At 33.1% G+C, this 72,089-nt stretch overlaps 1 pseudogene; it reads left to right on the forward strand.

Annotated features, from left to right (window-relative positions):
- The first annotated feature begins 13,051 nt into the window (after nt 1–13,051).
- LOC141496485 (ribose-phosphate pyrophosphokinase 1-like) lies at nt 13,052–51,507 on the forward strand (annotated as a pseudogene).
- The last annotated feature ends 20,582 nt before the right edge of the window (nt 51,508–72,089 follow it).

Here is a 72,089-nt window from a genome sequence, read left to right on the forward strand (position 1 = left end):
AAAAAATGATATGGCAAAATTATGCTTCAATATTCATTCAGAAATTTCCACTTCTTAATATGAAAGTTGGTAGAAACCTTGCATATTGAGTCTACTGGAAATGCACTAAATAGATATTTTAATAAGAATAAAAAAGTTTCACATTTGAGCATCAATAAAACCTTACTATTACTATACATAATGATTTACACTTGACTTTGCTGCCTCAGTTTATATAGATCTTGTCATTTTGGCCAAGATGGTGGAGAGAAGCCAGGCCCTGTGCTAAGGTATCCTGATCTTCCCTCATATATAGTATGAAAGAAACCTCTTAATAGAAAGCTGATTGACAAAACCCAGAAAGAGAAGCTAGGAGAAGAACACCTACCTCAAGCTCTGTCTCCTGGGATCCTGGGTGTTCTGGGCCAAGAGAACAGACAGCCAGTGGAGGTGGGGTGAGAGCCAGAGTAGTCTAACATCTTTCTTGGAGGCATCCATTGTGGGAACTGCTCCAAGAAACAACTAGAGTGTAGGGGCATTGCAGTGGGACTGATGGTCTGAGGCTTACTAGAAAGGGATCAAGGATGAGTTCCAGGCTTTAGCACCCTTACTGGCTGGGCGGAGTTATTAAACGCAGTGATCAAGGCCTCTAGCACCCCCTACTGACCAGCTGGAGATATTACTCTCAGTGAGCAAAGCCTCTATTACCCCCGATGGTTGGCCCATGTGGAGTTACAAAACCTAGTGAATAAAGCCTCTAGGGATCCCAACACCAAAGCTCTGTGAACCAGCCTCTCCCCAAATATAGGATCTTATGAAAATCAAGAAAGGCCAGTAGAAGGGGGTCATAGAAAAATTCCTAGAAGGAAAAGTCCCTAACTTAGGGATATGTAGAACCTCTGAGGAGGACAGAAAGTCTTCCTTTATGAAATTAGAAAGGAGTTTAAAAATCAGAAAATTTGAGAAAACAAACCTAAGAGAAGATTAACACCTTGCAACAAGAAAACAAATCCTTGGAAAATACAATTGGCCAAATGCAAAAAGAAAATAATTCTCTCAAAATATCAATTGGTCAAATGGAAAACTCTTACAAAAAGAGAATTAATCAATTGGGAAAAGAGTTTCAAGAGCTAAATGAGGAAAATTCTTCTAAAAAAAAAAGGAGACTTCTGGCCAAGATGGCTGAGATAAGATAGGCACTGTGTTAAGTATTCCTGGTTCCCCTCAAAAATAACATGAAAGAAACTTCGTAACAGAAATTTGATCAACAAGTTGTCTCAGGGAACCATAGGTGAACCAGCAACCGAGAGCAGAGAGTTAGCTAAGGGACAGCAGTGGACTGAAGTCAGAGGACTGGTGTTGGCTGTAACGACTTTGGTGAGTTATGGGTCTGAGAGTTAACTTTAGCCTCAGGAATTTTTGGCAGGGGGGAGCAGGAGGTGTGGGGTGGGAGAGGAACTCAGATGAGCTCCTGTCATAGGGAGAGTAAGTTCCAGCACAGGGTTACTGAGTGCCCCTGAAAATTAAGCAACTGGGCAAAGGACTTCAGCTCCATATTTTTGGTGGCAACATTCTTCCCTGAATGAAGGGCCACCCCTACTCCCCATGCCCTCAGGCTCAAGTGTGGGCAACATAATTCATTTAGCTGAAAGGGAGATTAACTCCCTCCTCCAAGGCCCAGCCCATTGTTCAAGGACAATTCATACCCTGCTGCCTCTCCTCCCTCCCTCCTTACTCACTCTAGGATTAGAGAGAGGGCTTCAAACATCCCAGAGAAAGCAACCAGCCCTTCTGACTGGTCGGAACTTTGAATTGCTAAGTCATGAGAACAAAGCCTCTAACATATTCAAAAGCAAACCTCTGAGAGTAAGAACTCCCCCAACATTAGATTCTAGGAAAATGAAGAAAGGCCAGTGGAAGGGGGGGCCCATGGATAAATTGTGAGGAAAAAAAACAGATTCTAACACAGAGAGGTCTAGCACTTCTGATGATAATATGAATTTATCTCCAGTCCAGAAGGACTTCCTGGAAGAAATCAGGAAGGAGTTTAAAAATCAATTGGAAAATCTGGGAAGAGAAACTGAAAAGAAAATTAACACATTGCAAGAGAAAATTAATATCTCACAACAAGAAAGCAAATCCATGGAAAATACAATTGGACAAATACAAAAATAAAATAATTCTCTCCAAATTACACTTGGGCAAGTAGAAAACTCCTTCAAAAATAGAATTGACCATTTGGAAAAAGAGTTTCAAAAAGTAAATGAAGAAAATTCTTCTCTAAAAAAGGAATGGAATTTGAGGAAACAAATGACGTCATGAGACAACAAGATTCCATTATCAAAAGATCAAAAAAAATAGAACAAAATGTAAAATACCTCATGAGCAAAACTACTGACCTTGTGAGTAGATTGAGAAGGGATAAACTGGGAATTATAGGTCTTTCTGAAAACACTGAAGGAAAAAAATCCTGGACTTAATATTCCAGGATTTAGTGATGGGAAAACTACCCTAATATCATGGAACCAGAGCCCAAAATAGTTATTGAAAGAATACATCAATCCCCTCCAGAAAGAGATCTTAAAATGGAAACAGCAAGGAATGTTGTGATGAAATACTAGAACTATCAGATAAGAGACAATTCTGCAAGCAACAAGAAAGAAACAATATAAATATCAAGGAGCCATGGGAAGGCTTATGCAGGACCTGGCTACATCAACATTAAGGGATCAAAGGGCTTGGAATGAGATATTTAAAAGAGCAAAGGAGCTTGGAATGAAGCCAAGAATCCACTATCCAGCAAAGCTGAGCCTTCTTTTCCTGGGGAAAAGATAGACATTTAAGGAAATGGGAGACTTCCATCATTTCCTGATGAAAAGAAAATAGCTAAATAGGAAATTTGGACACCAAAAAGGAGGTTCAAGAGACACATGAAAAGTTTAAAAAAATAAATAAAAGCATAAAGAAAATGAAATTGTTATTCAATAAGATGAAATTGGCTATATTTGCAACTGGGAGAAAGATTCTCATAACTCTTGAGAACTGAAGCTATATTAGAATAAACTTAGAAGTGATGAACACTCATGATTTAACCATAAGAATGTTATCCAATAAGATGAAGCTGGCCATATCCATATCTGGGAGAGAAGTTATAATAATTCATGAGAATTGTAACTATTAGAGAGAATATCCTTAGCCAGAAGTGATGGACACACATGACTTTTCTGTGACTCAAATAGAATGATTTAAAAATGATACTTCCTTAAAAAGGGGATCAATAAGGAGATGAGAGGATGAGAGAGTTTGAATGGGGTAAATCTCATTATGTGAAGAGGTACAAAAGACCTATTGTAATTGAGGGGAAGAAAAGAGGAGGTGAGAACTACCTGAAAGTTATTATCATTAGAATTGGACTAAAGTCAACTTACACTCACTCAGTTAAGCTAAGAAACTTAAGTTTCAAGTAGTAAAAGGGGAAAATGGGAGGGGGAGGGGAAGGGGAGGGGGGAGAAAAAAGGGGAGCTAACAGAAGGAAGAGAAAGAAGAAGGGGGAAAAGGGAAAAGAAAGGGTTGGTGGTTGATATAGGAGGGCAAACAGATGGAAAGTGGTGGTATTCAGAAATAAAATACTCGGAAATATGGATAAGGTGAAAAAAAAAGAGGGACAATGCAAAAAGTCGGAAGATAGAATGGAAAGCAATAAAGACTTTGCAATTAAGCTTTGAATTGAATGTAATAAAGTCTCCCCTAAAAGATAAGTGAATAGCAGAGTAGATTAAAAACCAGAATCCAAAAATATGCTGCTTACAAGAAACTCATTTGAAGCAGACAGATACATATAGAGTAAAGGTAAATATTGGAGCAAATTATACTTTGCTTCAACTGAAATGAAAAAAAAGCAGGGGTATCAATCCTTATCTCAGTCAAACCAGCAGCTAAAATAGATAATATTAAAAGAGACAAGCAAAGAAACTAAATTCTCCTAAAAGGTACCATAGACAATAAAGTATTTTCAATACTAAATATTTATGCACCCAATGAGACAGCATCCATATTCTTAGAGGAGAAGTTGAAAGAACTTCAAGAATACATAGACAGCAAAATTCTACTTAAAATAGAGAAAGAACAAATTAAAGACTACCAGTTAAATATAAAATTATAAATTCTTAAAATTAAAGAGAAATTAATAAAATCAAAAGCAAGAAAACTATTGAAATAATAAATAAAAGAAAAAGCTGGTTTTATGAAAACACCAATGAGCTTGATAAACTTCTGGTAAATTTGATTAAAAAAGAAAGAAGAAAACCAAATTGAGAAAGCTGAACTCACCACCAATGAGGAGGACATTAATGTAATAATTTGGGAATTATTTTTCCCAGTTCTATGCCAATAAATTTGATAATTTAAATGAAATGGATGAATGTTAACAAAAATATAAGTTGCCCAGTTTAAATGATGAGGATACTAAAAACCTAAATAACCCTATCTCAGAAAAAGAAATTCAACAAGCCATTATTGAAATCCCTAAGACAAAATCCCCAGGGCCAGTTGGATTCACAAGTGAATTCTACCAAACATTTAAGGAGCAACTGCTTCCAATTATATATAAACTCTTTGGAATAATAAATGAATACATAACTCTACTTAACTCTTTCTATGACACTAATATGGTGCTGATACCTAAACCAGGAAGAGCTAAAACAGAGAAAGAAAATTGTAGACCATCTACTTGTGAATGTTAGATACAATAGACTTAAATACAATCTTTGCAAAATGACTACAACAATTTATTACTAAGATATGACCACCTATGATTCATCCCAAGAGTGTAGGGTTGGTTCAGTATTAGGAAAATTATTAGTATAATTAATTATATTAATATAAATTCATCAGAAATCATATGATTATATCAAAAGATGCTGCAAAAACTTTTGACAAAATACAGCACACTTTCCCATTAAAAAGACTAGAGACTGTAGGAATAAATGGATTGGTCCTTAAAATAATAAGCAGTATCTATCTGAAACCATCAATAAGCATTATATGCAATGGGGATAGGTTAGGAGCATTCCCAATAAGATCAGGTGTGAAGTAAGTATGTCCATTATCACCACTACTATAAAATATCGTATTTGAAATGTTGACTTCAGTATTAAGAGAAGAAAAAGAAATTGAAGGAATTAGAATAGGGAATGAAACTGTCACTATATGTAGATAACATGATGGTATACCTAGAGAATCCCCAAAGTAATCTAAAAAACTACTAGTAACAATTAGTAACTTTAGCAAAGACCCAGTATATAAAATATACTCTCATAAATCCTCTACATTTCTATATATGACTATAAGATACAGCAGAAAGATCAGTAAAGAGAAATCCTATCCAAAATGTCTTCAGAAAATATAAAATATCTGGGAGTCTACCTGCCAATGCAGACTCAAAAACTTTTTGAAAACAATTAGAAATCACTTCTCATACAAATAAAATCAGATTTTAATAACTGGGAAAATAGCAACTATTCACAGAAAGGCCGAGGAAATATAACAAAAATGACACTTCTACCAAAATTACTTGTTTAGTGACCTAACAAACAAAATTCTAAAACATTACTTTAATGAGTTAGAAAAAATTGAAAAGTAAATTCATATGAAAAAATATAAAGTCAAGAATCTCTAGGGATTTAATGTGCAAAAGATGGTGGTTTAGCCCTAGTAGATATAAAATTATATTATAAAGCATCAGTCATCAAAACTGTCTAGTATTGGTTAAGAAATAGAATGGTGGATCAGTGGAATAGACTAGGTTCAATAACAGGAATGGATTATAATAATCTGCTGTTTGATGAACCCAAAGATTCCATCTTTTGTGTTAAATACTCTCTCTTTGATAAAAACTGTTGGGAAAATTGGAAGTTAGGATGGCAGAAACTTTGATTACAACAACACCTCACAAACTATAACAAAGTAAGATCAAAATGGATACAGGATCTAGACATAAAAAACAGTATTATAAGCAAGCTAGGAGATCAAGGAATAATTTACCTATCAGATATATGGGAAGGGAACCTGTTTATGACCAAGAAAAAGATGGAGAACATCTTTAAAAATAAACTAACAGTTTTGATTATATTTAATTCAAAAGTTTTTGCACAGACAAAATCACTAGATCCAAGACAAAAAGAAATGTAGCAAATTGAGAAACAATTTTTACAATTAGTACTTCTGACAAAGGACTCATTACTAAAATATATGGAGAAATGATTCAAATTAAAAAAAAACAAGACAAGCCATTCCCTAATTGGCAAATTGTCAAATGATATGCAAAGGCAATTTACAGATGAGGAAATCAATGCAATCCATAGTCATATGAAAAATTGCTTTAAATCACTAATTATTAGAGAAAAGCAAATTAAAGTATCTCTGAGATACTACCTCACACCTCTCACACTGGCCAATATGACCAGAAAGGAGAATGATCAGTGTTGGAATGCATGTGGGAAACCTGGGGCACTACTTACATTGTTGATGGAACTGTGAATTGATCCAAACTTTCTGGATAGCAATTTGGAATTATGCTCAAAAAGCAACAAAAATGTGCTTACCCTTTGATCATCAATACCACTACTGAGTCTATACCCTGAAGATATTATGAAAAAGGGAAAAACAGCACTTGTACAAAACTATTCATAGCAGCTCTGTTTATGTTGGCAAAGAATTGGAAATTGATTGAATGCCCACCAATTGCAGAATGGTTTAATAACCTCTGGTATATGTGTGTGATGGAACCCTATTTTTCTATTAGAAACCAGAAGACATTGGAATTCAGGGCAGCCTGGAAGGATTTTCATGAACTAATGGTGAGCTAGATGAGCAGGACCAGAACATTGTACACCCTAATAACAACATGCAAGTGATGATCAACTTTTATGAAATTGCTCATACCAACAGGGTTGCAATCAGACACAATTTGTGGGTATCTGGCTACAGAGAATGTCATCTGTAATCTGAGAAAGAGTTGTGGAGTTTGAACAAAAATCAAAGACCATTACCTTTAATTATTAAAAAAATGTTACCTTGTTATGTAATTCTGCTATAATTCACACTTTATGTTTCTTCTTTAAAGTTATGCTTTCTCTCTCATCACATTCAACTTCGATCAATGTATACCATGGAAACAATGTAAAGAATAACAAACTGCCTTCTGTGGGGGGGTGGGGGAGGGAAGCAAGATTAGGGGGAAAATGGTTAAATTCAAAATAAATAAAATCTTTCCATTATAGATCTTGCGATTTTTTTCTGAAAACAACACTTTTTTCTTTCACTCAATGTAATAGTACTATATCAAAATCATATGCCACAATTTTTCCTCCATTCCCCCATTCTCCAGAATTTTGACACAATTTACTATTCCACCAAATGGTCCTTGGTGTTACTTTTGTTTCATTCCCTCCTGCATTTGTCATTTTTGATAGGTGTGAGGTAGTATAAAAGTTGTATTAATTAGCCCTTTTCAAATCAGTAGTGATTTACAACATTTTGTAACACTGAGGATTTGATTCTTCATCTGACTAGTGTCTTTTACTGCCTTTGGCCATGTATCAGTTGGGGATTGACTTATTTTTATAAATTTGACTCAGTTCCATATATTTGATGAAACAAGACCTTTAGCAGGAAAAATCAATACTTCATAAATTGTTATATTTCTTTATTGTCTATGGCACCTTTAGTAAATGCAGGTTCCTTGATATTTCCTTCTAATTAGACTTATTTTTGTCTTTGTTTTTATTGAAATTATGAATTACTACTTTAGCCTTTTTTAATTCAGCTGAACTACATAAAATCCTACTACAATTCTAATTTTCCTTCTATATTTGTTTCTACTTCAAGTGTATCTTTTAAGCAAAAAAATAATTTGATGAAGTTTTTAATCCATTCTGCTATTTATTTGTTTTATGGGTGAACTCAACCACTTCATATTTATAGTTATGATTGCTAATTGCTTTTCCCTACAACCTATTTTGTTTGATTTCTTCTTTCTCTTCTGTACTTCCTCAAAAATCTATTTTTTCTAAGTACTGTCTCCCTAAAGTTGTCCTCACATTTCTGTTGCTATTTTTGCTATTTCTTTTTCTTTATTATAAATATTTCATTTGCTTTCTAATTATATACAATAGCAGTTTTTACCTATCATTTTTTGCAAAGTTTTGAATTTTACAATCTTTCTCCCAACCTTACTTCCCTCCCCACCACTTTCCCCACAGAAGAGAATCTGGTAGTCTTTACATTGCTTCCATGTTAAGCATTTATCAAAATTGAATGTATTGAGAGAAAAATCACATCTTTAAGGAAAAAATAAAAGTGATATCAAAATAACATAATACGTAAGACAACTTTTTAAAAATTGAATGTAATAGTCTTTGGGCTTGTTTAAACTCCTCAATTCTTTGGATACAGATGGTATCCTCCATCACAGATTCCCTAAAATTATCCCTGATTCTTCCACTGATGAAATGAGCAAGTCCATTATGGTTGATCATCAATTCCATGTTGCTGTTATAGTGTACAATGTTCTTCTGTTTCTGCTTATCTCACTTATGGTGAGTTCATGCAGTTATTTCCAGACTTCTATGCATTCCCATCCCTCCTGGTTTTTAATAAAATGATACTATTCTATAACATATATATATATATATATATGTATATGTGTATATATATATATAAAACACAATTTGTTCAGTCATTCCCCAAATACTGGACATTCACTCAAGTTACAATACTTTTGCCACCATTGCTGGATCAAAGGAAATGAACATTTCTATTGCCCTTTGGGCATAATTCCAAATTACTCTCTAAAAATGTTGGATCAGTTCACAGTTCCATGAACAATGTATTAGTGTCCCAGATTTCCCACATGCCTCACAATATTGATCATTGTAATTTTTTGGAAGTTTGATTGGTAAAGCACTAATAAGTAGTTTGATTTAGGGAGTATTATCATTTTTATTATATTAGCTCGGCCTATCAATGAACAGTTGATATTTGCCCAGTTATTTAAATCTGATTCTATTTGTGTAAGAAGTGTTTTATAGTTTTTTTCATAGAGTTTCTGAATTTGATTTAGCAGGTAGACTCCCAAGTATTTTATATCATCCGAGGTTAATTTGAATGGGATTTATCTTTCTTTCTCTTAATGCTGTATCTTGTTTATAATATATAGAAATGCTGAGGATTTATGAAGGTTTATTTTATATCCTGCAACTTTCCTAAAGTTGCCAATTGTTTCTAGTTGTTTTTAGATGATTTTTTAGGCCTCTCTAGGTATAACATGTCATCTGTGAAGAGTGAGAGTTTTCTTTCTTCCTTCCCAATTCCAATTCATTCAGTTTTTTGTTTTTCTCTTATTGCTCAAGCTAACATTAAAAAAAAACAATATTCTTTAGTAGTGGTGATAATGGGCATCTTTTTTTTTCACCCCTGATCTTATTGGAATTCTCTGGTTTATCCTCATTGCATATAATGTTTGTTGATGGTTTCAGACAGATAATGTGAACCTGATTTTTCTGAACTGCTGAGAATAGTTGTGTCCAGAGTCAATCAACTCATAATTTTGCAATTAATTTGCACAATGTTCTCCTCATTCTTCACACTTCACTCAGCATGAATTTATGAAAGTCTTTTCTGAAGTCAGGATACTCATGATTTCTTACAAAATAATAATACTCCAAAACATTCATGCAGGGTAGCTTATTTAGCCATTTCCCAATTGATGAGTATACCCTCAATTTCCAGTTCTTTATTTCTACAAAAAGAGCTGCTGTAAATAAATTTCCATCTGTGTATCTTTTCCCCTTTTGTTAGGATCTCCATTGTCTTTTGGACATAGTTCCAAATTGCTCTCCAGAAAGTTTGAATCAGCTCACAACTCCAAGAGTGCATTAGCATCCCAATTTTCCCCTATCCTCTCCAATATTGATCATTTTCCTTTGTTGTCATTTTAGCCAATCTGATACGTATGAGATAGTATCTCAAAGTTGTTTCAATTTGCATTTCTCTAATTAGTAATGATTTGAGATTTTTAATATAGCTATAAATATTTCTAAAGTATTTATCTGACAAGTGTCTGTTCACATCATTTGATCATTTATCAATTGAAGAATAACTTGTGTTTTTACAAATTTGATTCATTACTCTGCATATTTTAGAAATAAATCCTTTATCAGATACATTTGCTGGGAAAAATATTTCCTATCGTTATGCATTCCTTATAATGATTACATGGGTTTTATTTTTTGAAATTATTTGACATTATTCATTTTATATTTGAAATTATTCATTTTATTATTTATTGTGTTTTCTATCTTTTCTTTAGTAATAAACTTCTATTCATTGCATAGATTTGACAGACTATTCCTTTTCCTCTTAATTGGCTTGTGTTATCACCTTCATGTCTAAATCTTGTGTCTATTTTAACTCATTTTGATCTAGGTGGTGAAGGGTATGTTCATAGAAGACTAGTATCTCTGATGTGGGGGTTACTGAATCATTTTCAGAACTAATTCCCACAGCTGATTTCCATCTGATCCATCTAACTCTTTATTTTTTGGCTCCAAGAAGTTGTAGCATGCCAGCCATGTTTCATCAGGCAGGTTAATCCAATTTCAGTATAACTGAGAGAGTCTCAAACTTAATGGTGAGTTGACAGACACATCTACTCCAAGCATGAGAAGTCTTTCTTTGGTGGAATAGGTGGATGAGAATACTTCATTCCAAAGGTCATGAAGGTAACTTAAGCAGGTTCTATGGAGTACTTAGAGTTTCATTAAACATCAAAGCCATCAAGGTCATTCACTGCAGCTAGAGTCATCCCCAGTTAACTTGACTCTGTGATGACTGGATCATTAAAACTTTGGAAGAGTAAGTGAGGTCAATAACTTCTTGCAACTCTGACTCACTTAATTCCAATTTATGCATCATTTGAAAGACATCACCCATACCACTTTAATATTCCTATCTCAATGACCTTTTGTGACAATGAAGAGACAACTCAGTAGGTAAGGATAAACTAGGAGCTGTAGGCACAACCCTTTACACAGTCAGATCAGGTAATTTCCCCCACTGAAAGCAGAAGTGTGAGGAAGAGGATTAGAAAATGTACCTAAAAATTGTCTACTTACCCAGCCCAGGTCTGATTATTGTAGCAGGTGGGAACCCAACCCTGTGGTTGATTCACAAAAACATTCACAAAAACTTTTTCAAAGTAGTTTCCACTCTCTATCAGAGTTTGGAATGTGTGTACACTCATGAACAACACAAGATCCCATAGATGTGAAAGGTAAATAGGTCTTGTTGCAAGAGAATTCAGCAGATATCAAATCTAAATATTAAGCCCTAAATAAAAAAAGATTGGAAAATAAATGCCAATTTACTGAAGTTGGAGCTGGATATACATTTTTCTAGAGTGATCACAGTGAAGAGGAGCATCATGAAGCTAGGGTAGGTTTTCAGATGAAAACTTATCTAGTCTGGCACAGCAATGTGGTGCAGTGGATAGAACACTGGCCCTAGAGTCAAGAGGACCTGAGTTCAAATTTTAACTCAAACAATTACTGCTTACTTAGCAGTGTGACCTGGGGAGAGTCACTTAACACCACTGTCTTGCAAAAATAAAAAAAAAAGAAACAACTAATCTAGTCAATAAGCTTGAATGCCTCCTAAAAAGGAGTGAAGGCATGCTCATGACAATGAGATTATCACATTTGAGAGAACAATGTGCCACTATAATCAGTGACTCCCACCATGACTAAATCTGATGCACTTAAAAAATGTTTTTTTATGAAGATTTGGATACTCTCATCATCAATATACCAAAAGAGGACAAGAATATAATTTTGGATGACTTTAATGCTAGAGTATATTCAGACTACCAAATATGACAGGGAGTCCTGGAGAGGAATGGAGTTAGAAACAACAAAATAATGGTCATATACTACTGAAGACTTATGCATTTCATGACTTTCTCATTACAAACACTGTCTTCCATTTATCAAAATGCAATAAAACTTCTGGATGAACCCTCAAAGCAAACATTGGCATCTAATAGACTGTGATTGTATACGGAGAAGAGACACAGAGAATGTGAGAGTGATGATGGCAATATGTATTTCAGAGTGATGGACTAGCAATATGTATTTCAGAGTGCTGGACTGGTCACAGAATCATTGTCTTCAAGTTAAAAATTCACATTCAGTCAAAGTGACAACCCCAAGGCAAAATGACTACCAGAATATTTAATGTCAAGAGATTAGTATGCCTCTATGAAAGGGAAGAGTTTGTTGCTTACTGGGAGGGAAAAGAGTCAACCCACAGTCTTAGGGAGCAGTAAAAGAGTGGAGAATTTTCAGAAAATAAGTGTGCAACACTGCATTTGCTCATCCCGGTCAGAACATTAGTATACATCAATACCAGCTTGATGAAATACAGAAACTACTAAATGAAAAATGAGAACTTCACAGGGTTTATACAAAGGATAATTCAGTCATTTCTATGTTACCCTGTAGGCTATTAATGGGTCAAAGACTTGTTGTGCATCTCAACAACTCAGTGATGATGGAACCACTTTTATTAATATAAGGGACATGATCCTAGAGAGATGGGTTGAACAATTCCTTAATGTTCTTAATAGACCATCAAAAATGTAAGGAGAAGCCACTGACTAATTCACATTGAAGTCAATCTATCCCTAGGTGAAGTTCCAACTGAAGAAGGGGGTTTGAATGCGTTTATGCTCTATTTAAGTAGCAAAGCACCTGACCCCTTTTCTATTCCAGCCGAGATCTACAAGGTGTGGGGTCCACACCTTGTCCAGAAGTTGACTGAAATTTTCCAGTTTATCCTCTAAGAATTCAAGGATGCCTCAATCTATATAAAGGTAAAAGGAATAGATTGATCTATGACAATCACAAGTGTTTTTCTTTTTTGTCATTGCTGATAAGATTATTGTCAGAGTCCTTCTCAATAGGTTGATCCTTCACTGGAAGAAGGTAAACTCCCTGAAAGCCGGTATACTTAAGAAATGGATGAAGAACATCCATCTGATGTTTCCTGCCTGAAAACTCCAGGAAAAATGCCAGGAGCAGAAAAGAGGTCAGTAAACAAAATTTGTATAGCTGCCCAACACTTTGATACTGTCTGTCATGAAGGTTCATGGAAAATTATGTCATAATTTGATTGCTGGAGAAGTCCACAAATATTGTGTGTCAATGTCATAATTACAGGTTTTCCCAGGATTTGGATAGTGTACTATATCTTGAGATTTCCCAGTCACCAATGGAAGGAGATAAGGTTGTGTCCTTGTTCCCATGAGTTTTAGCAGGATATTTTCAACCACATTATCAAATGCCTTCATTAAGGATGAGCACAGCATATAGCAAATTCTTCAATTTGAAAAGAACTGGTGTGGAAGGAGTATTGGTGCATGGTATTCGGTTTGCAGATGACTGGGCAATCAGTGCAGCATCTGAAACTGAGATACAGAAAAGTACGAATCAATTCTAGCCTGTGATAATTTTGCCCTAACAAGTAAGACAAAGAAAACATCAGCCAGTTCCATACCATCTATATTTGAAGCCATCTGTTAGACGTTTTGAGTACTGTGACCTTTGTCAAATGAGGTTGACACACACATTACCAGAGCTGGCTCAGTATTTAGGAGCCTCTGAAAGAAAGTAGGAAATAGAATTGGGAAGGAAGAGACAAAACTCTCACTCTTTGCAGATGACATGATGATATATCTAGAGCATTCCAAAAAATCATATTGCATTATTATCTGAGAAAGATGTGTTCACTATTTCTGCCTTTCTTCATTTAATCATTAAGGTTTTGTGCCTTAGTATATGGTCAATTTTTGTGTAAGTGCCATATACTAGAGAAAACAAAGTATATTCCTTTCTATCCCTATTCATATTCCTCCAGAGATCTATCATATCTATGTTTTCTAACAATCTATTTATCTCCTTAACTTCCTTCTTGTTTATTTTATGGTTAAATTTCTCTAATTCAATGAGTGGGATGTTGAGGTCTCCCACTAGTAGAGTTTTGCTGTCTATGTCTTTCTGTAGCTCTTTCAGCTTCTCCTCTAAGAATTTGGATGCTGTCCCATTTGGTACATAATTATTTAGTTCTGAGATTACTTTATTGTCTATAGTACCTTTTAGGGGGATATACTTTCCTTCCTTATCTCTTCTAATGCTATCTATTTTTGCAGGTGCTTTGAGATAATGATTGCTACCCCTGCTTTTTTCACTTCAGCTGACACAAAATATATTTTGCTCCAACTTTTTACTTTTACTCTTTTACTTTACTCTTTTACTCCCCTGCCCAGCTAGTTGTTCTCCAGGCCTGCTCTGAAACTCTATTCTGGAACTCACCCTCCCATAGCTCCTCTCCCCACAGTCAAAGACTCAGCAGCTAAAGTTGGATTTTGTACCCATCACTCACAGAAGTCTGTGGCTTAAGCTGGCCAGTGGCTTTCCCCAGCTGCAGTCCCCACACCAATCCTCTGCTCTCATCTCCTGGTTCACCCTTGCTTCCCTGAGACAGACTTTCTTGGTAGGTGTTCTTCTCCTAACTTCTTTTTCTAGGTTTTGTTGATCGAATTTCTGTTAAGAGGTTTCTTTCACGTTATTTTTGAGGGAGGGAGAGAGGAGCACTTAACACAGTGATTGTCTTCTCTCTGTCATCTTGGATGGAAGTAATTTCTTTATTTTTTTTTAATATCAGACTAAGTAAATGCTTTTCTATTTTACTGTTTTTTCATAAAATGTAACTTAATTTTGCTAATTCAAAGTATTTCTATCTTTTAATTTTACTAATTTTTTCTTTGATTTTTCAGAATTTCTAATTTAGTATTTAATTGGGTAATTATAAATTTGTTTTATCTGTTTTTCAGTTGTTTGTTCAATTCATTAACCTCTGCTTTCTCTAGTTCATATGTTACCATTTAGAGATATAAAATTTTCCCTAATAATTGCTTTGATGCATCTCACAAACTGTGGTATGTTTTGTGTCATTATTTTCATTTTCTTGATAACATTTTTGTTATTTATATGATTTGTTTGATTCACTCATTCTTTAATATTAGATCATTTAATTTCCAATTAATTTTTTAGCTTATCTTTCCATGATCCTTTTTTTGCATGTAATTTTTATTACATCATGATCTTCATAGGATTTATTTTTATATTTCTTCTTTTTTATATTTGATTTTGAGGTACATGTGATCTAATAGTCAATTTTTTTGTAGGTGCCATGTACCAAAAATAAAGAAGGTATATTCCTTTCTATGCACTATTTTTTCTCCAGAGGTCTACCATATCTAACTTTTCTAAAATTCTGTTCATCCCCTTAACTTCTTTATTGTTAATGGCAAGATTTTCAAATTCTGAGAGAGGGAGTTTGAGGCTTCCCACTTAATAGTGTTTTGCTATCTATTTTTTCCTTTAACTCCTTTAGCTTCTTCTCAAAGAATCTAGATAAAATACCACATTGTGCACATATATTTGATAATAGTATTACTTCCTAGTCTAAGAAGTAATTTCCTTCCTCATTCCTTTTAATTTGAACAATTATTGCTTCTACTTTGTCTAAGATAAAGGTTGCTACCCCTGCTTTTTTTCTTCATCTGAAGAATAATATATTCTGCTCCAGCATTTTATCTTTACCCTATGTGTATCTTTCTACTTCAAATGTGATCCTTGTAAACAACATATTGTAGGATTCTGATTTTTCAATCCACTCTGCTCTCTCCTTCTGTTTATGGAAGAGATAATCTCAATCACATTCACAGTTATAATTGCTACCTCTAATTTCCACCATTTTCTCTTTCCCATATTTGTACTTTTATCTCTCCTTTCTCTTTATTCCTCCTCACCAATATTTTGATTTCAACTTTTGCCTCTTTCAATCTATACTCCCTTTATCATCCTTCTTCTTTTTTTCCTTTCCCCTTTTGCTGACTTTTAAAAAACTTTCATTTTTCCTCTTCCTTTTATAACTTTTTTTCCTTTCCCGTTTCCTTCCCTATTTTCTTATAGGGTGGGGAAACACTTCTAAATTCAGTTGGAAAAGTATGTTATTCCCTCTTTAAGCTAACTCTATTGAGAATAAGATTTATTCTGTACCCACACCCACCCTTTTCCCTCTAATATATCAGATGTGCTGTGCCTCTTCATATGTTGCTATTTATTTATGCATTTGTACTGTTATACCTCAACTTTTTCTTCCAGTATAATCCCTTTTTTTTACATTTTCTGACTGTTTTATAGCTGTCTTGTAGGGATTCCAAATATCAAAGTATACTCTTTGAGAAGTACAATTCTCAAGAGTTACATATATATATATATACATATATATATATATATATATATATATATATCCTTACAACATAATCAATTTATACTCACACCCTTTTTTCATGTACAGTGCTTCTAACTTTCCCAGTATGAATATAATCCTCAAGAGCTAAAGGTTTGATAGCATCACAGTCAATTTCTACTCACACTTTCTTGTGTAAGTATATCCTTTCAGATGTCCTTTGAGAAATGCCATTTTCAAAAGTGCAATACTTGTCTTCCCATTAGAGATGTAGATAATTTAGTCTTATTGACTAGCACTTTTCTCTTTCCATTTTCCTTTTCCCCTAGCTTTTGAGCCTTGTATTTGAATATTAAACTTTTGGTTCAAATCTGATCCTTCTATTAGATATGATTCAAAGGCTTTTATTTTGTTGAAAGTTCATCTTTTTCCTATGAAAGTATATGCAGAATCTTCTAAGTTAATGGATTGATTCTTGGTTCCAAATCAAGCTCCTTTGACTCCATGAACATCATAGAGTTCCCCAAGCCTCTAATGTTGAAGCTGATAAGTCTTGCATAATACTAACTGTGACTTTCTGGTATTTAAATTATTTCATTTTGACTGTTTATAGTATTTTCTCCTTTAATGAGAATCTGAATTTTGGCTACAATATTCTTTGGAGTTTTCAGTTGCAATCTCTTTATGGAAGTAATTGTTGTGTCTCTTTATTTTAGAATATTAGGTTAATTTTCCAAAATAAATTCCTCTAATAGATTATGCAGATCTTTTTTCTGATCTTCATTTTCATGTAGACCAATAATTCATAAATTATCACTTATGGATCTCTTTTCCAAGAAAAACTTAAACCTTCAAATTCAACTCCTTCCTGTGCATCACCTATATATGTTAATTCCAACTGACCAAATAAATGAGATGGTTCATATGCTTTATCAGCAAAAATTTCCCATGTTGAAAGCAAGGAATACAGGAATACAAGTAGTTCAGAAACATCAAGTCTTTCATGATATGAACTTTCCATTCACCCTCTCTATGCTCCACCTGAGTTCTCGATTTGAAGATAAAGCTTTCTGTTCAGCACTGTTCATTTCATCAGGAAATTTTGAAAGTCATCTATTTCACAGAAGGACAATCTGTTCCCCCGAAAGAATATGTTTTAGTTTTTCTAGTTATTTAATTCTTGGTTGTAATCCAAGCTCTTTTGCCTTCCATGCTATCCCAAGCACATTGAGCCTCCAATGTAGAACCTGCTAAATCTTGAATTATCCTGACTGTAGCTCCACAATATTTGAATTGGTTCTTTCTGGATACTTATAATATTTTCCCCTTGACATAGGAGTTCTGATATTTGACCATAATATTCCTAGGAGTTTTCATTGGGATATCTTTGAGGAACTGATAGGTGGATTCTTTCAATTTCTATTTTACCCTCAGCGAAGGGAAAGAGATACATAAGAGACAATTTTGATAAAGTATTCATCAGATTCTGAAGAGTTGTTTTTTGTTTTCTTTGTGTTTTGCATTATTTGTTTTTCTTCCTCTGGTTGGGGTAAATGGTCCATAACTTGTCAAATACAGTTTGTCCTAGTTTTATGGACTGCTAAGAGTAGCTGCTTCCATCAAGGTTGTTCATCTCATAAAGCCGATGTATACATTGTTCTCTTGGCTCTAGTCCTTTTGCTTAGCCTTAGATCCTATAAGTCATTCTGTTATTCTCTAGTCCAATCATTTACTTTTTCTTTTAATTATTTTAGGATTTTTTTAGGTTTTTTTTTTTTTTTTGCAAGGCAAATGTGGTAAAGTGGCTTGCCCAAGGCCACACAGCTAGGTAATTATTAAGTGTCTGAGGCTGTATTTGAACCCAGGTACTCCTGACTCCAGGACCGGTGTTCTATCCCACTGCACCACCTAACTGCTCCCTATATTCTGTTTCTCATAGAACAAGAATATTCCATAATATTTATGTACCATAACTTGTTAGCCCTTCCAAAATTGAAGGGCATCCACTCAGTTTCCAATTCTTTGGTATTAAAGAAAGAGTTATTATTAATATTTTGGAATATGTAGGACTGTTCCCACTTCTATTACAATTTCTTCTAGGTACAGACCTAGAATTGGAATTGCTGGGTCAAAGGGTATGAACAGTTTTATTACTCTTTAGACAATAGTTCCAGATTTCTCTCTAGAAAGGTTGTATCTGTTCACAAATCCGCCAGCAATGCATCAATGTCCCAATTATCCCACATGCTCTCCAACATTGATCATCTTCCTTTTTTCTCATCTGGTCTAATCTAATAGATGTGAGATGATACATTATTGATGTTTTAATTAGCATTTTTCTAATCAATATTAATTTGGAGCATTTTTCATATGTATATATATATATATATTTTTTTTTTAATTTCTTCATTTGAAACTTGTCTGTTCATATCCTTTGACCATTTATCAATTTGGGAATGACTTGTCATCTTATAAATTTGATGCAATTCTCTGTATATTTTAGAAATGAGTCCTTTATCAGAACTCCTGGCTGTGAAGATTGTTTGCTAGCTTTCTTATTTTCTTTTAATTTTGGCAGCTTTGATTTTATTAGTGCAAAATCATTTTAATTTAATATAGTCCAAATCATTTATTTTGCAGTTTATATTGTACTCTAATTCTTGTTTGGTCATAGATAGAGTACTTCTTGGTCTATTAATTTATGTATGGTATGCCTCTTTATATCTAAATCCTGTACCCTTTCTGTCCTTATTTTGGTATAGGGTGTGAGACATGGATGTATGCCAAGTTTTTGCCATGCTATGTCCCAGTTTATTCCAATAATTTTTGTCAAATAATGAGTACTTATCCCAGAGGCTGATATCTGGGTTTGTCATATAGTAGATTATTGTAGTCATTTACTGCATTTTCTTTCGAACCTATTCTAATCTACTGATCCATTATTCTATTTCTTAAATAGTACCAGGCAGTTTTGATGACTGCAGCTTTATAGTATTGTTTGAAATCTAGTAGAGTTAGGCCATCTTTTTTATATTTTTTTCATCAGTTCCATTGCTATTATTGCCCTTTTGGTGCTCCAGATGAATTGTATTATAGTGTTTTCTAGCTTGGTAAACTAGCTTGGTAGTTTGATTGATATGGCACTGAATAAATAATTTAATTTGGGTGGAATTATCATTTTAATATATTACTTCTACCTATCCATGATCATTTGACATTTTTCCAATTATTTAGATCTGAATTTATTTGGGTGAGCAGAGCTTTATATAATCGTTTTCAGATAGTTTCTGGGTTTGTCTTGGGGGGTAGAACCCAAAGTATCTAATGTTGTCTATAGTGAATTTAAATAGAATTTCACTTCCTATCTCTTGTTCTTGGGCTTTGTTGTTCATATATAGAAATGCCGATGATGCATGTGGGTTTATATCCTGCTGAATTTGTTGTATTTATATTTGCTGAATTTGTTAATTGTTTCAAGGAGTTTTAAGATGATTTTCTTGGATTCTCTAGATATATCATCACATTGTTTGCAACAAATGAAAGTTTTGCTTCCTCATTGACAATTATGATTCAGTTTTTCTTCTTATTGCTACTGCTAACATTTCAGATATTATATTGAATACTAATAGTGAGAATTTATTGGAAATGCTCTGAGTTTATTTCCATTAAATAAAATATTTATTGATGTTTTAGATAGATGCTACTTATTATTTGAAGGAAAATCCCATTTATTCCTAAACTTTCTAGTTTTTTTAACAGAAATGGGTGTTGTATTTTATCAAAGACTTTTTTTAGCATCTCTTGAGATAATCATGCAATTTCTATTGGTTTTACTATTGATTTGCTTAACTATGTTGAGTGTATTCTTAATATTGAGACTGATTTTTGTGTTTACTTTGTCTGAGATAAAGATTGCTTCCCCAGATTTATTTTACTTCTAGTACAGCAATATATATTTTGCTCAAACTTTTAACATTTAGGCTGTGTATATATTTCTGCTTCAGATGTGCTTTTGTAAACAACACATTGTAGGATTCTGGTTTTTAATCCATTCTGATGCAAGCTTCCATTTTATGGGACAATTCATCCCATCCACATTCAAAGTGATAATTGCTAACTCTTTATTGCCCTCCATGCTATCTTTATACATTTATACTTAAATCTTTCCTTTTCTCTTATTCTTCCTCACCAAAATTTTACTACTTTTCCCCTTTGACTTTTCTTCTGAAACTTTAAAATTTAGTATATTTTCACTTATATCTTCCTTTCCCTCTTATGAGTCCCTTCTTCCCTATCTTTCCCTTTCCCTTTCCCAGTCTCCCCCCCCCCATCACTGTAGATTAAGTTAAATTTTAAAACACAAGTGGGGATGTATTTTATTCCCTCACTGGGCTAAATCTATTGAATAAAATTTACTCAGCATTCACATTTTCCCTTCTTTCCCTCTAACATTATAAATATTTTTACCTCTTCCCTTGGTTCTCAATTAATCAGGTATCATCAATCATAGTTTGATTATTTGATTGCTTGATAAACTCCTAGTTCTATTAAGATATAATCAATGATTGTTTGCTTGACTGCTTGATAAGCAACTTTTCCTCCAAATGCATCAAATTAGAATTATAATCATTTTTTATCTTTCCCCCTTTCTCAAGTATCTTTAAATACATATAATCTTCCCCTCAAGTCAAAGTATCATCCAAAACCATATCATTTCTTGAATGATTTATGCCCCTCCCCCTCAAGCCTATTTTCTTTCCCCCTTCCCCACCCAAACTACTTAACCTCTTGTTAAGTGAAGCAAGGGCTATTGTCTCCCCCACTTTAACCCCCTCCTCCCCAACCAGGGTACTCTCCCTTTGTTAAGTGAAGTATTAGTTAATTCAAACTCTGATCTAATTAACTGAAAGAATCTTGAAGCTCTCTAACTACTGGGAGGATCTGGAGCTCTCACTTGAGAACATTGCAAATGATTCTAAGAAACAAAGATTGTGTCTCAGGTCCCTGCAATTTATGATGCTTAGAAGACTCTAAGTACTGGGAGGTGCTAGAGGTCTCACTTGAGAACTTTACAAATGATTGTAATACAGACACTGCCTCAGGTACTCACAATTTATGATACTTTCATTAGACAAGGTGCTTAGCACCTTGAGATTAAAATGAGTCAAAGTATAATGAAATGCTTAAAGTTAACACTCATGCTTTTCTTCAGGGCTTTTTGTCTCATGCATAGTGATGTGATCTTGGACCTCTACATTGGAGAGATATGATCCAATTATACCCACATTCTTAAGATTCATTCTCTTCTATTATATTCTTCCCTCCAATTATCCTTACAGAAGTAAAGTTCTCAAGCATTAGAAGAATTATATCTTCCCTTTCAGGGTTGTATACAATTTGATAGTCAAACAACATTTGTTTAAAAGTTTTGTTTTTCAATTGTCTTTTACTTTTTTTAGGCAAGTCTTCAGTTGCATATTCGGCAACTGAATTCTCTGTTTAGTTCTGGTCTTTGTGTCAGGAAATTCTGGAATTCCTCTATTTTATTGAACATCCATCTTTTCCCCCTGATAGTATATGCTGAATTTTGCAGGGTAGAACATTCTGGGTGGTAATTTTAGTTCCTTCGCTCTCCAAAATATATTTTTCCCCAGTTCTTCTGACCCTTCAATGTGCAGGCTGATAGGGCCTGTGTTATTCTGATTGCATTCCCTTTATATTTGAATTGTTTTCTTTTTTTGCTGTTTGCAGTATTCTCTTTTTTATTTGAGGGTTCTGAGATTTGACTATTATAGCCATTAGAGTTTTTATCCTGGGGTCTCTTTCTGGAGTGTTATTGTGGATTCTTTCAATGGATATACTGTTATTGTGTTCTAGTAGATTTGGGCAGTTTCCCTTATAAATTCTTTCATCATTTTTTTCAGGTTCTTTTGTTGGTCCAGGCTTTCTTGTAGTCTGATGGTTCTTAGGTTGTTGTTCTTGAATCTATTGTCCAGGTCATTTATTTTCCCTACAAGGTAATTTAAATTTTCTTCATTTTTTTTCAGGCTTTTTACTTTGCTGGAATCTTGTCATCTTGTAGATTCATTGATTTCTAATTGATCAATCCTAATTTTTAGGATTTCATTTTCTTCAATTAACTTCTGTGTTTCCTTTTCCAGTTAGCTATTTTTACTTTGACTGGAGTTAATTTTGTTGATCACCTTTTCACAAATTTCCTGCATGACTTACATTTTTTTTTCCATTTTTCTTCTTCCTCTCTTCTTGGTTTTTATATTCCTTTTTAAGTTCTTCAGTTTGCTTTTGTATTTGAGTCCAATTTATAGACTGTTTGATACTTCCGCTGTGAATGATTTTTCACTGCTTTCTTCTTCAGGCATGGCATCTTGATGTCATCTTTGTCTTTAGTTTTCTATTGTGAGTGCTACTTTAGCTTTTTTTTGTTCATCTTTGCTGTTTTAGTTCTGCTCCTGGGGTATATGGAATATACATCCAAGCATTTATTTTGCTGTGATTGGGGTCTGGTTCTGGGCTTGTTGTTGGCCAAGATGTTGCCTTTGCAGTCTAGGCCTTGCCTTTGCAGAAGTGGTTTGTTTGTTTCTGTGTTTTTTTCCTCATTTATGTCCAAAGCATTATTCCCTACCCAGTCTTGTCTTTTATCCTGGTGCTTTCAAGGTTCAGACTTTGTTTAGGTTTGGAATCCTCCTTGCTGTCTTGCTTACTAGATACTGGGACCTTTGTTATTATTATGCTGTTGGAATCTGGATTGCACTGTGGCTGAAAGCCTCCTTCTGGCCTTCCCCTCTCCTGCCTCCTGGACTTTATTTCCCTCTCTCCCCACAAAGAAACAGATCTTCACAGAAGATCCTCCACACTATCTCCAGTTGAAAAGTTCTTTGAATATTCTCTTTTTTGTGGTGGGATCTGTGGTGTGAATGTCAGATTAGAGACTTCATTTATCCTTTGTAGGGACATTCTCTGGGAGCATGCTAATTTGTTCCTCCATCTTGGCTCCCCTTTTCTTATCTTACTGCTATAGTTAACATTTCTGGTACAATATTCAAGAACAAATTTAATAATGGATATCCTGACTTGACTTTAACTTTTTTAAGGACTCTTGGGTATGACAAGTTATGCCATTCTTTATTCAAATGTATTTTCTCTTCACTACTTATTTTCTAGCTTTTTACTCTATGAATAGGTAATTCAACAAATCTATGATCCAATCAATGAGGGCCCTCTTTTCCAAGCAGCTTATTGAGAAGGACCATTAACATTTGACACTGTGTAAATCTCCAGTAAAATTTCAATAGGTGGTTCAATCAAATGTTTAGTATTTTTTCCATTTCTCTTTATTGAATGAAGACCAGTAGAGTACATGAGTTGTATGTGCGTATTCTCCTGCTCTAATTTCATGCCCAGCATACCTTCTTTTCCACTGTTTCATCAGAATCTAAGGAAAAGACATCTTAGAGAAAATGAGATGTTTAGTTGGAATTTAAAGGAAACCAAGGAAGTAGAAATGAGGAAGCAGATCATCACAGGCATGGGGAAAAAACAAGAGGAAGTATCCAGGGGCAGTAAGAGATCCATCAGCCTCATTATCAATGATAGCAGAAAGTCAAAGCATCTGCCATGACAGTCAATGTTAATATAATTTGACAAGGATCATAACTATGTTCTTAAACTTGGTTGTTTCTTTTCTAAAAGTGAAATTTCCAAAAAAAAGGACATTCCTTATGTTGAATTGATTGACCCATTTTCTTCCACAAAATTCTTCTTATGACAATCAGAGTGCTTAGATTGGAGTTTCCTCACTTATTTATTTTTACAGTTGAAAGAAATGCTAATTATTGTCTTTTTCTCTTCTTCCAATAACAATTCATTTTACCCTATACCTATATCCTTTACTTATACCTATACCTATACCTATACCTATACTTATACCTATACTTGTACTTATACTTATACCTATACCTATACCTATACCTATAATTATACCTATACCTATACCTATACCTATAGGAACAAGCCTTCCTTGTTAGATCTAACAACTATCACAGGTAGGGCATTCTTGATTTCCAAATGCTCCCTGATTGTGAATCCATCTTTCTGATTTCATTGGTCTTTTTGTGAGTTTTCATAGAGTCAAAGGGTAGAATGAGGAAACAACAATCCTTTATGTTCCTAAACAGAATAAAAAATCATGTTCATACTCATTCAAATAAAAAAAATTACAGTGATGATTTTTCCAGTTTCCCCCATTTTCTCAATAAATAGTTCCCTCTTCTATTTTCTTGGTTTCATTTTATTCAACTTTGAAATGAGAGAGTTGGATTACTGGATTACTAAAAGGCATTCTATCTTAAAATTGTGTGATCTTGCTAAAGATAAAGAAATTAAGGCCTAGAGAAGAGTATATCTACTGCTATCTAGTAGCAGTCAAGACGAGAATGTATAGTAGTTCACAGTGGATAACAGAATGCATCCTGTACCTCATTTGAATACAGTTAAGTACACACACTACTTTGGTTTACAAGTTTAAGGACAGCCAATTCTAAGAACACTATTTTATTCATATTATCTAAAGTGTTTCAAATAACCTTTATAGAATTCATTGGATGTGATTTGGGTTCATTATTTTCATTCTCTTCTGGGCAATTGTTGAAAGCAAATCTGTTGCTGTATTCATTATTTTCAGCAGTATTTCTTTCTTGTGGATATTGTTTAATTGGAGTTTTGGATACAGAGAATAATGGCTTTCTTCTTCAGTTTAAGATGATTCCCATTTAATTCTTTTATTTGGGCTCTCAGCTTCATATATACAACCTGAAATAATGTGTTTGTGAGATCCTTATCATCTTTAGAGAACCTCAGTTAGGACAAAGAATTACAGACTTATCTAGAGGATATTTCCTTGTCTTTTTAAAGTCCCAGAATAATCAATTATTTCTCTCTAAAGGAAAAATGGAAATACTGAATACCGTTAGTTTCATCAAGGATGGCTTCCCTCTCAAAGAAGGTAATTGAATGAGTCAACTCCCAGTTTTTTTTGTTGTTTTACCTTTTTTTGTGAATGTTTTCAATTAAGAAAGATTTGGCTAAAGAGGAAATATCAAAACTAGAGATAAACAAACCATCAGACCTGCCTTTCAGGAATCAGAATGTAATCTGGGCTTTTCTAGGCCTAATTTGTATAAGGAGTTTAGGAACAGAAAATAATTTTCTTGCACAAAATGAGGGTTGTTTCCATATCTCATGTTCTCCTTTTTTAGTTCCCACAGCTCCTGATTTTCCAAGTTGATGAGAATTGCTATTTTCCCATAATTAAAAGTAGTGAAAAAAATTTATTTTTTTTCAAAAAATAGTTGTCTTAGGAAGCTAAAATTAGAGAGTACCAAATTTGAAGGTCAGGAACAGCACTTAATTGATTAATGATGTTAGAAAAAACATAAATAGTTAGTCAAAATATAGAGCCATCAAATAGAAAGCTATTGTGAGCTCCTCTTCCATAACACTGCTCATAGCCCTTAACCCTGATTTTAGTCTTTTTGGTTTATGGGTCTATTTACATACTATGGAAAGGTAATTAAAGTCTCTTGTCCATTCCACAATATTTAGCAATGCATGTTCTCTAATTGTGATGTATGAAATGTCATTCTACTCCTCATGCCTATGAAAGTGAAAGTAATAACTAACTCAAAGCTGACATATGTCTTGGTGATGATTGCCACACAATATGAGCTATTGCAGAAGATAAATTACAGATGACTACATTTCAGATTGAGAGTGAATGAGGAAACAGCAAAGTTTCCAATGCCTCTTGCACATGTGCTTCCAGATGTTCCTAAAGATCACTAGAGATTCTATCATCTGTTCATCTCTATACTTATGCAATCTTTCCATGTAAGAATCAAAAGAAAAAAACTATACAATTGGAGGTTTCTCTTGATTGCAAAAAAAATAAACTTTTTTTCAGGAATCTCTCTTTCTTCCTACATACATACATACATACATAAAATTCTGAGTGTATACCACCTCCCAGATATATACAGATACAACTAGACAGATGTTCTTCTAGATTTGGGAATGATAGTTGCCATGTGGTATATACCTGAGCATGGACAGGTACATTGTGCATTGGTTAGGGAGCTAGCCCTGGAATAATAGTTCAAATTCAATCTCATATAATTACTAACTGTGTGATCCTGGGCAATTCACATAACCACTGTTATCTGTTTTTCTCCTCTATAAAATTATCTGGATAAGGAAATAACAAAACTTTCTGCCAAGAAACCACCTAATGGGTCATGAAGAATTGGACATAACTGAAATAACTGAACAAAAAATAAACACATATGCAGTATGAATTGAATGTTAATTGGTCCTAATTCATAAACCTAAACATGGATAACGTACTAATGATTTCTTTTTAGGGTAATTCATCTTCAACATATGTTCAACATTCTTAGCACCTTTATTTAGAACTAGTTGCCTTTTATCTGGGAGAAAACTTATGTTGGAGTTAGATCCCATAAGTAAACTAGAGGTGATATCCAATTAGCACCATTGAGAGATGGAGTTTATCTCAGAAAATAGTATATTTACTTTAGAAACAAATAATTATTCTGAGATTTTCCTTGACAATTCATCAACCAATAAATAAACATTTATTAAAGACCTACTATTGTTCTAAGTGTTGGAGATAGAAAAAGAGGCAAAAATCCCTGACCTTCAGGAATTTATAATCTAATGGGAGGGAGTTAAAATAGAGACAAATATTTAAAAAGGAGCCTATATACAGAATGAAAAGGAATTCATTAACAGAGGGACAGTACTAGAATTAAGAAGGGTTGGGGACGTCTGGGATTTAAAAAAATAAAAGCACGAAAGGTCAGTAGATGGAATGGACAAGGAAGAATATTCCTGGTATGGGAGGAAAATAGAGAAAATTCTGGGAGTCTGAGATACAGAGTGTCTTGTTTGTAGAATAAACAAAAACAAATTTCCCTGGATCTAAGAGAACCTATAAGGGGGTAACATGTAAGAAAACTGGAAAGACAGGAGGGGGCCATGTTATAAAGAGCTTTGAAAATCAAATAAATCATGTATTTTATCCTTAAGGCAAAAGAAAGTGATTGGGAATTTATTGAGCAGGGAGGGTTTTCCTTGGTTAAGGTAAGAAATTAAGGAAAATTACTGTAGAAGCTGACTGGATTTTATATTGGAATGGAGAAAAACTTCAGGCAGGCAGACCTAACAGCAAGCACCTTTTTTTTTTCTTTTTACAAGGCAAAAAATGTCATGCTGGAAATTATAAGGGAAAACTGTCCAAATCCACTAGAACAAGAAAACAATATAACAAGTGAAAGAATCCACAGAACCCCTTTACATAGTATGGAAAGGTAATGACAATCTCTTTTCCATTCTACAACATTTAGAGACCCCAGGATAAAAACTCCAAGGACTGTAATAGCCAAATTCCACAAAACTCAAATAAAGGAGAGAATAATGCAAGCAACAAAAAGAAAACAATTCAAATACAAAGGAAGGACAATCACAGGACCTCACACAGGACCTATCAGCCTCAGTATAGAAGGATCAGAAGACCTGGAATAGCATGTATAGCTTCTGTGCTTCCTTTTCCAGTTGGTTATTTTTACTTTTAACAGAGTTGATTTCTTAGGTCAACTTTTCATAATTTTCCTGCATGAATTTCATTTCTTTTTTTTATCCATTTTTCTTCTTACTCTTTTCTTTGGTTTTTAAATTCTTTTGGGTTTTTTGTGTTTTTTGCAAGGCAATGGGATTGAGTGACTTGCCTAAGTTCATACAACTAGGTAATTATTAAATGTCTGAGGTCAAATTTGAACTCAGGTCCTCCTGACTCCAGGGCTGGTGCTCTACTGTGCCACCTAGCTGTCCCAAGCTCTTTCAATAAGACTATTCATGAGATGATGATGGCCTGCACAAGAGAAGTTTCAGTGTCAGAGGAGAGAAAATGTTGTATTTAATAGATGTTGCAAAATTGAAATTAATAGACTTTGACAACCGATTGGAAATGGGAGGTGAAAGATAGTGACGAGTACAGGATGATACCTAGATTGTGAATCTGAGAGATTGGGTGGAAGACATTGTCACCTACAGTAATAGAGTAGTTAAGTGGAGGGAGGATTCAGGAGGAAAATTAATTAATAATTTCAGGTATTTGGGGTTTAAAATGTCTACTGGATATCAAAATATCTGAAAAGAAATTGGAGATGTCATATTAGAGGTTAGTAGAGAGTTTGTGGCAGGATAGATAGCAATATTATAGCAATGATAATTAAATCCATGGGTACTAATGAGATCAGCAAATGAAGTAGCAGTACAGAGGAAGAAGAGAACAAGATGACTCACGATAGAAGCTTTAGGGTCACATTTAGTTAAAGCATTTCATCTGAAAGAGGATCCAAAAGAGGAAGAGATGCCATGTAGGAAAGAGTGGTATCTTAAAAACTTGAGAAAAGAATATCAAGAAAGAGAATCACTAAAAGTTTACAGAGATATCAAAGGGAATATGAATAGAGAAAAGGCCATCAGATCTGTTGACTAATAGATTATTAGGAACTTTGAAGAGAATAGTTTTGGTATCATGATAAATTCTGAAGTCAGATTTTAAGAGGTTAAGGAGATAGTAGGTAAAGGGAAAGGACAGGAACTTACCACAGATAGATTTTTTAATGAGGTGTTTAGTTGGAGAAGAGCTATAGAATTATTATTAGCAGCAGGGCAGCTAGGTGGCATAGTGGATAAAGCACCAGCCCTGTAGTCAGGAGTACCTGGGTTCAAATCTGGTCTCAGACACTTAATAATTACCTAGCTGTGTGGCCTTGGGCAAGCCACTTAATCCCATTTGCCTTAGGAAAAACCTAAAAAAAAGAATTATTGTTAGCAGCAATGGAAAGATCAAGTGAGGGTTTTTCAGGATGAGGTCATAGGAATGTTCCAAGGCCAAAGAGAATGAACAATAATGAGGGAGAGAAAAAAAATAAATACTAGTGTGGGCATGACAGAAGTGATAATTTGTTCAAAGAAATAGGTTGGGATGGGATCACTTGAACAGCTAGAAGAGTTAGTTAATAAGAAGTGAGTCCACTTCACATGAGAGAGGGGTGAAGGAGGAGAGAGCGATAGTCACTTGAGTGATAGGAAATGAGGAAGGAGAAGAAAATGCTCATGACAAGTGGCCTCAATTTTGTTTTATAAAATAGGAGGCAAAATTCTCAGTTGAGAGACTATGTGAGAGAGTAAAAAACTCCTATTATCTTAAGCTATGGGGGTATGTGGTGTAGAGTGGAAATAGGGATAGGAAGGGAAAAAAATTACATAAGTTAATAAGGAAGAAAAGAAATACATCTTCTATCATGCAAATACACAAGGTTATAAGTATTTATGCTTCAAAGGGCACCATTAGTAGTCTTAACATGCAAATTAAAAGGATGAAAATAATCCATATTTGATGTAAAAGATCGTTATGCTCTAAAAGAAATAACTTAGAACAGGAGCTGCCCTTGCAGATTAAGTATGCATTAAATAACAGTAATTGCAACAATTATAATACTGGTTCAATCAATTACTTAACTTCACTTCTACAAATAGAAATGACAATCCCTAGGTGTGTGCTGGAAAAATATTTAACAACTAATTATCTTAAGGTATAGGGGGTGTGTATGGAATTAGAAATTGGAAGGAAAAATTTGCAAAAATTAATATGGAAGAAAAGAAAGACATCTGGAATACAAATGAATAAGACTAAAAGTTAGCTATGCTTCAAAGCACACCATTAGTCCCCTTAACATGCAAAGCAAAAGGATGAAACTAATCCATATTTGAAATAAAAGTCACTTCTACTTTAAAAGGAGGGTCTCAGAACAGGAACTACACTTGAAGATTAAGTATGCATTAAACAACAATAATTACAACAATGATAATGCTGGTTCCATCAATTACTTTACTTCACTTCTACAAGTAGACGTGACAATACCTAGGTGTGTCCTGGAAAAATATTTAACAACTAGTTCTTGGGAAAAAAAAAATATGTGAGGCACACTTTTATGTTTCATCTGCATTGTTAATATTTTCTCCATCATTTTTATGTTTAGAAAATTAACAAATAACTCAAGCCTTGAATTGTAGCATTTGATGATTTTAAGATGTAATTGTAACTGGAAATTTAGCAATTCGCTCTTGTGAAGAAGCAAGAACTATTTCCAGCACACAATTGTCTCTATCTGTATCTCACTGAACCATGAAGCTATCACAAAAAATTACCTAAGACACTGGCTAATGAGATATTTCCAACTAGGATAATCAATTTTTAACATATCCAAAGTTATACTCCTCAGTTTGGGGTTGGTTTCCCTAACTCAGTTCAACTGATAGAATATTGTTCTATAGAATAGGTCTCTTTCTAGTAGTGTTATTTAATTCTTTGTATTCATCATGCCAGAACTTATATAGTATCTGACATTTAGTGGACCTTTAATAACTGCTGGTTTATTTGTTGAATGATTGATTTGTGCCAGGACTAGACTAATATTGCTTCCAAAATCCTCCATTTTTCTCCTCTTATCTATATTTCAATTAAAAGATTCCATATTTCTTTTAGTGTAGTCTCTAGATGTTGGGAAAAGAAAATGATAACCTGTCTCCAGAGCTTTGTCATTCCCTAATATCACTGTTACCATTGCTCTTTGAAGAAAGATTTTTTTTTTTACCTAGTTTGGATTCCTCAGCTTTATTTAAAAGATGGACTACAGAAAATACTACAAAAGGTCATGGAGAGGTTACAGAGAGGTGGGAAAGGAGGCTATTTAAATAATAATGACCCCCTTCTAGAGAGTACCCTGGGTAATATACTTATTCCATTGTTGTGTTAAGAAGCATGGTGAAATTTAAGCAAAAATAAAGCTGCTAATAGATTTCAACATGCAGTAGCACACTTTCACCCTGTTTCAGGAAAAGACATTCCTGTTGAAATGCTAAGCCATTTCTTGAGTTTGTGGCATTTATAGTGCTCGTAAAGCTGTAGACCCATAAAATATCATAGAAGTTTTACAAAACCAGCCTCAAGGAGCAATTTAAAATCAGCTGCTTAAATGAAACTGCCTTAGCCTTCTTAAACCACGTGAGAGTCAAGGAGGAGGTTAAATGGAGGTTTACTTTCTTCCCGAACTCCCCAAATGCCATGACTCCATAAATCATTACTGCCTATTGGTTCTCTAGTTTTATTCTTCTATGTATCAGTCTTGGAGTTGAAATAATTTATATTGGGGAAATGCATTTAGGAAGGTTAATTTTTTACTTTCAACCTCTAAAGGGCAGTGTCTAGAATAGATGCTTTTTTAAATGAGTGAAAAGGGATTTTTGCTTTGCTGTCTCATAGATGGTAATGACAACTTTGCTCAGGATAGATCGGAAAGGTTATTACTTGTGGTGAAATATCAGGTTTGAATTAGGTATCTGATCCAACTTGAGGGAGTTTCTAGATTTTGTATATCACTTAAAATGTAAATTTACAGCAGCAGCAGCAATAGTAGAAAGTTAGAGATATTTATTAGAAAAATTGAAATCCATAATAGAAAATTAAATATTAGTATAAAATTTGATAAAGAAGCAAATAAGAAAAATTGCTGTCATGAATATTCTTCATGCTGACCCACCAATATTGCTGAATCAGCTCAATCCTGTTCACTATGCTATTCATAGTATTCAATCAACAAATAGCAATTCTTTAAAGGGAGTTTAGAAAATATTTATTGTATGTTTTATATGGTCAGGAAATTATTTATACACACACACACACACACACACACACATATCTTTCAAAATAATGTAAAATCAGTGTTAAGAGAAGATGACAAAGTTTTTCTAGAATCTCGTTGTTGGACCCTTCCTTACTACCTCACTCTCTGTGAAATGGATTACATTACAATTTCTCAGGAAATTTGTACTTCAAAGGAAAATTCCAGTTACTATAAAATGGTAAAATGATTCTTATTTTACATGAAATGGTCCTGATTTGGAACTTATTGTTGTGTGAGTCAGAATTGTGCTACAGTTGAAATGATATTTTTCAGATAAATGGGTGTTTGGTTGTTCAGGGAAGAAAAATATTGCTCTGGCATCTTATTTTTGAAATGATCAGATTAACATCATGCTGGAATACAAACCAGAAATGATATATCAGAGTGATTCCTATTTATTCAAAGGGAAATCAATAGAGAAATATTTTGCAACAATTTCATGGATATCTATTTTCTCAAAATTCATTTCCCACTATTCAATTTAGTTTATGAATTGGCACAGATGCAAATAGAAAACTGAACTTTTTAAAATAAAATAAGAAATTTCTCAAAACTTCAAAATATGAACATTTTAATGACATCATAAGAAAAAGATGAGGAAAGTTAAATTGGTGATGTTGGTCCATTTCTTTCATATATATGTGTGTGTGTGTGTGTGTGTGTGTGTGTGTGTGTATAAACTATATTTATATATGTGAGGAAATTTCTAGAAATGCAGATTTTCATCTGTCCTAGGACTTACTGAGCTTACATGTACCCTGCAAGACAGTAATTTGTCCAAGGTGGCAGAGATAGTTTTTGAATATAGACCTTCCTTATTGCAAGGCAAGGCTACTATTCACTGTTCATATTGCCTATTTTCATTGTCATTATATATTTTATTATTATGAACTTTGCTCCAATAATTGTAGGATTTATAATTTCTGTGGTCCTCCCTTTACTTACATACCTCTCTGCAAACTTCATAATCACCAATTGATTAAACATTTATTATTACATTAGAATGTTTAAATCATCAAATGCATCAAACAACCAAAAACAATCCCTCCCTTCTAGGTCCAATTCATGCAAAAATGGACACAAAAATATAAACATGAAAAATGTGCTTAAGTTAAATAGGGAGTACATCATGCAAATTGCACGATGAATGAATTAAAAACTAGAATTGAGGTTGCCAGGACAAATATCAACCATCTCAGATAGGCAGACTATTCCATTTTGATGACAGAAAGTGAACAAGAATTAAAGATTCCCTCAATGAGAGTGAAAAATAGTGCAAAAGCTGACTTGAATTTTACAATTTAAAAAATAATAAGATCATGCTAACTGGTTTAAAAATTCCCTGCCAAATAGAGAGAGAAAAAATGGAAAATAGTGTCAGATTCCATATTGTAAGGCTCAAAGATCACCTAGAACATGACTGATGCCATGAAATAGACTCTAACTCCTTGGAAGAAATGTTATGGTAAACCTTACCAACAAAAATCCACATAATCAAAATTTTTGCCATTAGTTACATACAATTATGAAATTTCTAGTATAAGACTGAGTACTATAAATGTAACAGTTTCAATTTGTGAGACTGGAGAAGACTTTTGATTGCCTTTTGTACATCCAGCAAATCAAATCAGTCAATACTTGAAGAATTGAATTTAGACTGCTCTTTGGAAACACAAATGAAACTGATCTTAGAAATTTTGTCCATGTGATGAAAAGACAGGATTCATTGTAAAAGACTGATGATGGGAAAGACTGAATACAAAAGGAAAAGGGGATTTTTAGAGCAGGAGATATTGTCCTAGAAACAATAAAGCATAATTTTGGCAGATCTTATGAGATAGATGATAGAAGTATCTGGCATGCCTTGATCCAAGATTCATAAATAGTCAGACATGGTTGAACAACTGAACATCAATATCCCCCACCTGCCTTGCTGCTGGCATTATTCTCAGACCTGTGAAATATTTGCTAAAATTTTCTCTGATTTCCAAAAGTAACTAATCTGCCCAATTAATTGACAATTCTGGTGTAGTTGAAAAAAAGACTGAGTTTGGATTCAGAGGACTTGGATTTAGTTTCTGATTTTTTAATGTATCACTTGCATGATCTTAGGTAAATCATTTCAACTCTCTGTTTATGTTTTCTAATCAGTAAAAATGAAATAAAAAATGTACCAACTTACAGCATTGTTAAGAGGATAAAATAAAAAATTTCAATGTAATCCTTTGCAAATATTAAGGCATTGTATTATTATTTTGGTTATTTGAGGCAACATTTATTTTTGTGTTGTTGGTGTTATCACATAGAAAAGTGGTGCTATTGATATTTAGTATAATACTTTGAACTTATTTGGGGAGGGGGCACTATAGGGAAGAATAATAAAGAATACTTTGCAATCGTGTCAAGCTTTAATATTCATTGTTTTCTTTCATATAGTTCATAGTCTGGGGGGAGGAGGGAGGAAAGGAACAAAAAACTCCACCATTCCTTCCTAAAACAATTTTATCAACTTCCATATTTGTGGAATCATTAATACCATATCTATCACCTAAATATATATCTCCTCCATTTCTCTTTTTCAGATATATTATCTTCAAAATCACTCAATGATCATTTACCAAGTGCATCTTATATTCTGGACAATGTGCTGAGGATAAGGCAAAAATCCTGGCCTTGCTGTTGAGAAGCCTACATTCCAATGAATAAGACTGAATGTACCTGACTATTTACATACTGACTGACTGGTTACAACTGTGATAGAAGATATTCTAATAAGGAAGAAATTAGCAGTGTGTGGGGACTAGAAAAGAATTCGTAGAAGAAGTTAAATTTGAAACAATGAGAAAGAGATGATGAAGTAGTGCATTCTAAACCTGACAGACTGTCAGGTAAAATGAATATTATTGGAGATAGGGTGTTATATATGAATAGCATCCCTAAAATCACTCTTAGAATATGGAATATGAAGAGTGGAGTAAATTATAAGCAGGGTCAGATGGTGAAGGGCTCTAAATTCCAAAAAGAAAATATTGTATTTGATTCTGGAGCTTCAGAGTTACTGGAGTTAATTGATTAGAAGGGTATGATTCATATTAGAATTTTTCCATGAAAGTCTCTGTTTCTCAGCAGAAGGTGTTCTTTTCCACATCAAATTTTTCTAGGGGACTTTATTTGGACTTCCCCTTTGACCTAATCACATTACCTTATATTAATCATCCTCACAAGTGTTACATGCTCTCCACAGAATATTAATATCTGAAAGTCATTTTTGTTCAATTTTAAAAATCATTGTTTTCCTATGTCTAATACAATGCTTTGTATAGAGTAAGTACTATAATCATTTCCTAAAATTTGAATTGATATTATGATAAAACTATGATATCTAAGTAATAAGAGATTATGTTCTGAGATAATGCATCTGAGCCAAGTTGAGGTACAGTTAGGTGAAAAATCTTACTTCTGAGACTGCTAGGTGGCATGTTAGTAAAGGATTAGATCTCATCAAGGAAACCTGAGTTCAAATTCAATCTCAGACACTTATTAACTGTGTGACTATTTGCAATTCACTTAATCTTTGTCTATCACAGTTTCCTTAACTGTAAAATTGGCATTATAATATCATTTACCTCAAAAAAAATGATCTGGTATTTTGAAAGTGTCTGTTCTAACATTAAACACATGATAAGTGCTTTAAAAGACTTTAGCTTTGACTTCTAAAATAATACATGTATTACAAATAAAATCTTTACAGAACTGTTGTGAATGGGAAAATGTGTTAATTATTAAAATGTCTATTGTCAGAGACAAGTTCAAAAAAATAAGAAACACATAATAAAATAATACAGAAATAATACATAAATACATAATAAAATGCATAAAATGAGTTTTTATTCTTCTAAGTTATGTCAGTGGTACTGACACAACATACAACTGTTCTCATCTGAGAATTTTTTAGTCTCCTCAGTTTATTTAAAAAATGAGAAATTTTTTTTTCCATTGTCCATCAGAAAAGCTAATTTGATTCTAAAGAAATTGTTGAAGGATATCTGAGGATTAGTTGTACTGTGGAATAATTATTTATTACCTTCCTTGTAAAAAAAATTGCCCTGATATATATACACATGACTGAAAAGGGAGTCTGAAAAATAGAAAGAATAATCAGTTAAAGAATTTCGGGGAAGATGGTACAGATGATGTCAAATAAGCAATTCAGCTCATTTTTTCTCTCATGAAAATGACTATTGCAGCTGAAACTTAATTGTATCTACCACTAAAGTTTCCAGAATGTTGATTAGTTTCATTAAGATTTCAATTTTTTTCTCAAATTAAATATCCTGAATTATTAATTTCTGTTTTCAATATAGAAATCTTCCTTTACCTTTCTTTGACTAAAAAATAAGCATTATATTAAATACTGAATTTAGCTTATGCTAAATTCTCAAATCCTGTGTGATAATTTTTGCCCAAATGTAAATTATTTTCAGATGAAAATTTACCCATTTACAGAGGAAGAATCTCCATAGACTAAATGGACTAGTTTACTATTGTCCTTCAGTGTCAAAGAGGAGTGATAGGTAGTATTACTGTTACTTTTTTATTATAGTGAGGTGTTTGCAGGGCAAGGCATGCTTCTCAGTTGCCTTTTCCAGAATCATTCTACTTCATGGCCTGATCTTATAGGAAACAGGACTATCTTGGCCTTTGAATTGGTTTCTCTTCTTCCCATATCGGTGTGGCACCTTGGTGTAGCATGAACAATAGGTGAGTCCCAGCTTGTGATTTCTGGTTACAAAATATCTTAAGCCAGTACATGCACATTTCTCTCTTGGAAGAATAAACATTAGAACAGGATTTCCTTTCAGATATTTCACCTTTAACTGCGCTATTACTAGAAAAAATATTTTGTTTTACTGGAAATTGTCTGGTTGGTTTTGGAAATAATGCTATTAGGTCCCTAGTTGGCATAGGTTATAGCTAGAACTACAATGGTTTTTGATAGTGTTTGAACCTCTGACCTCCATTCTTAACTAAAGAAAGCATTCTTGGCAAACACTTTTACTCTGATACACCTTAAAATAATAAAGTATGGCATAGTACAAATAAGCCTCGTTATCCACTTTATTCATGGCACCAATTCAAAAAATCAACAAAACAGAACCAGGATCCTATTCCATTATTCCTAGATTGGATATGAAGGAGAACTGGGTTTGAACCAGAGATATTTAGTTATCACTTAGACTCTGAAAATAACAAGGGAATATATCAGTAGATAATTTGAAGTGTCAGCTAAAAGAAATATGAATTTCTCTATTTGGAAAAATGTAAAATCTGGCTGATCAGGGCATTGATAAACTGGAAAATATTATAATCATTAAGAACTCTAGTCTTCTACTTTATTGAAGGAATGAAGAGTTTTCTCAAAAGAAGTTTATCTGGATATACATACCTCATTCAGAACAATGGTGGCAGATGGAATTGGGTGATCGATCTCAATTGCTGTGTAATTAGAATTAGGTCATTTACTCATGTGGATACTCAGTGTTTTTATCTGGAAAATAAGATCTTGAGATTAGAAGAACTCTAGGATCCCTAAGAGCTTCAAATCTTTTATCCTAAAGGATGTTGGAAAACCATCAAAACAACAAATGTAGTTAGGTAGTCAGTACATAATTAAGCAACCAGATGGATGTTTGTCTAATAGGTTCACCTAACCAGGTCCCATTATGTAAATAAACATAGATATGAAACTTTATTTTTTTTCAGCCAGAGAAGCAGCTAGATGGTTCAGTGGATAGAACACTGACCATGGAGTCAGGAGGACCTGAGTTCAAATTTGGCTTTAGACACTTAATAATTACCTAACTATGTGACTTTGGGTAGGTCACTTAATCCCATTGCCTTGCAAGATAGAAAAAGAAAAGAAAAAAATTACAAGCAAAATGAATTTAAACCTTTTGATCCCCATGTGTAAAATTCAAACTAGATGTTTAATAGCTCCAACTAGTGGCTCTGAAAATTAAATATGTTCTTGAGTTCATTCCTGGGCATTCAATATTTAGGCAATACCATTCAAAGATGAATTCATTATAAATCAAAATAAGCCATTGTAGCAATACTGAAATACAACAGACAGGTAACCATCTGTATCCTGAAAACGAAGACATGTATATTAAGCAGATTAGCTTTCAGGTGATTAAAATGTGTCCTACAATAAACAAAAGAAATAGTATTTGTCCATATACAGAACAGAAAACACTTGTATCTAAATTGAAGCTCTCCTCAATCTGTTTAGTTCTCATTCAACAAGTTCTGTTGTTTTAGCATTAATTGTGATTTGTTAATCCAAGAAAGGAAAGCTACACTGTATCAATAGTTCCTCTCCAAAGAATCTGTTCTTTGAAGGGCAGAATGAGAGAGAACTGAAATTCAGCCCAAAATGAATAACTCAGATCTTGCCACATAGAATCTAATTTTCAACAAAAAATTGTTTTTTGATTTATTTTTCTATATTTAAAGATGATAGTAATTTTTCTAATTTGTGTAATTAGAGAAAAATGTACTTTAAAAACCTCATTAATTTTTAAAAACAAGAGACATGAACAAAAACGGACTTTCAATTCATCAAGTTAAAGTTGGAGTCATTTAATAATATAAGAAGTTTTCTGTTCAAATGGGAATAGCTGTTTTACATTATACATTATTTTGAGCAAACTAATATGGTATTAATGGAACTTTACTTGTGTAATAGAGCTTTACTTTATCTCTTCTCTGGTGGCACTTTTATTTACCCTTCTTCCAAGAATGTTGATCATTGTAAAGTAAATGACAGTGAAACTAAGAACCTTTCATTTTTTTAAAATAGTTGTTTAATACACAGAGTGAACTGCTATTGGCCAATTTTAAATTGTGCCATTCTATAATAGGTCATGGAAACTTTCTAGCATATATTAATTACTTGATATTAAACAATAGGCATAGTTTCTTCCCCTCTTCTATTAATCTAAAACAACAGTGAAACATTAAATGGAAAATGCCTTGATCAGATTCCTTGAGTATCTGCTTGAATTTGTCTAAATTACCTTTTGGGTAATGGGGGGAGTAGGATAGATGGATGGGAAAGAAGGATAGAAGGCAGTCTACTTAAACTCTACTTAAAGATTCATCTATGTTGAAAGTGGAGTATGAGAAGGTAATTTAATCTGAGAAAAGAATGAGCATTACAGGATGCTAATAGTGCAGGAAACAGCACCACCTTGAACTCTTGAAGCCAAAGGGGAAAAGACCTGTTTGCCTCATTCAAATTGGATTTTACTAAGTCCCAATGAGGAGTAAAGTGGCCAGGCATATGAACAAATTGTTCTATCTTCATTTAATCCAATTGATACAAGAAGTTGGGCAAAAATTATATTAACATTAATATTTTCATTTACAAATAAAATAATTATATTAATATGCATATGAATATATTTCAGAAAATAAAGACACTTTATTTAGTCTCAAGGGGATTAGAATGAAGAAAATCTCAAGTCGTCTGTGATTCTAAGGTTACAAACCAGTGACTACATCTCAGTATATACATATAAATATAAATATATGTACATATTTATATGTGTATGTATATACATGTATATGTATGAATATATATGTATATTCATATATACACTAAAAAGGTAATTATTTTAAGCTATGAATATTCTTTAGAGTTTTCCTGACATTTTAGTTGAAATTAATAAGACTGGTAGCCATTAGCTAAGGCAAAACTTATCTTTAACTTAATATGAAAACCTTCCTTTTAGATTGATATTTCAAGTTCTTCAAGCAATATCACTCAATCTAATCTAATATATTACTGTATACTGAGTCTGTATATCAATAATAATAATTTGCAGATATGATCTTTTTTGTCCTAAAAGGTAACCAGGAAATTAGATTGAAATTACAAACATTAGTTCATTAGTTTTTGCTTCTTGGTTATGTTTTTTTTAACCAGTAGACTTCAAGTAATTTGAGTTCAGAGTAAGTAAATAAAAGTGGAAAATAAATGCTAATGATGATACAATTACAAAATGAATTTCTAATTTTTTGTCTCCAAGAAATCTATTATCAATATGTAAATATACTCCATGACCATAGAAAGGTATTATGAAATGTTTAAGATAAAGTAATATAGCATTAAAAAATAACATGGACTTGGATTTTATGCAATTCATTTAGTTTTACTGGATCACAATTCCTGAAGAACAAAGGGGTTGAAACAGATGTTTTCTAGGTTTGCTACTCCATGTAATAGAAAGAACAGTAGATTTAGGTCAAAGAACTTCATGTTAAGTCAAGGTTTTCCTACTTTTTCACCTTTGTGGACTTGTATATGATGCTTTCCTGTATCTGGCTTGGTTTTCTTTCCTATAAATTAAGGAGATGGAAGTTCAATGAAATAATATCTAAAGTCATTTTTTCATATCTATAAAGCTATGATACTTTCATTTTGAGGGCAGGACCCATAGACTTTGCATATAGAATCAATTTTTTTTGTAAATGGACTAATTGTTCATATCATGCATGTTATAACTCAAATCATTTGTTGAATTAATGTATAATGTCAATATTGGTATGAAAAAGGTCTCTTTTTATGACTGTCTTTTGTTGTTGAAAAATTATTTTGCTTGCAACGTCTTCATGCCATTTAAGAGAATAAGACATGTACAAGAGAGATCCCTTTTCCTTCCAGAAGAAAGAATTGGGTGGCCTAAGTTACTTCTGCTGACTGTTACCTTAATCTATGTTGAGGTTCTACAGAATATAGGATTTTTAACAACTTAGCTCTATTTTACTTTATTCCTCTGCTTGGAATTTGATGGACCTGCTAGTCTCCTCAAAAGTTTAATGGTATTCATGGAAAAGTAGACTGCACTTTTTAAAGCTAATGAGATGTCAGCTTCCTGAGTGACTCATTTTCTTTTTTGTGCCTCAATACTTTATTCTCTTTCTACAGATACAACAGGCTAACCAAAATATGATGTACCATTTTCAAGAAATCTGAGAACTTAACCCACTTGCTGAAAGTCAGAACTGAGCTCTTTCATTAGCAATTTCTACAATTGGTATATGTTTTTTGCCTATTTAGAATTTATATAAGTAGAAGAGGAAATATTTATAATTGCATCCTTCAAAGGAACTTCAAACTTTTAAGTCATAATGTCTGGCTCATTTTAAGTAGTGTCATCTCTCTCTCTCTCTCTCTCTCTCTCTCTCTCTCTCTCTGTCTGTGTGTGTGTGTTTGTGTGTGTGTGTGTCTGTGTGTGTCTGTGTGTGTCTGTGTGTGTCTGTGTATGAGTGTGAGTGAAGGAGACAGAGAAAGAAAGAAAGACAATGAGAAAAAGAAAGAGAGAAAGAGAAAGAATGAGAATGAGAAAGTGAAATAGGCAGAGACAAACAGACAGGAAAACAATTAACATTGACTAGATTTAACTAGAAGCTGAAAGAATACTTTGAGCTGAATAAAAGTATAGATCAGAAAAAGCCAACCATTCTTAAGTCATTGAAGTTTTTTTGAGTAAAAGTTATTTCATCTGTAAAATCGGGCTTATTTTTTTTTTACTTTTAACACAAGAATGTTGTGAGACTCAAATGAAATAATGAATGTAGGAAGTAATTGTCACAACTATTTTTTTCTGATAAAGAGCTCATTTTAAAAATTATTTTGATAAGAATTATTTTATAAGCTTATAATTCATTCTCTAATTGATAAATGGTCAAAAGATATGAACAGGGAGTTTTCAGAAAAAATATTTAATCTATTTATAGTCAAATGAAAAAATGAATAGAGAAATAGAGAAATGCAAATTAAGACAGCTTGAATAAGATAAAAAAGTAAAATGATCAATATTAAGATGGTGCTGGAAATTTGAGACATTAATGCACTAGCAGTGGAGTTGTGAATTGATTCAACCAACCTGGAGAGCAATTTAGAACTACTCCCATAAGGCAATAAAACTGTGAATACCCTGTGATCCAGCAATGCTACTACTAAGACTATATCCCCAAAACACCATGAAAAACTGGAAAAATCCTATATGTTCAAAAATATTTAGAGCAGATCTTTTTGATCAACTATGCTGAATGAAAATCTCAGCATTTCAAATATCAAGACAATCCTGAAAAAACTGGTATGAAAAATGTACATTCAGAAAAAAACTTGTGGAGTTTGAATGTAGAGCAAAGCACACTATATTCATATTTTTAAACTCTTCCTGCTTTTCCCCTTAGTTCTAATATCTTTTTAACAATATGACTTATATGGAAATATATTATACATTATTGCACATGTGTAACTTTTACTAGATTGTTGGTTTCCAAGGGGAAGGGGGAGGGAAGGGAATCTGGTAGAAAAATATATTACTTATAAATTTGAAAATGGATGAATGTTGAAATTTATCTATGCATGCAATTGTAAAATAAAGTAAAATTTCATCCTCCCCCCAATAAATAATGAATTAACGGACTCTATATCCAAATTAGTTGTCAATATAGACGTACTGATAACAAAGTATGACTCTATCGATAGGGAAAGTTGACAGTTATGGAAGAACTGCCATAGGCATATGCCCAAAACAGTTCCACCTCTATGAGGTCATGTTAGGACAGCACACCTGATTGGACAGCACACAAATTCAAATCATGTGCTTTTCATGGCATCACATCCATGTTGTCATGGTCTTCTATGAGAATCAAGAACAAACATCATCATCATCATCATCATATTCCACTGAATAATGCTTCAAATAAATAGGATTGTAAGGAAACCAATTATTAAAAGACAGTTATCAAAGTATCTTAAACTTCAAAATTAATGACCTCTAGATAGAACTTTTGATTTATTTGGAAGTGGGGACATAAATAAAAGGCTGAATATCAAGAAATGCCCAACAGTTTCAGAACTAGATGATAATGTGTTTTATATGTGTTTTAATTATGGTATCTATGCAGATTGCAACCTCTCCAGACATTTTGATCCCTTGTGATTCCTGTGAATTTTTTTTGCCTTCAGTAAATCTCCTATAAAGGATTCATGCAACCCATTAAAAATCTTCTTCTGATACTTTTAATATATCTAAGGTAATGTTAAATCTCTTGACTTGGACAGATCATGCTTGTGATTCTCTCATGGATGTCATTGTTGGTCACAAGTCACAGTAGTTTACTACACATTTCCCAAAGTCCTTTGATTCACAAATAACTTCATTTCATTGGAGATAATCTTGTTACTTGATTTAAAATGATTTAGTTTCACTGGAAATATTGTTGATAAAGAGATCAATCCTTTTAGTAGTTGGTGAATATTTGTACAATAAACTATTCCAGCAGAATATTTAAGTAAAATTTGGAATTGCTTGTGTCCTATGACCTTTCAAAGAACTAATATGAGCAGATGGGTAGGACATGATTTTATCTTCATATCACTGCATATTTTTGCTTATCATTTTAAAATAATATTTTATTTATTTATTTTTTCCATCTACTTGCAGTAGTGGTTTTCAAAAATCTTTTTTGCAAGATTTTGAGTTTCACATTTTTCTCCTTACCTTCTTCCCTTCCCCTTTCCCAATAAAAGAAATACACTTTAGGTTCTACATGTATAATTATGATAACATAGATCTATATTAATTATGTTGTGAAAGAAGAATCAAATCAAAATATGGAAAAATAACATTAGAGAGAAAATAAAAAAATACATAACACAACTTCTAAAACAATGAAGATAGTAAACTCCATAGTTCTTTCTCTGGATATGAATGCTTGTTTGTTTGTCTTTTTTCCATCACAAGATAGATGGAAATTAGAATTGTCTTTTATTATTATAATGTGAAAATGAACAAGTCTATCATAGCTGATCATCACCTAACATTGCTATTAGTGTATACAATGTTCTTCTGTTTCTTCTTTACTTCATGCAGCATAACTACATACAAGTCTTTCCAGGCTTTTCTGAAGTCCCATCCCTCATTTCGTATAAAGCAATAATGTTCCATCACATTCATATACTACAATTTTTCAGCCATTTTCCAAATGATGGACATCCCATCAATTTCCAAATCTACACTACAATTGCTATTATATTTTTGTACATGTGATTTTTGCCTTTTTTGTGATCACTTTCGGATACAGACTTAGTAGTGGTAACATAGCAATGTGTTTCAAAGGACAACAATCTAACACAGAACCTTTTACAGAAAACTTTGTTCAATTTTTTTCAGTTATCTCAAACTCTTCATGAACAATTTGTGACTTTCTTTGCCAATATATTGGAGTAGTTTGCCATTTCCTTCTCTAGCTCATTTAACAGATTAGGAGCTAAGGCAAACAACATATTCAAGGTCACACAGCTACTAACTATCAGAAAAAATGACTCTTCCTGACTTCCACTTAAATTTTATCCACTGGGCCACCTAGCAGTCCCATAAAAATATTTAGTATAGATTAATTTGCTGCCATGTAGCAATCCTGAAGAATTAGAAGATGCCAGAAAGGTGAAAAGAAAATCATTAGGAAATGTCTAGTGTGCAGAGACCATGAATATCAAATTTCTTCAACAATTGTATATCACAGTCAATTCGAAAATCTAATTCTGGCTACCTAGCATATATTTTAATCTATTTCCTAACTTCCAGATTTCCTGAATCCTAGCAATCCTAAGAAATCAACATGCTATTTATTATGAGTCATGGCTGGTCTCCATAACTTCAATCCAATACAATAAAGATTTATTGAGCATCTATATTACATCAGCCACAGTGCTAAATTTTAGGGATATAATTAATAAAAAGAAAGACAATCCCCACACCAAATGAGATTATAATATTAAGGAGAAGATAACATACAAAAAGAGGAAGGAAAGGTGGGTTGAAAGGGATTGACATCAGAAAGGATTTGCACAGCAGAGCCAAGATGTCAGAAGACAGGTAGCAAATGAGCTTAAATGTTCCAAAATTTTTCTCTAAACATTTTATTTAAACAAAGATTTTATTTATTTTGAGTTAGGATTTCCCCCTTCTTGCTTCACCCCTCAACCCCCACAGAAGTCAATCTGTTAGTGTTTACATTGGTTCCATGTTATACATTGATTTCAGTGAATGTGATGACAGAGTAATCATATCCTTAAGGAAGAAATAAAATGTATGAGATAGTAAAAACACATTATAATATAATTTTTTTCTGATTTGATGGTAATAGACTTTGGTCTTTGTTCAAAGTCCATAATTCTTTTTCTAGACACAGATGGTATTCTCTATTGCAGATAACTCAAAATTGTCACTGGTTGTTGCACTGAAGGGATGAGCAATTTCATCAGGGTGGATTATCACCCCCACATTACTGTTAGGGTGTATAAAGGTTTTCTGGTTCTGCTTATGTCACTCAGCATCAGTTCATGCAAATCCTTCCAGGCTAAGATGAATTCCCATCCTTCCTGGTTTCTAACACAACAATAGTGTTCCATGACATACATATACCACAGTTTGTTAAGCCATTCCCTAATTGAAGGACATTCACTTAATTTCCAATTTTTTGCCATCACAAACAGGGCTGCTATAAATATTTTTGTACAAGCAATATTTTTGCCCTTTTTTATCATCTCTTCAGGATATAGACTCAGTAGTGGTATTGTTGGATCAAAGGGTATGCACATTTTTGTTGCCCTTTGCGTGTAATCCCAAATTCTTCTGCAGAAAGGTTGGATGAGTTCACAGCTGCACCAACAATGTATTGGTGGCCTGGATTTCCCACATCCCTTCCAACATCCTTTCTGCTAATATTGCCCAGTCTGAGCAGTGTGAGGTGGTATTTTAGAGATGCTGTCATTTGCATTTCTCTAATAAGTAATGATTTCAAACAATGTTTCACTATGACTATGGATTGCTTTGATTTCCTCAGCTGTAAATTGCCTTTGCATATACTTTGACCATTTATCAATTGGGGAATGGCTTGTTTTTTTTCGAAAATTTGACTCAGTTCTCTGTATATTTTAGAAATGAGTCCTTTCTCAGAAATACTGGTTGTAAAACTTGTTTCACAATTTACCACATTTCTTTTGATCTTGGTTATAGTGGTCATGTCTATGCAAAAGCTTTTTAACTTAATGTAGTCCAAATTATCTAATTTGCTTTGAAGGATGTTCTCTACCTCTTCCTTGGTCATAAATTGTTTCCCTTTCCATAGATCTGACAGGTTAAACTACTCCTTGACTTTCTAGTTGGCTTATAATATTGTTTTTTTATGTCTAAATCCTGTATCTATTTGGATCTTATCCTGGTATACAGTGAGAGGTGCTGGTCTAATCTAAGTTTCTTCCATACTAACTTTCAATTTTCCCAACAGTTTTTATCAAAGAGAGAGTTTCGATCCCAATAGCTGGGTTTATCAAGGAGCAGATTACTATAATCATTTCCTGCTGTTGCACCTAGTCTATTCCATTGATCAATGACTTTATTTCTTAGCCAAAACCAGACAGTTTTGAGGCCAATGCTTTGTAATATAATTTTATAACTGGTAAGGCTATGTCACCTTCTTTTGTACTTTTTTTCATCAAATCCCTAGAAATTCTTGACTTATTATTTCTCCATATAAATTTACCTACAACTATTTCTAACTCATTAAAGTAATTTTTTGGAATTTTGATTGGTAGGATGCTAAACAAGTAGTTTAGCTTTGGTAGAATTGCCCTTTTTATTGTATTAGCTCCACCTATCTATGAGCAACTGATGCTTGCTCAGTTATTTAAATCTGATTTTATATGCGTGAGAAGAGGTTTTAATTGTTTGCAAAAAGTTCTTGAGTCTTCCTTAGCAGGTAGACTCTCAGGTATTTTATTTTGTCTAAGGTTACTTTGAATAGGTTTTCTCTTTCTAGTTATTACTGCTGCATCTTGCTAGTCATATATAGAAATGTTGAGGAATTATGAGGGTTTATTTTATATCCTGCTAATTTGCTAAATTTGTTAATTATTTCCAGTAATTTTTAGATGACTTTTTGGAATTCTCTAGGTATACCATCATGTTATCTGCAAAGAGTCCGAGTTTTATCCCCTCCTTACCTATTCTAACTCCTTCAATTTCTTTTTCTTCTCTTATTACTAAGGCTAACATTTCTAAAACGATATTGAATAGTTGTGGTGATAATAGGCTTCCTTGTTTCACCCCTGATCTTCTGGGGAATGCTTCTAGCCTATCTCCATTGTATATTATGCTTGTTGATGGTTTCAGATAGTTATTGCTTATTATTCTAAGGAAGAAATGATTTATTCCTACACTCTCTCTAGTGTTTTTAGTAGGAATGGGTGTTGTATCTTTACAAGAGATTTTTCAGCATCTATTGATATGATTATATGATTTCTGATAGGTATATTATTGATAGAATTAAATATACTAACAATTTTCCTAATATTGAACCAGCCCTGCATTCCTGGGATAAATTGTACTTGATCATAATGTATTATCCTAGTGATAACTTGTTGCAATCATTTTGCTAAGATTTTATTTAAGATTTTTGCATTTATATTCATCAGGGTCATAGGTCTATAATTGTCTTTCTCTATTTTACCTCTTCCTGGTTTAAGTATCAGCACCATATTGGTGTCATAAAAAGAGGCAGAGATCCGTTTTCACATTATATTTCCAAAGAGTTTATATAGAACTGGAATCAATTCTTCCTTAAATTTTAGACAGAATTCACTTGTGAATCTATCTGGCCCTGGATATTTTTTTCTTGGGGAGTTCAATAATGGGTTGTTGTATTTCCTTTTCTGAGATAGGGTTGTTTAGGTTTTTAATTTCCTCTTCATTTAATCTGGGCAACTTATATTTTTGTAAATATTCATCCATTTCACTTAGATTGTCAAATTTATTGGCATAGATTTGGGCAAAATAATTCCAAATTATTACTTTAATTTCTTCCTCGTTGGTGGTGAGATCACTGCTTTCATTTATGATACTAACAATTTGCTTTTCTCCTTTCTTTTTTTAATCAGATTGACCAGAGGTCTATCGATTTTATTGTTTTTTTCATAAAACCAGCTCTTAGGTTTTTTATTTATTAGTTCAATAGTTTACCTGTGTTTGATTTTTTTAATATCTCTTTTAATTTTTAGAATTTTTAATTTGGTATTTAATTGGGGATTTGTTAATTTTCTGTCCCACTGGGTGCACACATATTTAGAATTGAAATTACTTTATTGTCTATGATACCTTTTAGGACGATATAGTTTCCGTCCTTATATCTTTTAACACTATCTATTTTTGCAGCTGCTTTGTCTGAGATAAGGATTGTTAACCCTGCTTTTTCACTACAGCTGAAGCAAAATATATTTTTCTCCAACCTTTTGCCTTTACTCTATATGTATCTATCTGCTTCAAATGAGTTTTGTAAGCAGCATGTTGTAGGATTCTGGTTTTTAATCCACTCTGCTATTCGCTTATGTTTTCAGGGAGAGTTCATCCCATTTACATTCAAAGTTATAATTACTTACTCCTTATTGGCCTCCATGCTATCTTCCTTCTGTTTGTATTTTTCCCCTTTTTTCCCCTTTTACCATATTCCCCATTGTTTTGTTTCTGAATACCACCACCTTCAGTATATTTACCCTCTTAAATCGACCCCCTTCTTCTTTTTCCCTTTCCCTTTTTTCTTTCTTCCCTTCATTCTGTTAGTTCCCCTTTTTCACTCCCTCCCCATTCCCCCCTTTTCCCCTTTTAATGCTTGAAAGATATGTTTCTTAACTTTATTAAGTGTGTCTAAGTTAACTTCTAGCTAAATCTGATGAGATGAAGATTAAGGTGGTTCTTACCTCCTCCCTTCCTCCCGTCAATTACAATAGGTCTTTTTTACCTCTTGATGGAATGAAATTTACCCCATTCCATCTCCCTCCAACCTCCCTTCTCCTTTCTGCTCTTGTTTACTGGTTCACTCACAGTCCCCTGAGACATACTTTCTTGGTACATGATCTTCTCCTAGTTTCTCTTTCTGGGTTTTGTTGATCAAATTTCTATTAAGAGGTTTCTTCAATGTTATATATGAGGGGAGAGAGAGTGTCTATCACAGCGTCTCTTTTCTCTCCTCCATCTTGACCAGAAGTTGTCTAAATAATTTTTAAATAGCTCCTCAAAACAAATTTTAAGTGACAGAGCCAACAAAAGGTCACTGTGAGACATTTTCCAACCAAAGGCAACTTAGAAAGTCAGTAGGAGAAATCTGTGACACCTCTTTGGGAGTCAGTCCTGAGTGAAGCAGTAGCATTAGTACTGGAACCTGAAAGCACTAGAGTAGCAATAGCTTCAGGAACTCTATGACAAGAGAAACTAAAGTAATCATTACTGAAGGAGAACAGTGGCCCTGAATATGGTTTATGGGACAAGATGAGTGCTAATGCTTGGTGCTTCAAGGAAACAGGGAGTCTTCCTAGATAATGACAGAAGACAGAGCTGAGGAGCAGTGACAATACCTATCCCTTCATTATACCATCTTGAAAGCCCCCAAAACTTGCAGACCTTCAGGACTAGCTATGAAAATAGCAGGAAAAGAACAATCAAAGCAAAACAAAACCAACAAACAACAACAACAACAACAAAAACAATAACAAAGTCTTCCAAACTCCAGATGAGCAGAACTGAACTTTAACATAATATTCAAATTTTAAAAATGTCTTAAAAATGAGTAATTAACAATAAAGGAACTTGATCATAAAATATCTACTACATTGGCAGGTATGTCCAAGAAAAAGAAATAGAGGATAATTTGAAAACAGTATATTAACAAAGCATCAAAGAAAAATGATAATTGGATCTAAGTTAGAAAAGCTTTCTTAGAAAAGTTCATAAATGAAAAGATTCATAGAGGAAAAGTTGGAGTAAATGAGACAGACACAAGAAAGTTGTGAAAATAGAATTAATAGCTTGGTAAAAGAGGACAAAAAGTATTGAAGAAAATGATATCTTAATAACAATAAACAACAACCTTAAGAAACAAAATAGATTGACAAAAATTCGCTGAAGAAAAGAACTGCTGTAAAAACAGAATTCAGCAAATTCGAAAAGAGGCACAAATTTGCACTGAAGAAAATAATTCCTTAAAAATTAGAATTTGACAATATAGCTGAGGCATCTGCTGAGTATGCTTTTTGCTCTTGAGTCTCTCTCCCCAGTCTACATTTACCAACCTCAGGTCCCATCTCCCTGCCTGCACTTTCATACTTGCAATGGTTGTTGAAGTCAGCCTTCTAAGGATCACAGAGTAAAAACATTGAACATCAAGATTTTCAGTGTCACCTCCAATTGGGACTTGATACAGAAGATAACCGATCATCTAGGCCTGGCACTGTGCAAGATAGTGACTAAGAAATTAATTAACCCAGAGACACATGAGCAAATTGATAAAAGCATTCAAGGAGATGTCTACTTTGTGCAAAGTGATTGTGGTGACATCAATTATAATCTATTGGAGCTTCTCATGATGAATGACCACAAAATTGCCTCAGAAAGTGAAGTGACTGCTATCATCTCTTGCCAGCCTGATGCTTGGCAGAAAAAAAAACAAAGGACAAGGAGCACACTCCAATGTAAACTGAGTCCAGAGCTCAATAAAGTTTGTGAAAAATATGCTATCTGTTGCAGGAGTAGATCATATACTCACCATGAATCTTCATGGCTCTCAGATTCAAGGGATTTTTCATATCTCAGAGGATTACTTATATGCTGAATCAGCTGTCCTGAAGTGGATAAGGGAGAATATTGCCAACTAGAAGACCTGCTGTATTGTATACCCTTATGTGGTGGAGATAAAAGGATATGTTCTTTTGCAAGCCACCAAATATTGACTTTGTTCTTATTCACAAAGAATATAAGAAGGTCATTGAATCTGACTGCACGGTACTAGTTAGATATATCTAGGACAGAGTACCCATTCTAATTGATGACATGACTAATACTTTTAATATTATATGTCATATTTCAGATAAAGTCCTTTCAGCTGGAATCAATAAGGTTTACGCCATTCTTACTCTAGGAATTTTTTCAGCTGAGCATTTCTCAAATTAACCATGCCTGCTTTGACGCAATTGTTGTCTCAAACACCATACCTTAGGAAGACAAGATGAAGCATTTTCCCAAAATATAGCTGAAAGGCAGTTCCACAATCCTGGCTGATGCCATTTGGAAAATTCAAAATGCAAGTTGGTTCCTATTTGTTTAGTCATGTTCTTTTAGATTTATTGCTATTTTCAACCTTGGAAGAGTTTCTTTGCTATATCAGTCATTATTTGTAATATTGCAGAAGTGCAGTAGAAAGCACTGGTTATGCATCTTGCTCTCCATAATTTTTGCTCCCATCCAGTTTCCAGGACCTCCACTTTCTTTTATTAATCTAACCAATTCTTTCAGTTTTCCCTCTAAATCTGGAGAGAAGCCTGGCGTGGAAGTGCACGTAAGAGGAGAAGGAGACAGGAAAAAGGGGTAGGTCAATGCATCCCTATGGATGCAAGCTTCAGTAATTCTAGTTGGTTGGTTTTGTGGTTAAAATAAAAAATATGCAAAGGTTAAATAAAAACTAATTTAAAAAATTAGATTTTTGCAGCCAGAAACCACTGAGACATCAAGAAAAAATAAATCAAAATCAAAAGAGAAAATGGCGAATAAAATATGAAAAATTCATCAGAAAAAAAGCAAGCTAACTAGAATAAAAATTGAAAAGAGATAATTCAAGCATTCTGGCCCTACCTGAAAATGATGATCAGGAAAAGAGCACAGACATCATATTTCAGGAAACTATCAAGGAAAACTTTTTATTTTTTATTTTTTTAGATTAAAGATTTTATTTATTTTTAGTTATACAATTTTCCCCCTAATCTTACTTCCCTCCCCCCACACCCCACAGAAGTCAATTTGTCAGTCTTTACATTGTTTCCATGCTATACATTGATCCAAATTGAGTGTGATGAGAGAGAAATGATATCCTTAAGGAAGAAACATTAAGTATAAGAGATAGCAAGATCAGACAAAAAGATATCAGTTTTTGTTTTCTTAATGTAAGGTAATACTCCTTAGTCTTTGTTCAAACTCCACAGTTGTTTCTCTGGATAAAGATAGTTTTGTCCATTGCAGAGAGCCCCAAATTGTCTCTGATTGTTGCAATGATGGAATGAGTGAGTCCATCAAGGTGGATCATCACCCCCAAGTTGCTGTTAGGGTGTACAGTGTTTTTCTGGTTCTGCTCATCTCACTCAGCATCAGTTCAAGCAAATCCCTCCAGGCTTCCCTGAATTCTCATCCCTCCTTCTTTCTAATAGAATAATAGTGTTCCATGACATACATATACCACAGTTTGCTAAGCCATTACCCAAATGAGGGACATTTACTTGATTTCCAATTTTTGCCAAAACAAACAGGGCTGCTATGAATATTTTTGTACAAGAGATGCTGTTATCCTTTTTCATCATCTCTTCAGGGCATATACCTAGTAGTGGTATTGTTGGATCAAAGGGTATATACATTTTTTGTTTCCCTTTGGACATAGTTCCAAATTTCTCTCCAGACAGGGTAGATGGATTCACGCCTCCACCAACAATGTAATAGTGTCCCAGATTTCCCACAACCCTTCCAACAATGATCATTATCCTTTCTGGTCATATTGGCCAGTCTAAAAGGTGTGCGGTGGATATCTCAGAGAATCTTTAATTTTCATTTCTCTAATAAATAATGATTTAGAGCAATTTTCATATGACTATGGATTGCTTTGATCTCCTCATCTGTAAATTGCCTTTGCATATGGTTTGACCATTTGTAAATTGGGGAATGGCTTTTTTAAAAATAGGAGTCAGTTCTCTATGTATTTTACAAATGAGTCTTTTTTACAGAAATATTAGTTATAATTATTGTTTCCCAGTTTACTACATTTCTTTTGATCTTGGTTATAGTGGTTTTGTCTGTGCAAAAGTTTTTAATTAAATGTAATTGAAATCATCTAATTTGTTTTTAGTGTTGTTCTCCATCTATTCCTTAGTCATAAACTGCTCCCCTTTCCACAGATCTCACAGGCAAACTAGTCCTTGATCTTCTAATTTGCCTATAGTACTGGTTTTATGTCTAAATCCTGTATCCATTTGGATCTTATCTTGGTATAGAGTGGGAGGTGTTGCTATTCTAAGTTTCTTCCATACTAACTTCCAGTTTTACCAGCAGATTTTATCAAAGAGAGGTTTTTATTGCAATAGCTGGACTCTTTGGGTTTAAAAAACAACATATTACTATAATCATTTCCTGCTCTTGCACCTGGTCTATTCCACTGGTCCACCACTCTATTTCTTAGCCAATACAAGACAGTTTTGATGACTGATGCTTTATAATATAAGTTTAGATCAGGTAGGGATAAGTCCCCTCCTTTTGTACTTTTTTCCTTGAATCCCTGGAAATTCCTGACTTTTTATTACTCCATATGAATTTACTTACAACTTTTTCTAACCCATTAAAGTAATTTTTTGGAATTTTGATTGTTATAGTACTAAACAGGTAGTTTAGTTTTCTTAGAATTGTCATTTTTATTATATTAGCTCTAACTATCTATGAGCAGTTGATTTTTGTCCAGCTATTTAAATCTGATTTAATTTGTGTGAGAAGTGTTTTGTAATTGTTTTCAAAACATTTTTGAGTCTGCCTTGGCAAATAGACTCCCAGGTATTTGATATTGTCTGAGGTTACTTGGAATGGGATTTCTCTTTATCGCTCTTCCTGCTGTATCTTGTTAGTCATATATAGAAAAGTTGATGATTTATGAGGGTTTATTTTTTTATCCTGCAGCTTAGCTAAAATTGCCAATTGATTCCAATAGTTTTTTGGATGATTTCTTGGCATTCTCTAAATGTACCATCAAGTCATCTGCAAAGAGTGAAACTTTTGCTTCTTCCTTCCCAATTCTAATTCCTTCAGTTTCTTTTTCTTCTCTTATTGCTGAAGCTAACATTTCTAATATGAAATTGAATAGTAGTGGTGATAGTGGGCATCCTTGTTTCACCCCTGATCTTATTGGGAATGCCTCTAGCCTCTCCCCATTGAATATAATGCTTGTTGATGTTTTCAGATAGATACTGCTTTTTATTCTAAGGACCAAACCATTTATTCCTACACTCTCTAGTCTTTTTAGTAGGAACAGGTGCTATATTTTGTCAAAAGCTTTTTCAGCATCTATTGATATGACCACATAATTTCTGATAGATTTTTTGTTGATATAATTGATTATACTAACAGTTTAAGGAAAACTTTTTAATATCTTAAATCCAGAGAATAAAATGGAAATTAAAAGAATACAACAATTATCACATGAAAATTATTCCAAAATGTAAAATTCCAACAATACTGTAGTCATATTTTGCACCTCTGAGATCCAGATTTTTCAGGTAGCCATAAAGAAACAAGTCAAATATCATGGAACGACTGATTAAGATGACATAATATGTAGAAGCTTGTACACTGAGTAATCTGAAGGCTTGGGAATATGATATTACAAAGGCAAAGGTTCTACTGCAATCAAGAATTATCTATTCAACAAAGCTGAATTTTAACATTGAAAGAGGGTTGTTTTTTTTTTTAATGAAATAGAGGACTTACAAGCATTCATCATGAGAAGTCCAGACCTAATAAAAAATAAATTGACATTCAAACCTAACACTAAAGAAAAGCATAAATAGGTAAAATGAAAGCCATAAGAAACTGCATAGTGTTAAATATTTACATTCCTATATGAGATGTTTTTACAGAAACAAAACAGACTCTTGAGAAAGGGCAAAATAAACAAAAAAGCAATAAAGAAGAAGCAAAATATAATAGATTAGAGGAGAATGAACAGTAATCATAACAATGTGAATGAGAAAAATCGTTCAAAAAACGGAAGTGCATAGCAAACTTGATTAATAATCAGAATTAAATAATATTTTGCTAATACAAAACATACTTGAAACAGAAAGACACAGAGGAAGTTAAAAAGAGTTCAAGCAAAATCTATTATGTTTCAGGTGATTTTTTTTAAATGACAGAGGTAGCAATCATAATTCAAACAAAAGATAAACAAAATATACAGTAGTAATTGAAATAGATAATCAGGATAACTATATTTTGCTAAAATACAGATAGATAGCTCATCTATAAAATGAGCTAGAGAAAGAATTTATCGGTCACTACATTATCATTGCCAGGAAAACCTCAAAATTAGTCATGCAGAGTCAGACATGTTTGTAAAACAATGACAAAATCATAGACAATAAAATACTATCAAAAATTTATGAGTGTCTCTGATGAAGTCTTCATTCATGAAATATCTTTGGAATGGAGTCAAATTTATAAAAATAGGAGACATTCTTCAATTAATGGGTTGTGAAATAATATGAACGGGTAGTTTTTTGAAATAATAAATCTATTAATAATTATATGAATAAAATGCTCCAAATTACTTATTAATTAGGGAATAGATCATTGATTAGAGAATTTAGAATTAAAGAACTCTGAAGTACCATCTTACAACTAACAGAAATGACAACTGCTAAAAAAATGAGGAAAAATTGGAACAGACACAAAGTATTGGTAAAGATGTGAACTATTCCAACCATTCTGGAAAACATTTTGCAACTTTGCCCAAAGAGTTATGAAACTCATCCTACCTGTAAACTCAAGAATGCCACTTCCAAAAAAAAATCAAAGAGAAAGATAAAGGATCTATTTTTCATTTTAAAAATATACAATAACTATTTCTGGTGGCAAAGAATTGGAAATTGAGGGTATTCTCATCAATTGAGGAACAACTGAACAAATTGTGGTATTTGATTGTGATGGAGTACAATTGGGCTATAAAAAAAGACAAGCAAATTTAACAGAAAAAGTGGCAAAGCCTCTTTGAACCGAAGCAAAGTGAATTGAGAAGAATTATCAATTTACAGTGAGAGGACTGATGAACTTTGAATACAGTTTGAAGCATAATGTTCTCTATTTTTTGTGATGTAGTTAATATAGAAATGCTCTGCATGATTTCACATGTATAAAATAATTGATATAATTATGATTTCTTTCTAAGTGAGGGAATAGGGGTGGCAGAAAGAGTTTTGAACTGAATTTTAAAATAGATGTACTTTTATTAAAAAAAGAAAGGTTTTCAGTCTGAATAAAAAATGACTAAAATTTTTAAAAATATGAACTTTAAACATTAAGACTACTGAAATAAAGTGGTCAGTGGATCACTTCTAAGGATTCAATCTAGCAGATCCACACTATCAGATATAAATTATAAGAATAAATTAAAAGGCCAGCTAGATGGTACTGTGGATAGCAAACCATTCCTGGAGTCAGAAGGACCTGAGTTCACTTCCACCCTCAGTCTCTTGATGCTTACTAACTGTGTGTGACATAGGGCAAGTCACTTAGCCCCATTGCCTCACAAAAAAAGTAATAAATTGAAGACAATACATGTTATTCAACATTTTGTTTGAGTAAATATATAATAATATTTATTCATTTTCAATATATTTAGTTGCAGACATTTCCCATTGAATTAGTTTTTGACTTTTTTTTTAAGTTTTTGCAAGGCAAATGGGGTTAAATGGCTTGCCCAAGGCCACACAGTTAGGTAATTATTAAGTGTCTGAGCCCAGATTTAAACTCAGGTAATCCTGACTCCAGAGCCGGTGGTCTATCCACTGCGCCATCTAGCTGTCCCAAGGTTTTGACTTCTTAAAGAAGTATTGGGGGCAGGTAGGTGGTGCAATGGATCTGGCCTTGTAGTCAGGAAAACCTGAGTTCATATCAGGTCTCAGTCACTTAATAATTACCTAGCTGTGTGACCTGATCAAATCACTTAATCCCATTGTCTTGCAAAAACAACAAAAATGTATGTCATGAGCCATCCTTTGAGAATACTTTGCAGGATGCCCATATCCTTTTCCTCCCCTATTAACTCCTCTAATATCATTTTATCTCCTTCTGACTTTTGATCTATCATTTCTGATGAAAAATTTCATTAATTTCTCTTTCTGAAACATTATTGTAGAAAATGGATGCTGTATTTTAGGAATGAGGTGACTGAAATTTAAGAAAGAAATAGTTTATTTTTCAGATATCAACAAAAATATCTTGAACATCTTGAGTGAAAGATGAAGCAATATTTATGATAGCATTTTTGCAGATTTGTAGGTATAAAAGAAAAACTTGAATTGCATCCAAAGAAATATATACCTTAATGGAATATGATACAGTCTAATTTCACAAGTGCATGGTATAGTGTTTGGAAAGAATTAATGGATATTTTATTATGATTTTCATAAACATATATGACAAATTTAATTCTTCCAGTTTTAAAGCAAACATTGAACTTTATTTCATAGTTTGAATCTCTATATATAATTTTCTATTTTTTCTTCATATGCCATAAAAATAATATGATATTCAATCAAGCCAATTTTAATGTGCACATTTTCCTTTTTTAGTGGGTAACTAATACATGTTTATTTAGGAAAATACTAAAAATGGCACACTTTTTGATGAAATTATGCATCAAGATTCACCATAATCTTTTTCATTTGAGATTAAAGAAATTCATACTTCTCTTTGCAGTCATCATGATCAATAAATAACACCTCTAGTGACATGTATAGAAAAGATATTTGAAATATTTTCACTGGGGAAGGAATTATGATCAGAAAACTTGTTTCATATCTGCTCATCTTTTGATCCATGTTGTCAGTTGCCTTCCAAGTAATAGAGAAAAAAGCTTGCTAATTCTGTTTCCTTAATACTACTACTTCAATTGAAGTTCCTCTTTAGTTAAATATAATGGTTAAGTCATTAACAGTTTTGTTTATTCAAGTTTGTACCTGTTATGTCTACAGACTAAGCTTCTATTATTGGATCTAACATAGGAAACTTTTATTCTGTCATTAAATATGCAATATTGCATTCAAAAGTAGTATCATATATTTACAAGCTGCTTGAACTTGTTGTATTCAGACAACATAAAACTTCTCTGAAACACAATTTCCTCATCTGTATAACAACAATAATAAGGGAACCTACTTCATAAAAATATTGTGAAGACCAGATGAGCACATATATATTTATATATATATATATATTTAAAATTTCATAAATATCAGTTTTTGATATTTTTGATGATTACAAAAATAGTTAATATTTAATCCAAATATGAAACTTTTTTATTTCCATTTCAGAGATAAGGCTTAATACCAGCATTCTCTTAGTTGAGGTATGTGGTTAGAACAAAATGAACCATTTAAAGTCACTAAAGAAGGAAATCTAGGAAGGAAACTGTGACTCTTAGAGTCTCTAGACATGAACACCCCCCCACACTTTATGTCAATACATATTTAGCAAGGCATATAATTACCATGTCTCAATGGTTTCAAATATATGTGGATGGGGAATTTTTATGCTTTTTTATTGAAAGGAAAGTGCAGCAGGGAAAAAGTGCCCAGTCAAATCTTGGGGGAAAGTTTTGTCTCCTTTTAAGGAAAATTAAAATCTGTCACAAGAGAGGAAAAGGAGTTAGGGCCCTAATTTATTTTTCAGAGAATAAGGGAAAGCATGGATCAGAGATGAAGGAACTAACAAGGGAGAAGGTCTTTTGCAAATGATGACCCTGGAGCTACTTGAATGAACCCAGGAAAGCTTTGAGGCAGAGGTATATAGGAAGATTATTCTGGTCGGTGGAATAAAGGGTGTGAAGGTGTAGAATTTGAACAGAAAGGGAAACATTTTACAACTGGTGAAATTAAGGTAGAAAGAAGTTAAATGAGTTTTCCATGGTCACAGTTATCTAATATCTGAGCTGTGATTTGTACTCAGATCTTGCTGACTCCAGGCTCAGCTCTTTATCCACTCTCCCACTTAATGGTCTAGAATCAAATGAGGCTTAGAATGCCAAGCAGATTAATTTGACCATTACTCAAAAGAGTATAGTCATTTGCTCACATCTTCAAATTTTCCATAGTATTTTCAGTCAAAATCTAGGAGTTCCACCCCCACCCAGCTTGACATTACATAGACATCAAAGCCTGTCATACTGACCCAATTTACCCTGCACACCATTCATATGGGCCAATTCATCTCTTTTTTTCATTTTTATGACTTTGTTCTCCTCCAAATGCATAACTCATCAATGTTATATAATCAGCAGCCCACTTACACTCACTATAATTCTCCATTTTGCTGACACAAAGCAGGTAGGGATTTGATATATATTGAATGAATGACTTGGGTTTTTCTGTAGAGATTTTCTTGTTCAGGCCAACTATTTTAAAGTGGTTGTTGATTTCCTTTGAAATGTACTGATAGATTCTAGAACATAATCAGAACAATGCCATCTGAAAATAAAACTACCAGGATCTTTTATATTTGTATTCTGCTGGGAATTTTCTGTAACTAAGATGAACAACTTTAGTGAGTATCACCAAGCATATATTCAGTACCTTCTATATGCCAAAACTATGCTAAATACTGGGGTTTGGGAGGATGGAAAAATGTCTGACAGAGAGCACAATAGAGAATCACAGGAGAATGAAATGATTTGAGAAATGAAATGATGATTGTCCTCAGAAACCATCCCGGAAGAATTGTCTGTTCTCCCCACTTCAATCAGCAGGAAAGAGGTGCCAGGGTCAGAAAGCATCAACAATGTGCAAGGTCAAGGTAACTTTTTGAAACTTTTGTATGAAGAAATTCCAGAGTTACATTTCTGGCTCATAAATATTTTATGCATCACTTGATATCATCGAAGAAGATCATTGAGCAAATTTCAGTTCTGAGACCGATTAAAGATTAGGATTGTTGATATCATTAAGGAAACGATCTGATTTCATCACTTTCACTACTATTTTCAGGATTTTCCTAGAAAAAACCCATCTATTTTCCTGTCTCTCCTGGAATTTGATCTCAAATGGGAATTAGTAGGAGAGTAATGATGATATTGTAAAACCTTAAATTCCATGGGCAAAATCATGCCACCTTTTAAATCTTAGATGCTTGTGTCAGCTGTGATACTATAGAAAATACAAATGTTATGTATTGGGATCAAAAGTTATTAGCTTTCTGACATTATAAAGCCCCATCCACCCAGATCTGTAACATAGTTTCTAATATTTATACTCCCTTATTCAAAGATTTTTGCCTTCTTAAACGAGGAGGCAGAACTGTAGAGAAAGAGTTTTAACAAAAGTCTATGTCTTATATACATATAACTTATTAATGATCCAAGGAAGGATGGTAGTTAAAATAAAAAGTCACTGCAATTTTAAGCAATTTTACATTACATAATTAAAACATATCATTTGTTTACTCACACTGGTATAAATATTTTGTCAAAAGTTGTCTAGGGCAGCTAGGTGGCACAGTGGATAAAGCACCGGTCCTGGAGTCAGGAAAACCTGGGTTCAAATCCGGTCTCAGACACTTAATAATTGCCAAACTGTGTGGCCTTGGGCAAGCCACTTAACCCCATTTGCCTTGCAAAAAACCTAAAAAAAAGTTGTCTAATGAGGCATAGAACATAAGTTTTTTTCAATCAGCTTACATTTGTATAACATCTTATATTTGTTTTTACCCCATTTTACCTATCAAATATGAGATGTGTATATTTAGTAATTATTAAATACCAATAAACTTAGAAAGAAACTTAGAGTCTTAAAAATAAATGAAAATACTAGGATTAAAATCTAGGTCATCTGGGTCTAAATCCGCTGTTGTTTCCATTTTGCTAGAGCATTCACCAAAAATAAAATACTGTTGTGTTCATAGAAAGCAAGTGAAAAAAGTTATACAGTTTTATTTTGCCTGATCTGTGTTTATAATCTCATTTTTTTGCTTCTTTATACTCGTCTATGAAATAAAATGAGTCAAACTAGTAATTACATTTAAAAAACTCTGCCTTGGAGCCACACATGTTTTTCTTTAATTCTCTGTTCATAGCAATAAAAGTCTTAGAGTTTATTTGGTCCCCAATCCCTTAAGAAATGCTTCATATTTTAGGAAATGTACATGGTTATTTTTATTCTTCATTTAGAACCACAAAACAAAATTTTTATCACATTGTGAAATCTTGAAAATGCTTCTGGAAATTTTAAGACATTCCTTAAGGTATTCAAATATTGATTCCCCAAAACCAACAGCCCCAAATCCAATTGCCAAAAGCCCTTCTCAATGACTAGATATATTGGCAAAGAGCAGGACTAGGACAAACCCTCCTATATGGTAGTTAAATGTTTAATGCAGCAGAATGGTTGATGTAATAGACTTAGACTCCCTGTACTCATATGACAGAAATTTTCTTCTGCCTTTATTGAGAAGTGTTTGTTAAATAGAATTACATAGATATTTCCTATCTCAACATTTCATTCCTTCTCTTACCACCTAAATAGGTATCAGGGTGATAGCTTCTCTTTAGTCCTCTTAGATGTGGACAGGAATATTGTCATATTTAGAGACAGTAGTTCTCTCCAAATAATAAGTACTATTTAGTTAAGATAAAGTTTAAATACAAGTAGTGCCCTCTTTCATCAAAGACACTGAAATACTGGAGTGTGTGCAGAGATGTCTGAAGAAAGATAGAGTATTGACAACAATTCCATATGACCAATTGAAGGAACTGATAATTCTTAGTTTGGAAAGGAAAAAAAAACACCTTAAAAGGGATATGAAGAGCTAGCTGTTCCAAAGTATTCAAAGTGCATCCATGTGGAAAACGGATGGCATTTGTTCTGTTTAGCCACAGAAGATAGAACTGGAAGTCATGTGCAAAAGTGACAGATAAGGGGAGGGGGAGAGATTGAGAGAGAGAAAGAGAGAGAGTTGAAAATCTAAACAATTAGAGATTGAAATGGGTGAATTATTGGATTTCCTTTCCATAAAAGTATTTATGAGGAGGTTGGTTAATATATGCTTCAGAAGAAATTAATGTAGTACACTACTTGCTTAGATTTCCTCTATGATCCTTCAAACTGTAATTTTTATTCCATTGATTATAGAAGAGTATATATATATGTATATATATATATGTATATATATGCATGTATATATACAGATATATACATACAGATATATATACATACACATACAGATATATATATCTGTATGTGTGTATGAAGAAAAGAGACCAAAATTCTGACATCTTTAGGTAAGCTAGGTTGCACAGTGGAAAGAGCACTGGCCCTGAAGTCAAGAGGACCCAAGTTCAAATTGAACCTCATACATTTGACACATAGTAACTGTGTGACCTTGGGCAAGTCACTTAACCCTGATTGGCATAACCTGGGCAATCTATAGTCAAATTGATTCATATCTGGCCACTGGACCCAGATGGCTCTGGAGGAGAAAGTGAGGCTTTTGACATTGCTTGCATAGCACCCCCTCATTCAAATATGATTAACATACTTACCATAGCATCACTTGATGTCATGGTCTTCCTGGAGAACAAAGAACAAGTTCATTCCCAAGGAATGAGTTAGTGACACTCTTACTTCCCTTCTCCCTCATGATTTGTTGGACTGGGTCCTTATTTGATTTTGAAATCAACACTGATATCAAATGCTTTCATTGTAGATTTTGTTTGTAATTCCTATCTATTTTGAGGGCATGACCTAATGAAAAAAGAACTGATCTCAGAGGCAGAAATATATGGGTCCATGTCTCACTTCCAATACACAGCTGCCATATGAACTTGGTCAAGTCACTTAAACAGTTACTCTCTAAGCAGTTCTCTAAACTATTAAGTTGAAGGGTGGGGGGAAGATAATAACCTGTATTGTTTGAGGGAATCTCTTGATGCTGGACTAATAGGTAGAATATCTAGTTTTTTTCATCCCATCTACATTATGAGAAGCCCTAAAAGAAGACAATATTCAAAAGAATATTGTATGTATCAACAACAGCATTGGGTGATGATCAACTATGATGGACATGTTAATTTCAACAGTATATAATTAAAGACAATTTAAAAAAAACTTGTGATGGAAAATATAATCCATATCCAGAAAAACAACAATAGAATTTACATGCAGAACAAAGCTTCTAGTTACAATTTTTAGAAGTTGTCTTATTATTTTGTCTTTTTTCTAACTTTTTTATTTATATTTGATTCTTCTTTCACATGATTAATATAGATCTAGGTACAACGTAGTTATACATGTATAGCCTATATTAGATTGCTTTCATATTAGGGGCAGGGAGAGGAAGAAAAATGTAAAACTCAAAATCTTGCAAAAATATTTGATAAAAACCACCATTGCATGTAGTTTGAAAAATAAATAAATAAAATATTTAAATATAATTTTTAATTTAAAACAAGGAGGAGCAGCTAGGTGGCACAGTGGATAGAGCACCAGCCCTGGAGTCAGGAGTACCTGAGTTCAAATCCGGTCTCACACACTTAATAATTACTTAGCTCTGTGGCCTTGGCCAAGCCACCACTTAACCCCATTTGCCTTGCAAAAAAAAAAAAATAATAAAAAGGAAACAAAGAAATCTAAGGAACCTGCCTATAGCCTTTCTCCTGTTCAGCTGGGGGCATAAAATCTCCAGCCCTAGAAAATTTTGACTTCACAGATTTGGTGGGTTATCTGTATGAATCATTATGTCCTAATGTTCTCCTGATCTCATTTCCAAATAGGGATAAGGGGATGCATTTCTAAATTAAGTTATGTGTGCCATTGTAGTTGGGGTGCATATATTTGTGTTAGAACAAAGTAAACTTTCTATTAAATGATCAATGTCTTGTCTTTTTTCATCTTTACACTAAATCTAAATTAAGAAGATACTGTTATAAGATTCATGCTTCTGACACCAGGGTTTCCTAAACCAATGAAAGCGTGGATTCACTCCATATCTTTATCGTCTTTTTCCCCTAGCTCGATTTTAACTTCACTACAAAATTATTTTACACTTTACAATTCATCTAAACTGAGCTTTAAACTGGTAATCAAACAGGACCAAATGCTCTCTATTTCTTTGCCTTTCAAATATTGTGTCCTCTGAGCCTGGCTTATCCATAGGTTTTGTCTAAATGCAGTGATGAATATAAGATAATTTTTTTGTTGCTTGAAGTTAGAGAAGAATGAAACTATTACTTCACTCAATCATGAATATATTTCAAGATTGCTTTATTCTTTAAACATTTATTAAGGGATCAATGTGCATAGTTCATTTTGATAGATAATTGTATCTTACAAAGATAGAAAGAAACAAAATTTATAAGATGCAAAGTCCCTGATCTCAAGATTTGAGCAGTCTCTTTAGTTCCAAGCTATTTTAATTAGGATCCATTGAACCTCAAGATGTTTATATATAGATTTCAGAGGAACTGAGAATAAAAAAATATTAATTTCTATCAACCATTGACTTCCTTTGTGTCTATGTATTTTACTATTGGCTTCTCAAAGCATTATTCTGAGATGTTCATAAACTACAATAGGCCAAAAAATAATCCATGACACACTAAAAAATAAAAAACCCCTGATTTTGTTGCATAAACATTATTTAAGTGCAAGGCTGAATCAGGATAAAAAAAATGAAAGAGATGTATAACATGGTTTCTGTTTTTTCTCTGGGTAATTATGCTAATGATTCAGATAATTTGCATTTTATTGTACTTTAAAGTTTGCAAAGTCCTTTTTTCAAAGCTTTATGGGATCCATAATGTAATGTCATTGATAGAACAATGAATGATGTCTTTTTTCTTGTAAGAAGGAAAAATTATCAAACAAAGGTATTAGACTTGCTTTATTATGCTAAGGTTTCACAATTTCAAGGGTCTGCTTATATTCTCAGTCCCTTCAGAGGCTAACTCCTCCAGACCAATTTCGATTGTTTCAGGAGTTATGTATCTGTATTAGAATCACTTTCTAAATAGACAAGAAAAGGTCAAATCTTTTATTAAAAAAACATTATTACCTGCAGCAATTTATTAATTTCTTAAGCCTTACAGTCATATTCTACAGCAATGGAATAACTAAATTCACCTAAGAAATCATGGGTCCTTAGAGTAGTGAATATTGGTCAATTGCATAAAATACTGACTAGATGATAAAGACTAAAAAGTAACTGCAAAAGATTCTTTTCTTTCCCACTGTTCTCCTTGACTTTTATATCAGTCATATAACAGAAGAGATCATAGAAAGTCAATGTGGTAGAAAGCACTGAAATTGTCCAATCTAACTGCTTTGCTGAATAATAATTTAGGAAAGAATTTGCTGCAAAATATGTTAAATGTTCACTTTCTGATTCATTTGACACTATGATCAGAAGTAAGAAAAAGGAATAGGGTAAAAATATGACAAACAATATGTTCTTTCACTTTCTTCACGCAAAAGCTTTCTATATTCGAAAACTACAGATGAAAACATGTTCACCTATCAGAGTTATTTCTTCAACTAGCTCTTATTAAGTACCTTCTAAAATTTTCAGTACTATAATCAGAAATACAAGATGTGTAATTATTGAAGACTTTGAAAATTTGCCAAATGGGCAAGTGGTGACTTAGGTCTAGTGTCAGAAAGATCTGAATTCTTTTTTTTAAATTTAAATTTTAAAATTTATTTTCATCCATATGCATATGTGTATTTTTAAGTTACAAAATTTCCTTCCACTCTACCTTCCTACCCATCTTCTCTCAGAAGAAAACAGTCAGGTTAGCATTGAAAATTTTTATTTTGATAAACATCTTTACAGATTTGTATTTATTTGTATTTATTTAGGATTAAGGGAAAGAGATATACATGAGATAATTTTTAATAAATTGTTCATCAGATTTTGAAGGGTTGGGTTTGTGTGTGTATGTGGATGTTTTTGTGTGTGTGTGTGTGTGTGTGTGTGTGTGTGTGTGTGTGTGTTTTGTTTTTCTTCCTCTGGATGGGGATAACATAGTCCATTGCCAGTCTGATATAATTTTCCTAGCTCTCTGAACTGCTGAGAGGAACTGATTCCATCAAGGTTGTTCATTTCACAATGTTGTTGCTGATGTGTACAGAATTATCTTGTTTCTTCTCCTTTCACTTAGCATCAGATCCTATAAATTGTTACAGGCTTCTCTAGAGTCTGACCATTCATGGTTTTGTGTAGAACAATAGTCTTCCATAATATTCTTGTTCTGTAACTTGTTTAGCCATTTCCCAATTGATAGACATCCCTTCAATTTCCAATTCTTTGTCAGTTATTTAAAAATAGTTGCTATGAATATTTTAGAATATGTAGGCCTTTTCCTTTATTTTTATAATTTCTTCTGGATATAGACAGAATTGGAATTTCTAGGGCAAAGGGTATGAACAATTTTATTGCTTTTTGGCCATAGTTCCATATTTGAAAACTGTCTGTTCATATCCTTTGACCATTTATCATTTGGGGAATGACTTGTGACCTTATACATTTGATGAAATTCTCTTTATATTTAAGAAATGAGACCTTTATATGAGCTCCTAGTTGTGAAGATTGTTTCCCAACTTTCTTTCCTTCTCATTTTGGCAGCATTTATTTTATTAGTGCAAAACCTTTTTAATTTAATATAGTCAAAATCAGTCATTTTGCAATTTTGCAGTTTATAATGTACTCTAATTCTTGTTTGGTCATAATTTTATCCCCTTTCCATAGATCTGATAGAGTATTACTTGGTTTAGTAATTTATCTATGGTATCGCTCTTTATGTCTAAATCCTGTTCCCATTTTGATCTTATTTTTGTAAAAGGTGAAGATCTGAATTCAAAATTGCCCTCAAGGGGCATCTATGTGATTCAGTGGATAAGCACCAGCCCTGGAGTCAATAGGACCTGAGTTCAAAACTGACCTCAGATGCTTCCTATCTGACACTAAGCAAGTAATTTCAGTTCTTTTTGCTTGTTTCTTCACATATAAAATGAGAATAATAATATCAGTGACCTCCCAAGATTGTGCTTAGCATAATGGTTAATATCATATAAATGCTAGCTATAATAATAATAATTATTATTATTATAGTCATGAATGTGTCTGAAGCTTCTGTAATTCAAATAATCCATTATGTATTTAAAGATCCAAAAAGATAATGAGTTTTGAAGCACAGAATCTGAGAGAGAGAGAGAGAGAGAGAGAGAGAGAGAGATACTTAGAGTTGTAAGCCACTTTTGTTTGAACTTGAAGGAAAAACAACCTATTGAAACAGCTCAGTAGGTTTCTGGATTTCTCTAGTGGAAATTTTCTGTTTTGTTCGTATATTGTTTTTGTTCCTCATGGCTAGTTGAACATTCTGTCACCTGAGCACTTCTAGAATTAGATAATTTTTTCATTGCAGAACCAGGAGGATATTGTACATTAATAAAAGCAACACTGTATAATAAGATTAGCTCTTTTCAGCAATACAGTGATCAATGTAAATTCTGAAAGATTTGTGATGGAAAATGTCATCCACATCCAGATAAAAAACTTTGCAGTCTGAATGCAATTCAAAGTACACTATTTTCACTTTTTTAATTTATTTCCTATTTTATTTCTTGTGGATTTTCCTTTTTATTCTGCTTCTTCTTTCACAACATGAGTAATATAGAAATATATTTAGCAAGATTTTGTGTGCATAATTTCTATCATATTCTTTGCTGTCATGGGATGGAGGGAGAAAATTTGAAACTTACAATTTTGCAAAACATAATTTGATGATGACTTTCCCCAAGTCACATAGCTAGTATCTCAATTTAGATTTGAACTCAGGTCCTCTTAAATCCAGGACCAGTGCTCTATGAACTGTGTCATCTAACTGTCCCTAAGAGAATGTTGTTCTTAAAGAGAGGGACTTTTGATGAAGTGAATAGTTTATGATCATAGAAAGAACTTCATAATTTTCCAAATGTAGCCTAGTCTACTCTAGTTCTCCCACTCAATTTTAGCACTTCATTCATATGTTGTTTGTTAAACATATAAACTAATTCAATGGTCTGTTTATTAAGCATACTTTATCACCTAGATGTTATAAATTTTAATTCATGTTGTTTTTTCCATTGTGGATAGTATATATATATATATATATATATATATATATATATATATATATATATATATGACTGTATATTCCCTAAAGGATTCTTTTCATATTATCACAACCAAGACCCCTCAGCTGCTAATTGTATCCTTAATAAGGTTAACTTTTGTCTTTTTTAAATTTATCTTGAATGTATCAATTTATGAATAGTATGTATTTGGAAGGCAAGCACTTTAGAAGGCCAATTTTTTGAGTTAAGGGACTAATATTTTTTCCTGTTCTAGATTGCAGTAAATCCTTAATAAATGATTTTTGATATATTTGTAGTTTTTGGGTTTCAATTTAAATTCAGTGAGATTTAATATTTATAATTAAAATATCAGTCAAATAAATACTATCTTTTGCTTCAAATATTATGTTTTATTTATTTTTTATGATGAATGTCTTCTTAAGCTACACACTTAATAGATTCACATGTCATACTCAGAGCTACAAAGATTAACTTGTGTTCATAAAGGTACCAGACAATTTTTAATTGTAGAAGCATACTCTTTACACACTTCTATATGTTTAGTTGATCCAGAATCCAGAATCTCTCTTTTTTTCTTTTTCTTTCTTTTTTTTAGGTTTTGCAAGGCAATGGGGTTAAGTGGCTTGCCTAAGGCCACACAGCTAGGTCATTATTGAGTGTCTGAGGCTGGATTTGAACTCAGGTACTCCTGACTCCAGGGCTGGTGCTCTATCCACTGCACCACCTAGTTGCTCCAATCCAGAATCTCAATGGCATTGTCATTACTTATAATAGTAAGATAGTCAGTAAATAAGAATTTATTAAGCATTTACAATTTTTCATACAATGTTCTAGAGAAAGAAAAACAAAAATGTTGTTGCATGATTTCAAGGAGCTAATGTTATAATTTAGGTGACCTCAGGTAATAATTATGTCCATATAAGTTATATATGAAGTAAATTGAAGACGTTTTCAGGAGGTTGAGGATGGAGAGGATTAAGGACTGGAAACCTCTTGCACAAAGGAAAATTTGAGTTGAGATTTTCAAGTTCAGATTTCATATTTGATCAACTTCTGTGACTCCTGACCACATTATTTTATGAGTCCTGCACAAGGGGATAATTTAACATTCTGGAGGTTTTTCTCAATTTAAAAAAATCTATATTAATCAAAAACTGTACAGTGTGGGTGAGTATTTTTCTTTTTGATTTATTCTTATCCCTAATTTGCCATATCTCTTTTCACTGTTATACAGAATCTAAATGCTATTGTTTAGTCTATTTCTGCTTGAATGTCCCACTGGCAATTTATTATAGCCTCTTTACACTGAAATTCACCCATTCCCCAGAATTATTTTCTTTTTTTTAAATTTATTTTTATTAATGATATTATTTGAGTTTTATAATTTTCTCCCCAATCTTGCTTCTCTCCCCGCACCACCCCACAGAAAGCACTTTGTCAGTCTTTACTTTGTTTCCATGTTGTATCTTGATCCAAATTGGGTGTGATGAGAGAGAAATCATATCCTTAAAGAAGAGAAGAGAAGTGTAAGAGTAACAAGATCAGACAATAAGATATCTGTTTTTTTCTCCCCTAAATTAAAGGGAATAGACCTTGAACTTTGTAAAATCATTTGCACTCTTGATTCTTTGAACAATGTAATGTATAAGTATCCAGTAAACATCATTTTAAGAAATGGTATTAAAAGATACATTTTTTTTGTTTCTGAAAGAAAATGGAAATCATTTAAAGAACACCTTTCTTCCAATTCAATTTTATCTCCAGCTTATTGTCCATGTACAACAACTGTCCAAGATTTATCTTATAGTCTAAGAAAGAAGTTTAGTGCATTAAGAGTTTAAATGACTTGTCCTGACTCACAAAGTTAACAAACATCTGAGGCCCTATTTGAACCCATACCTTTCTGATTTGCAGCGCAGCAAATTTATAAAATACATCATATGATTCTAATGATATAACCCTAATAGGTTACTGAACACAAGAAAATTGTGAGAATAATTATTAAAGGAAAGATAATTTCCTTTTTTTTCCTTTTCTTTTTCTTTTAGTTTTTCTTTTCAAGGCAAATGGGGTTAGTGGCTTGCCCAAGGCCATACAGGTAGATAATTATTAAGTGTCTGGGGCGGGATTTGAAATCAGGTACTCCTCACTCCAGGGCTGGTGCTCTATCCACTGCGCCACCTAGCTGCCCTGAAATATAAATTTTCTTAAAAGAAACTAATTAGATGAAAAGTATTCCTCCCACTTCTTCAAGAGAACATTTTAAAAGAAAGCATTAGAAACAGTTATTGAAATTGCTTTTGATGAAAAATACAAAAGTAAATCTCAACTTAAAATAGGTTATAGTCAAAATTATTTTTTAAGAATAATTTTACTATTACTGTTTCTTTGTATTAGAAAATAAATTTGCATTTCATTTTCAAACTGTTGATGTTATTTACTTATGAGTACATATCCATTTTGATTATTATAAAAAATATGTGGAACTATTTTTTTATTTTATGGAGTACAATTCTAGTCCTAATACAAATAAACATTTTTTTTTAAATTGCATTTCTCTACTGCTTAGAGCATTTGATAGTCTCTGAGAGAGTCCAGAGATTTTTACCACTAAAAGCTGTACCAATCTCCAAATTAGTAAATTGTATGTTGAGATTAATGGGAGCAATTACACTTCCATTTTGGGACAAATATGCAATATCTTTGATTGTCTGCATTACAGCAATGACTAATAAATAAAATCTCAAACCCACAATGTAATAAACAACTGATATTGCCAACCAGAAAATATGTTTGGGTCAATTGGAAAAATGGATACCATATTATTAACCTGACATTTTAACCTTGATCATTTTTGTTTTACTCAGAGAGGTCAAGTGTGAATCTTCAAATCACATTTGCAAAGACAACAACAAATAAGTAACATATATGAAATAGAATGAAATATATATGTGAAATATATAAAGAATATCATAACCTTCCATTTTTATTTTATCCTCACAATTTACATGATAGAGGAACATGTTACATATGGTCTCTCAAATTATATGCTTAGAGTGATAAGATAAAATCTTAAAACCAGTGCCATATCAGAAATCAAGCTAAAACTTTCATAGAAAAGCATATTCAGAACACAGATCCCTTCAATGTCAGAACAGTAAAAATTATATCCACAAAGTGAGATTATCAGAATCAGGAAACTTAGAGTCTGTCTAACCAAGTGCATACCTGGAAAAAAAAATTCCTCTACTGTACATGTGCAGTAGTAAATTTTGGTTGACTTTACATGATTAACAATCAAAGCAAAAGTCTAAGTTCTGAGATAGTCAAATGTTCTTTATTTAGAATTATTAGGATGAATTCCTTTTTAACGTAAAAAATTTCTGTTACTTCCATCTATTCCTCAATCAATCAGCACTTGTTAAGTGACTGCTATTGGAGACACTACTCCCAGTTCTCCACTTTACTTTATTTACTCTTATCTTTGGGAACACATAGAACATATCTCATCCCTATTCCAAATCAGACATCTGAGTAAAGTATACATTTGGTTCCTTATAGCCTCTTCCTTATGTGTTAGCTTATTAAAGAAAAGAAGCAAAGTCATATTGAATGTCCCATTTATGAATTTTTATCTGGGAAATTTTGCTTTGAGAACCTCTGACAATAAAACAGTGCCCCTTTTTCAAGACACAGAGGATCATTTGGATTTTCTTCTCTGGCAATGGATTAATCCAAACCATCAATCTTTGCAAAAATGAGTTACCTTAAATAAACTTGTTAATATCTTTATTAATTATCCATGTTCATTGAATTTTCTTGACTCTAATGACTCTTCA

The sequence above is a fragment of the Macrotis lagotis genome, chromosome 8, assembly GCF_037893015.1.
Source record: "Macrotis lagotis isolate mMagLag1 chromosome 8, bilby.v1.9.chrom.fasta, whole genome shotgun sequence".
NCBI lineage: Eukaryota > Metazoa > Chordata > Mammalia > Peramelemorphia > Peramelidae > Macrotis > Macrotis lagotis.